At 40.6% G+C, this 72,089-nt stretch overlaps 3 protein-coding genes across 3 annotated transcripts; 1 reads left to right on the forward strand and 2 right to left on the reverse strand.

Moving 5' to 3' along the window:
- Positions 1 to 13,155: 13,155 nt before the first annotated feature.
- Positions 13,156 to 13,787, reverse strand: LOC109193501 (probable calcium-binding protein CML47). The gene has a single exon (XM_019344341.1). The coding sequence runs from the start codon at positions 13,768 to 13,770 to the stop codon at positions 13,201 to 13,203; it is 570 nt and encodes a 189-aa protein (XP_019199886.1). The 5' UTR covers positions 13,771 to 13,787; the 3' UTR covers positions 13,156 to 13,200.
- Positions 13,788 to 23,921: 10,134 nt separating this feature from the next.
- On the reverse strand, positions 23,922 to 26,051 carry LOC109193530. Its single transcript, XM_019344371.1, has one exon. It carries the CDS (start codon positions 26,049 to 26,051, stop codon positions 23,922 to 23,924), a length of 2,130 nt encoding a protein of 709 aa, XP_019199916.1.
- Positions 26,052 to 28,871: 2,820 nt separating this feature from the next.
- On the forward strand, positions 28,872 to 34,627 carry LOC109193531. Its single transcript, XM_019344373.1, has 8 exons — positions 28,872 to 29,078; positions 29,133 to 30,111; positions 32,187 to 32,261; positions 32,346 to 32,578; positions 32,997 to 33,113; positions 33,252 to 33,653; positions 33,737 to 33,894; positions 33,946 to 34,627. The coding sequence occupies exons 1-8, from the start codon at positions 28,872 to 28,874 to the stop codon at positions 34,625 to 34,627; spliced, it is 2,853 nt and encodes a 950-aa protein (XP_019199918.1).
- The last annotated feature ends 37,462 nt before the right edge of the window (positions 34,628 to 72,089 follow it).

The raw sequence follows: 72,089 nt of genomic DNA on the forward strand, positions 1-72,089 counted from the left end.
CATTTTCCTCTCATCCAATCTTAGCTTTCCATTTCTTCATGTTTTCTTTGCTTTCATCTTTGAGGTTCTAGTCCTTAAGGTTGTTGTGTGGTTTGTTTGAGGTGTCTAGGAAGTGAAGGAGGTAGTAGATATCTTGGGAAGAAGGTGGAATCCCAGCCAAGAGAAGAAGTCTACAAAGGTATAACCACATGGACTCCCACTTTTAAGTTTTGGCTCTGTGAAGCCTTGTTTTCTTAGGTAGAAATGAGTAGAAATGTTAGGTTTTTGATGTGTTTGAGCTATGAAGTGATCTATTACTTGTCTATGATGTGTTGTTAATGTTTTGGAGGTGTTCGATTTGTCTGAGGTTGATTTACAGATGAAAAGAGATCATCTGGTGCACAAGCAGTGTGTACCAGATAAGGCAACGGCCCCAGCCAACGGCCTAACAAGGGGACCGTTGGCTAGAGCCGTGGCCAGCGGGGCCTACGGAACAGCCCTAGGAGAGGGCTGTTGCCTAGGGCCGGCAAGCTAGTGGCTTGAGGGGGCGGGCCTTGCTGAGCCCCGCCCCATGGATCGTGAGTTGCTCCTGTGCAGTGGCCAGGCTCTTGTGGCTCAGCTACGTGTCGTTTCGGACCAGGTGTCACGGGCCCTTGTGGCTCGGTACCTCGGGGCCGTCTTAACGCACGTTTTGGCTTTGATTTCGTTGAATTTGGATTAGAAATAAGCATGTTATGATGGAATTTGTGATGAAATTGCATCACAGTAATATTATTTGAGTTCACTGTCTTTGTTTTATCCTCCTGATGACTAAAATGTATATTATGTTCAATGGAATTTGAAGCCTATTTTGATGGTAGAAATGTACAGAGTATGTCTTTTTGCCAACAAACATGATTGTATGTTCTTGAGAGTTCACTGTGATATATAGATTTGAAGCATGTTGTTCAGTAAATTGCATTCCAAGTATATCATGTTTTAAAAGTGCATAAGTGGTCAACATGAGCCTAAGTATTATTTTCCAAAAATCTCATTTCCATGTGTAGAGCATCTTTATCTTGTCTTTCGAGAATGAGTTGAGAAGTATGTGCATGTGTTTTGCATAAGCTAAGTGTTGCATATATGAGATGCATGAGCGATATTTCTATATATATATCTATGGTGAGGAAAACCTTGTTTTGGAGGACTCGTTTGGACTACGTCCCCTCGGAAGAAAGAAATGGACATTGCAGTCCCAGTATATGTAACGCGGCGTATTTCCACTTTACGAGGTTGGAAACTGTTCGCCAGGCTTGGAATCCTGGTCAAGGGGTGTGCACGCTAAAAGTTCGATACCTGATTCCACAGATTTGAGTTTAGAACCAAGAGAGTGGTTCGGTGGATGAGAGGAGCATAGGTCGGCTAGAGGCCGTATCGGGATAGGTTCGTTCACTCTACAGTGAAGTTCCTACCTCATCCATTAGTAAAGAAAGAAAGCGAGTCATTGCGACTCTAAGAAAGCGAGTCATTGCGACTCTAAGAAAGAAAGCAAGCGAGTCCTTGTGGCTCTAAGAGACCTCCACAAAAACGTATTCTATTTTACAAACGAGTGTATAAGTATACTTATAGTTTGCACTAGATTGCATCACGAGAATGTTTGCACGAGATTGCATTTGAGTATAGTATTGCACGAGATTGCATAATGAGAATGTTTGCACGAGATTGCATTTGAATATAGTATTGCACGAGATTGCATAATGAGAATGTTGCACGAGATTGCATGATGAGAATGTTTGCACTAGATTGCATAATGGGAATGATTAACCGAGAATGTATATTGAGCATGATTGCTTTAAGTTGCATTTTGATGTCTTATATATCTAGTTTGCAAGATGAGAACTTGAAAGCATGGAGATAATTTCGTATTGATTGATAGCATGCAATTGTTTGATAGTATGAGTTCGTTATGAAGAGTTTTCTTATGAGAAATATGTGTTGGAGTGATTTTGTTGATATTATAGGTTGCGAGCATATAGAAAGTCTGTGATGTATCTTAAAGTTGTCTAAGTGTTGAGATTGCTTGATTAGAGTTTGTGATCAAATGTTTTTCCAAAGTATATACTGTAGTACTTTACATGGTTGGTGTGGTTATACTTAGCTTCGTGCTAATGGGTGTTTTCCTACTTGTCTACATGTTGTTTTGCAAAACCCCTTTCAGGTGGGCCCAACGTTTGAGAGTTGATCGAGTTAGATCAGACTAGCTTAGTAGATCTAGTAGTCTAAACTCTTATTATTATTATTATTATGATGTTTATTTGATGGATTGTAGACTTATGATGTTTATGTTTGGTGATAGACACCGGGGTGTTTTTCCCCTTATGACTTTAAATTAAGTAATTTAAATGTTAGTTTGACTTAATGATTTAGTTACATCATTAGCCTGTGCAATCACCATGGAGAGGTGGTTGTGGCGGTGACATTCCCACTAGTTTGTTATTTAAAATTGTTTATCCGCTGCTTAGTTTATCTTGATTTTGGTTTTAGAACTGTAATTAAGTTTACGAAAAGTGGGGTGTTACAAGTATTTTACCTGTGCGTTGCACGGAAATGATTTGTTATAATATGTTAAGAATATATATATCGATATACAATTGTGTAAATTATAACATTGAATATTATATAGTGCAATTCAATAATTGAGTTGGATCGATTATGTTTTCTGATGTTATCATTGCTAGAATTTGAGCAAATAATTGCCCAATTAATAGCCAACATGTATATATACGCATCCGGTGTTGAAACTTTAGACAATTTATATATAAATGTTTAGGATTTGTATTAATTAATTGGTCTAATTATCTCGTTGTCTAACAACTCCGTTATAGAAATTATTTGTACGAAAGATATATTTTCTAGGCATCTGATATATAGCAATCTTGTCATCTTTGTATAAAAAGAAAACATAATATAACTGTTTTGAATTACACATTATTAAAAACCTGTTTATAGACGACATTTGTAGTAGTAACAGAATTTTGTCCATCCTCGTCTAGAGGAGAAACTTCCTCATCACCGATCAGTAGATTGGCACGAAATCCTGAGCAAAGACTCAATACGGATGAAGGGAATCCGAGTAAAAAGAATGGTCATCAGATCACATATTCATGACCTCTAGATCAGTAGACAAATCCAACCACATGTCAGTATAGTCCAGTTAATAGACCACTATAGGTCCAAAACTTGATCTTACGATGGATTAATAAAAGCGAACAAATAAAATGGTCGTACCTGCAAGGTCGACTAAAAGTTTGGGTTAAACCCGACTTCAGAGACAGGTCGAAACCGACCAACCGCAACGCCTCACCATTTGACAATCGGTCCAGAGCTGAGGTATTAAAAACCAAGAAGTCCCCAATTTCGGAGCAAAATAAGATTACACTAAGACTCTAACCGACTGTAAACTAACTCCCTTGTGGAGTCGACCTTAACACCATAGGGAGTGGGGGGCTGGTAAGGGACGAGATCAACAAAAACGGATCACCGAAAACAAAAATATAAGATACCAAAAATAACTTCAAACCAACTGTTAAAATTGACACCGTCAAACCCGATCTAACGTAATGTAAACTGACAAAACCGACCTGGATCGGCACCAATCCTGGATTAAGACGTTCCGAACCTCAATGTACTCAATCGCCCAACCCGAGTCATATTAACACTAACAACCACCTCCTGTTCACCGATTAGACTCGGTCTTAGGCAGATCAATGAAAGGAAAGCCTAAAGTGGCAAGTAATGCATGCGCTCGGTGCAACGGGAGTCGGTATCTCGACCTTAAGGGGTTTGAGAATAGGTAAATAATATGAAACTCAAAACAAAAAATGTCCCACTCTCAGGCCCGATCAGAGTGAGACCAGAACCTAGATCGCGAAACTCTCGGCCCGAAGCGTCAGAATCACGAAAAAAGAATCGTTTTGGGGATAAATGGTTAAGCGTATTACGATCGGATAAACCAACCAAAAAAATTTAGAAGACATAAGCATACATAGAACTATGAGATTAGATAAAAGGCCTAAAGGGCACAAAATACTGTTGCTCAGCACAAGCGGGGCTGAGCTCTTGGAGTTCATACTAATGCCCGACACAACGGGGTTGGGCTCCTGAACTTAATCACTTCACTCCTGTGGGGGAGTCTTTTCCCTCTCGGCCTCTGGTTAGGTAGGGAGTCGCTCGGATGAGGCCGGCTGAGTGTAGGGAGCCGGGCCGGGATCAGCAACCTCTTCGGGCTGGACGCCGATGACCGCTGCCAAGTCATCGTCGTGTAAGGACTCAGCAAGTGCCTCCTTCACATCCATCTGCATCTTTCTCTAGCCGGTCAAGAGGCCCACCAGCCGTATTCCAACACCAATTTCTCCCCGACCTTTGTGCTCAACAACGCAAGGAAAAAGGGTTCGACGGTGGCCTGATCGGTGAAAATCCGAGTAGCCAGGAGCCACGGCATCGTCTAGAAGCGATGACGAGGCCTTTTAATCCGCTACAACTGTGGTGATCTTCTTATTGGCTGCTTCGGCTCTCTTTTTGGTCGCTTCGACTTTGCCCCCGAGCTCACGGATCTTACCATCCCGATGAGCGAAAGACTTCTTGATCGCGTCCATCTCCTTGTGGTAGAGGTTCTTGGCGGCTTTGGCACCGCAGAACATGTTGGCCAGCGTGCAACCCATTTGCAAAAGCATGGTCAGAGTACGCTACGAATTAAAATTGAATAAGCCAAGAAGGTCGGGAAAAGTATACCTGGATGAGGTCCCGAGCACCCCACTCCTCAACCCCGTTGCTGGTCCAGTCGGCCGTGCTCTCCAAGGCCGGTAACACTGCGTTGATTTTGTCTAGGAGGGCTGCAGGTTAGTTCCCCCTAAGAGTAAGGCATCGATTATGGGCGTGTTGTCGGGGGAATCTGCCATTTTTTCTGTTTGGATCGAGCTTCTTCCCCCGAATTCGTAGCCGGATCCTTACCTCTTTTGGTGTAAGCTTTGAAGACCGTACGGTCAGGGGCTGAGCCCGTCGGAACGATGGTTGTTAGCAGTAGGCTGGTCGGGATTGAAGGCTCAACCTCGGTAGTGCGGGTTTTCTTGGCACCTAAGGTGATCTTAGCACGGGGAGCTCTGGGGGTCGTGGTCGTGGCTTCGAATGTCTCTTCCAAACTCATTTCTGCAAAACCAAGCATCGAAAGTTTGAGAATGACAAAAACGTTACAAGTTTATTTATCCTAGATAGTAAAAGGTAAAACCTCCTAAATCCGATTCGGTTGTTTTCGAGGGAACGACTACGGTGACCTCATTCGTCACGTGAATGTATTTCTTCTTGGGGTTATCTCAAGGTATGAAACAACCAGTAATTGTAGAATGCACAAGAAATCATCTCGGCCTGAGCAGTCAAACTCGTGGTCGGGGACGAGTAAATGTGCCTCTTAAATTGAGAATTCCAGATGTTCGGGACCGGCAGCCGCCATTTGTATTCAATGGAAAATAACTGATTCTTCCATCCCTTATTTTTTTCGGGCATGTTAAATATGTTGCAAGTCAGTCCCTTCAATTGAATCATAAGGAACCCCTCTCCCCTTCGTGCTTCGGTGTCAAGGCCTGAACCAAGAATAAGAAACGGAACAGTTCGAGTGTACAAGGAATGTTGTGCCGAGCACAAATCTAGTGGGAAGCATGCTAGGATGCGATGAGCGTTCGGGCAAAATTGCTCAAGCAAGACCCCATAGAATCGTAAGAAGGCCGAAAGAAAGGGCGTGAATGGAAGGGAAATTGGGGCTTTCAAAGACTCCAAATGGAACCCGATCCAATCCACTTTATGGCGCTCAATGATATTGCCAAGATTGCGTCGGCAGTCATATCTAGCCCGGCTATCTAGGAGACTGAATAGATCTTGCAGCTCGGCAAGAGTGTAACACCCCCTAAAACCATGCTAATTAAAGCCTTAAAACATGCAGATATCTAAACCAAAACATCAAACACAGCGGAAGACTGAAAGAGAAAATATATAAACAAAAGAAACGGGGTGCTATGCCACGCTCACCCAAGGGTGAACGCACAGGCTAAATCTGCATTTTTTAAAGTCTACAACCATCCAAACAAAGTACTAAATCTAGATTGGCTCACAGGCCACCAAACATAAGAGGAGAGCTATACTAGCTTGCACTAAACCGCGCACTCGTCTAAGCATCACCTGAAAGAAGCATATATAACATGGGACGACGTCCGGTCAGCGAATAATGCTGGTAACCCACCAATGCATGTGAAATATCATACATAGATAAGGTATAAGTTTGTAAAGCCATTTTCGAAACGGAATACATATATATAAGTCCAAAACCAAGAGTAATAGTCAACACAAGACTCAAACACTCTCAACAAGAACACGAGAACACATCCCAAGACTACAAAGAACAACAACAACTCACAAGAAGTCTCAAGGTATAATCTATCATCACACAATAGATTAATACCCGACATGCATAACTCAATGATTAAAGACACAACAAACGGAAACATATGCCAAGGCAACACATGTCTTTGTGACTACACACGTCACAAGAAGAGAACTCACAACAATGGCTACACAAGCCCTCGTGACATCACCCATCACGAGTTGATATGCCTTCCTTATGCCCAGTTCCAACCTTATGGCTACCCCCAACCTTATATCTTCTTCCAACCATTACCTCCAGGACCCCTGTACTTCTTAGTCCAACCTTTTCGCTCCTGGGACCGTCGTCCCCCACCAACAAACCACCAATAAAACCACCAATTTCATAGTACGCGAGGGTACCGATCACACACACGACAACACATGCCACCCAAGAAATATGTGAACCCATCACTCAGGTCACAAACTCCATAATCGCGTCATGGCCACCACGAGGACCACTGCAATACCTTGGTGACTAGTGTCCCATACCACTAATCGTGCAATCCAGGTAAAGCCACACACACATCACACCACAACAGGAATCAATCAACCGATCACAACGAAGATATAAAACCATACTCAATCAAGGAATGGATCACAGTCCAACAACAACAACGATGAATAACACAAGTTATCATCAACCATTAAGAAGGTACAAACAACACACACGCTAGTATTTAAACACCGAACTAGCATGATCATCAAACGGATAAACCAAACGTAGTTCCGAGGAACACACAAGACTCATCACGGTTCAACGAAACATAATGTTGAACACTTAGCACGATTCAAGACACCAAAACATACATGGATACCTACCATATAGATCTAGACATATGAAACATCAAGAAGACACTCAAATAGTTCCACAAAAGAACATCGGGAAGTCAATAGACCGAATACCGAGTCAAAAGAATCACGGGGAACAAATCCCCGCCAATCACCAAAGTGTACCTCGCGGGTGGACCCCGGGTAGAACCCTACCCGCGGTTCCGCCCGCGGGTACCAACCCACGAAGCCTTTGTACCCCGCAGGTAGGCGGCGGGTAGACCCCTTGCCCGCCGTTCTGCCCGCGGGTACGTAACCTTGTACAAAATAATCCCTTCGGGGATTTTCATCTCCAAACTTAAATTCAAGTCCAAAACATGCCAAATCTCACCAAATACAACAAAATGACTTGAATCAAAGGAATAGCCAAGCAATGGCATACAAGAACCCTAAACACAAGCTCTAGATATGTATTTTCACAAGTAAATGCATAAACACTCACATTTCATAGCAAAATCACATGTAGAATCCAATAAATATTCATATAGGTAAGCAAAATAGGTTTTGTAGAGCATGGGTTACCTCTTGTAGACAAAAACCTTCACTTAACACCTCACCAAGCTCCTATCAAAGCTCACATTCCAAACCCACTTCAAGAACACACCAAAAGATCATAAAGATTCTATCTTTAAGAAAAGACACCTAAGAAAACACTAAAAACACAAGATGAACATGGATCTTACCCTCCTAGATGCCCAAATGTATGAAAGGTATAATCTTGGAGACAACTCTTGAAGTTTTGGCAAGGCTTCAATCTTGGCTTGGAAGAAAAGCTATCTACCTTTTTAAAGAGAAGGTGGAGCTAGAATTTTGGAAAGTGTAAGGAAAGAAATGAGGGTGTTCTTACTAGGTTAGCTTACAATACTAACACAGGGTGAAAGGTCAAGAATACCCTTACTAACATGAAGAGGTGTAAGGGAATAAGGGAACTCCTTACAAAGCTCAAGGTACAACTTTGACTTTGGGGTTGACTAGTCAATTACTAGTCCCTGACTATTGAATTTCAGGTATTTAAGGAATTAAATTACAAATTGAAATAGGATTAATTATTTAATTAATCCCTTAATCAAATTCGGATTTCGGGGTGTCACAAAGGGTCAATAAGGGTTGATAAGTCCAGACTTGTTTTTCATTGAGAAATTTATGGTTCCCACTGGTCAGGGTGGGGCTTGGATTTGAGGTGAAGGGTTAGAAGAGGGTCGGGGCGCAATCGGGACTTATGGAGAAGTGTGGACAGAAGTTACACGGGTTAGGGGGCTTGCATCCTCGAGATGGTTTGTCATGGGTGCAACCGGTCTCTCAAGTGGCTGGTCCACAATGGTGCCTGCGAATCCCCTTGGACCTCTAAGAATTTCTCAATATCTTCAGTGACGGTGTCATATGACGACGCCAAGAACGAGCTCACTTCAACCATGGCATCGTAGTCCCTGACAAAGATGATCTGGCTATCCGAGTCGGTCATGGTACCCCTTCCATTAGAAAAAGAGGAGGGGGGGGGGGGGGGGGGGCAAGACGTTTAGTACGGGGGGTAACTGAAAAAATTGTTAAAGCCTAAGGCCGAAGAGGTTTAAACCCTAGGAGCTAAGGATCGAGCTCTTACCAAGAAATATTATTGGATGCGCTTGAAGAGAGGAGACTTTGCTGAAATACTTCCGATTTAGCTCGGGATGCCCTACTCTTGATCGGGTGGCTCTAGAATCATTTGCAAAAGAAAGCGTGATTATGGCCCGCTACAATGCTGTATTCATAGGCAAGAGAGGCAGGAAAGTTTGAAATTCAAAATGGATCCCTAGGTGTTTACCCGCAACACGACAAGTGGCATGCGAATTAATCCGAGCGGTGATATGCACGATTTACCATGGACCAACGTTGCACCAGATCCCGGCCTGGCTAAAAGCACTCTGATTTTAATTTACTCCCGAATCTTATAGTTCGAGCCCCTAGCCACGTTACCTTGACTCAGGACACGAACAAAGGGGGGGGGGGGGGGGGGGGGGGGGCTACTTGATAGGGAATATATCTCGATAGGTTGACCTGTATGTGCTGAGGATCTGACCACCCAAGTGGTTCGGATCCTTCCATGACCAGATCCAACTTTGGTATAATACTAACTGACCCGGCCCGGAGACTATGGTATTTATTGGCTAGAGAGCTCCTGCCTTTACTCTTTTATGCTTGGCCCCGACCTGAGTGCTCGGATCTGGCCCCCAAACACCTATGCTTGACCTTTAAAGGTCAACGTCGACAGTAGCACTCAAGCTTGCCCAATGATTGCTGGTTAGTTAGGTATCTCGCTCCATGTGGACGCATCTCTTCAGCCATCAGGGTCATTGACTGCATGGAAGACACGTGTCACGCATGCCGATCCCGCGGCATGTGTACCCATTTTTCTTCTATAAATACCATGTTATACGCTTGCAAAGGGGTGGACTTTAATTTTTGGTCTCTCTCTAGAACAATGAGGAACTCGGGAACCTCCGGCCTTTGGTCGTAACAATCCCGGGTTGCCGCCATTTCCAAATACAATATTCGATAAGATATGAATACTTATACCCGGTGAAATTTACCATGCACATCAATGTCATTCTCAAAATAGTGCTACAATTATCAAGCCCAAACAGTAATCTTTAACATGTTGTCCAAAATAGGTTTCAAAGACAACTACCAAATCACAAGCTTTTAATTTTTTTTTTTGGGAAATATATTTATGGTAATATATACAAAATTATTATCATTATAAATGATAAATTAACCAAATAATGGTAAAAACTGAGTAATTGTCATTATACACTAAAATTCTCCATAATGTTACAAATATATATTATTAATGGACATTATTAGTATTTATTTTTGTAACGGTTGAAACGGTTTCCGGAATTTATTGTATAGATTATCTTGTACCCTATATATAATGTACCATTGTACAGAATGTATGTAGAATGAATATGAGATTCTCCTTTTTCTCTCTATTCTATTTTTCCTTTTAACACGTTATCAGCCTTTGCTCTACCATCTCTGTAATCGAGTCGAGTGGTCCGATCGAAATCCTAGCAGTCCGTTGAACGCCCAATTGTCGGCAATTATGGAATTGATAAAGGGGATGGCGTTGCTTCTTCGTTGCGACTGCAGGACGGTGTCAGATTGGCAATCGGCCGCTGACAAATAATCACGGAGAAGATGTGTAACCCCCAATGGGGTCTGAAGTCGAGTCGCCCACCAAACGCCCTCCATTAGCCAGCCTCTTTTGCTTCAGCTTCTCCAGTCGAGCATGCTCCTGGTTGCGGATGGACCAGCGGCGGTCACCGTCTCTGTAGCTCATAGTTCCGCGCTTTTGAAAATGAGGTATATTGTGACTTGCACGAACCATGAAGGGTCCTTATATAGCCCTATGGAAGCGAATACCTAGGCGAGAATCACGGAAGAAATTGTGACTGACATAACTGAACCGGATTAGACGGAGGGCGTGAATCTCTGTCAGAGATTAGTTCCATCAAATCCGCTTGGGAAAAGCAAGATTCGCACGCCGCGCAGAAAAGATTAGATTCACCCGAGATATGGGGAATCTTGCAGATGTCAGACTGAAAAAAGGCCTGACGATGTGGCCGACTCCTCAACCAGTCGGCCGGAAGGATACACGACAAGTACGAAATATAAGACAAGGCGGAAAAATAGCATTTTATTGAAAAGAGAGGGGTACAACGAGTCGGGAGCTTATTACAACAAGAAATAATTAAAATGCTCCTAAGTAAGCCCCTCGGAAATATGAAGCCGACACTGGTCGAGGTGATCACTCGCCGGGTGAAGAGGAGTCGCCTCCAAAGAACATTCCCCCCGATGGCCCAGGGGGAGAGGGACAGAACGAATCCCAGAAGGACGACATGAGTGGTAGGTCCACAGGCTCCTCGTCATCAGGATACGTCTCCAAGTAACGAGCGTAATCCTCATCATCCATCAGGCCCGTGACTGGCCCGTCCGGGTCATCCAGTGGGATAGAGAACGTCATGCGAAAAGTCAATTGTTCAGGGACGGCCACCTCCACGAAGGGCCCATCTTGAGAAATCACCCTGGCGGTTGTTGGAGTCGGCGGGCGGAGCAAAGATGGCACGACCTCTCGCTGAGGCTGGGTCGGCGGCTGAGGAGGTGGCACCAACAGGAGATCTCCGAGAAGTCGGTCGAGGAGCTTTCTTCTTGCTTTCCCTCTCAGGTCGAGTCCGCTTCGAAGGGAGGGGACGTCGAGGAGAGCCGAAATCGATCCGCTTCCCTTTTAGAGGTGAGCGACCCATGGTGGACCAGTGGATAAGATGAGGAGAGTGTGAGACCATTTATAGGAGCTACACAGAGCTAGGAGAATCCAAACGGTCCCGTTGAATCCGGGAAGATGGCAGAGAATCCGGGCGTCATAAGGGATATTGAATGCATGGATCCGGGGACTGAAAGAGACGATCAGTTACTACTTTTCCAAATCTGGATCAGCGGGCCGGATGAGGAAAAGTGAGGGACTAGTTGATGGGGTGAGAACCCCAGCCCAAGAAGGGAACCCAAGACAAGGAACGTAGGCTAGCAGTGAAAGAAGCCCAGTGAAAGCTTGGGCCGAGTCCAGGAGTCGGCCCAGGCCCAAGTCCATGAAGAGACGGCTCAGAGCCATTAAGCGAGCGTTGAGAAGCCTCATTTAAAAAGACCCGGCCCCGGAGCCGTTGGAGGCATTCAAAGCAAGACTCGGTCAGACTGTTACGGATTTGATGAGCCATTGGCCGATCCGGTAACGACGCCCAACGGCTCAGTGGTTGTAATTAGCCTTGAAGTCAGCCATTAATGGCTTTCAAGTCGGTAAGAGGGGAGCCTGCTATATAAAGGCTCCTCCATCCTTGTAACTGAGACAGGTTCATCCCAGGCGAAAAGAGAGACACACTCGAAGCCATTAGAAGTACTTCCTTTTCTTTTACAACCCTGTGTGAAAGGTGAATCCACCAACTAAGGTTGTGTTGGACCTCCCTGGGCCCGAAAACCCAAAAACCAACAATCTCCATAATACCAAGTTTCAAAACTGGTTGTACTATATTTACCCCATTGTCCTATAAAGGAACAATAAAGATTGTATTGCACAAATGATAACAGGATATATAATGAAATCCTTTTGACTAGACATTATGATGTCAATATTATACATGCGTGAGCTCCAGAAGAGTCACAAGATTATTATAGAGTATTCATTCTATTGACAGTTGTACATATTTATTTACTAAATTTCCCTATATATTTTGGAAATTTAGTGTATGGACTTAAAGATTGTTATCTTGAGGGGGAGTATCATTTTACATGAATCAATCCTAAAGATTGAGTCTTGACGACTAATGATTGTACTCTTTTCCTTAGCTAAGCTTTTTCCATACTGGGTTTCCTTAGCTTAAGGTTTTTAATGAGACAATCAGTACAATATATGTTCTTACATATATCATGTACTCTTTTCTTCAACTAGGTTTTTCGCACGTGATTTTCCTAGTGAAGTTTTTAATGAGGCATGAATGTATTTAAATATACTATCGATATACCTTGTACTCTTTTCTTGTTTAGGTTTTTCCCACAGGGTTTTCTTAGCAAGTTTTTAACGAAGCAAGGTTGTGGACAAATAATGTCCAAGGGGAGTGTTACAAATATATATTATTAATGGACATTATTAGTATTTATTCTTGTAACGGTTGAAACGGTTTGTGGAATTTATTGTATAGATTATCATGTACCCTGTATATAATGTACCATTGTACAGAATGTATGTAGAATGAATATGAGATTCCCTTTTTCTCTCTATTCTATTTTTCCTTTTAACACATAACAATTTAAAATTATTTTATAAAATAAGTAATAAATTAATATTACTCCATAACTTATCCATATATAGTATATGTTCAACCAACAAAATATAAATTAGAGCATCAAACAGACATTCTAGTCAAAGCTATCCTCCATGAGCTTCAAAAATTCTCCAACATCAATCCTCCCATCTTTGTTTTCATCAAAGGCCTTGATCATCCCTCTGCAATCTTGTTGCGAAAACTCACAAAACCCCATCCTGAACAGGAGTTTCCCCAGATCTTTTTCATCTATGTACCCATCCCCATCCTCATCAAACATGTCAAATGTTTCCTTAATTTCCTCGAAACTAGGCTCGCTTTCATCAAACAAATGCGAAACCTCTTCCAAACAAACGCCTGTGTTTATCAATCTGTCCACTACCCTCTCTATGTCTTCTTCCCCAAACAGCTCATCACCATTATTTTCTCTGCATTCTTCAACACCATCAACAATGGCTTTGTTACGCCTGGAAAACAAGCAATATTGGGGTAAAGAAAACAGGAAGAGAATGGGGCGGAGTATAAGTGAAAAGAAAGTGCAAAAATCTTGAAATGAAGCAATGATACTAAGAATGATGCATGCTAAGGCAACCTTAAGTAGATCAGTTGCCTTACTGGTCAAAAGTGTGAAACCAGCTATAGAGAAGGCGATTATTTTTTCCATTACAATATAATTAACAACTTTTGCTAGCAGCTTAATTGGAAGGCTGTATATATATAGAGGGAAGCTGGGAACCGAGTCAATCAAAACTTCAAAAGTCGTCGTGGAAATTTTGGTGTAATACACTGAAAGCGTAACAAATCTTCCAACAACTTTGAAAAATATATAAATATATAATCCGGTTCATATAGAATCCCTTTAACAATCGTGTGCCTTCGTTTTTTTATTTGGATAACTTAGATTTGATTTTTTAAGATGAAATCAATGATTTTTTTTTTTTTTTTTTTTTTTTAAGTGGGGTAGTGTTTTTTTTTTTTTTTTTTTTTTTTTTTTTTTTAAACTCCCGGAGATGTGATCATATTTGTTTCCTATTTTCTTGGATCATCATCTTTGTGAATTGGAGTTGTGATTTCTTCATTATCCATCGAGTATTCGTCTATGGAAAACATTTTTTTCTACTTGTTTTTTTTTTTTTAATATAATATTGTATGTATTTGGATGTTGATGTATATGTACACATTCTGGGTATACATAGTATGGTTGTGCATTCCGTTGTGTTGATTGTGCAATTCCGTATTGTGAGTTGTGCATTGTAGGCTCATAAGGTACAAAATTTCATAACACAGGACACATACACATTTTATATATTTACTTGTTTTTCAAATTTATTTAGGTGCATAATTTGTGTTCATAGACACATAATTTTACAGCACAAAACACATAAATTCATAACATAAGACACAATTATTAATTTTTTCTAAGTATATAATTTATTCTCATAAGGTATAGAATTTCATAACGCAAGATAAAAAAACCATAATGTTAAACATAAACACATAATAAACTAGAGTTTACATACAAGAACTTTGATCCATATGATGTGGGTTGTTTAACTGTGTACGTTACGCTTGTGACGTTGTCATGGAAACTTTATGATGGTTTCGGTAAGCACAAGCTTTCTTTATTGTCACGGTTGACAGGACAATACGGAAACGGTGTTTTATCGACTTTCATGGAAATGGTGTTTGGAGTTTGGACCAAGACTTCAGTCCACAAGTACATTATTATACCCAGGCCCCAACTGCTGGTAAGTTTCTAAACAATGTCTTATCTTCTTATCCCCTCAAATATCTCTCACTTTAAAAAATGAATTTCACTTCTACATTAGTTAATTTGCAAAGCATTTATTATTCATACTACATTCTTACAAATTCAATCAATTTTTAAAAGTAATCGCAATTTCACATCACTTTAAAAAATTAATATTTTTTTCGATAAATATTATTTTCTCTTCAACATTATTAATTTATTTCAATATATAAATTACATTTAAATATTCAAAATAACAAAAATGAAAATAAAAAAAACATATATATTTTTTATTTACATATAATAAAGAATCAAAAATTTACACAAAAAATAAAAATAAAGCAAACAAAATAAACAAAAAAAAACTAATAAATAAAATTAAAAAAAAAACAAAATAAATAAACAAACCAATTTTTTTTTTTTTAAAAGATACAAAAGATGCGACAGCTTTTATACTGGGTTGCAAATTTGCAACCCAAATCAGCAATAAAAAATTATATAAATGTGAATTGTCCATGCCACAGCATCTTGCCAATGTGAAATTTGCAGGGATAATCCCAGCCTAAGTATTCATCATTTTTGCTTCTCTCATATGACTTCACATCTTTAATTTATGACCTTGTTTGGCAATTCGCTATTAACGACTAGCGAATAGTGGTTAGTGAATTGTGTTAACTATTTTGATCAGCAGATTATTTTAACGATTCATAGAAAGATGTTTGGTAAAATTAACTATTTATGATTAACGATTAACATGTCAAAAGACACATATGAACATGCGTATATTTTATAAAAATAATTCATTAATTATTAATTATATGATAATTTCTAATTAAATAAATAAAAAATAATTCTTAATTCTTTAATATTTTTTCTATTTTTTTGAATGTTACTGGCTCTATTACATTATAGTATCTGTTCATATACTTTCTCAACCTACTGAAACACAAAGAACCAATAACACCTCCACTGAGGCTCGAACTCGTAATATTCTAAATGGAAGTCCAACCTGGGTACCATTAGACCACATAGTCTTAGTGAAGGATATTTTATCTAATTATATTTTAAATAATAATTATTATTATTTATAATTTTTATATAATATAATAAAAAGGAAAATGTAAAAAAAAAAAAAAAAAAGAAGCAAAATCATAATTTGCAAACCGCCAAAGCCAAACGCTGCAAATTGCCATGTTTACGAAGTTGACGGTTTTCCTTCAAAACGCTGTCTAAATCCACTATTAACCAAGCGAAGTTAGGCGTTTTGATCAGGTCAAAGCGTTAAAACCGTCAAATCTGCCAAAGTTTGATCAAAACACCATTTACCAAAAAAGGGCTATGTAATGAAGCTATCATTTAGTAATATTCTCTCATTCTAAAAAGTGAATGCACATCGTCAAATTTAAAATTCTTTTACTATATATTTTTTTTACATCATTAAAATACTCTATCATTTTTAAAAAATGTTACATTTTTACATAAACTTGCAAGTGTCCGCATTATAGAGATGGGACCTCCTTATATAAATAGGAAGAATAGTTGATTTGATTATTTAATGCCAATTATCATAAAGTTAAATTTATGACACTTCGAACTAGTTGTTGGCCTGCTGCGACCGTCGATCAAGACACCAAGTTGTGATCCTCGTCCGTCACTCCATCAGAGCCTCAGAGATCGTAGGTAATTTTCATTTTGTTAATTTTATTATTAAAAAAGCAATTAATTTATTCAAATCACACAACAAATTGATGTGAGAACTACCTCACAATGTCCTTGTTTGACAATCAGCAGTTAACGGTTAGCGTTAGCGGATTATACTAGCGGATTTGACCAACGAATTTATTTAATTATTAACATTGGGTAGAAAAAATGACCGCCAAATTATTAAATCAAATGAATGGTTCATATTGTTCAGGTTTTAATTTTTTCTTTTAAGATTTTCTAATTTATCCTTAATTATATGATTATCCATTTAACTTTTCCGTTAATTCACCGTTAGTCTAATTCTAATATTAAAGTCTAATATAGAATTATAACTACACGATTAATCTAATTCTAATATTAAAGTCTTAATAGAACTTAACCACAAATCCTAATGTCGGAATCTCCTCAAAAAATATTAGTATATATTTAATATTCTATGTCCTAATTTTTATTTGTTCTCCCTTATGTCCCGTATTTGGTTTCAACCATACCTATACAATTATTTTATTGACAATTATAATCAATCTTGACTATATTATCTTGCATTTGTAAACTTAGAATTACCTATTTAACCCGCACGAGCTTAGCTCAATGGTTTAGTTGGTAGTATTTGGGAGAAGAAACGAAGGTTTGAACCTCGGCGGCGGCAGTGCGGGAATTATGTCCAAAGTGGGCAGATTCCTTGTGCGTATCAGCATTTGGCCCTGTCTGCTGAACCATTGAGTCACCGTGATTTACAACTTCCCACAATGCTGTGTCGGGTCGGAGTGTGGGGGGCCCTTGGGGTTGGGGACTCAACCTTTGGGAGAAGAATTACCTATTTAAATATGCAAATTCAACATTCAATTATCTATGCATGAACAATTTCAATATAATCATGTCTTAATATACTTTAAAGTACTTATTTAAAAAAAGCATTGGGCATTATCCCAATCGCGCAATGCGCGTAAAAAACTAGTTTTTACATAGCATTATAGAGATGGGGACCTCCTTATATAAATAGGAAGAATAGTTGATTTGATTATTTAATGCCAATTATCATAAAGTTAAATTTATGACACTTCGAACTAGTTGTTGGCCTGCTGCGACGATCAAGACACCAAGTTGTGATCCTCGTCCATCACTCCATCAGAGCCTCAGAGATCGTAGGTAATTTTCATTTTGTTAATTTTATTATTAAAAAAGCAATTAATTTATTGTTAACAAATACTCAAATAGAAAATTTCTATTTTCATCTTTGAAAATTGAAATTGTGCCCATGTCTACTTCCTTACTGCCTTTATGCATTTATGATTTATGACATTTGTTTTGTATATTCATAGTTGTATTTTTTATGTACTAGTTTTGTTTGATATAATATTATTTTGCTAGTTTTATTATTGTTTTAAGTGTAATTATGTAAAATTTTAATTATAACTTATTAATTTTATTTATCTATCAATCATTATAATAAAGCAGTAACTTTCTCCCTGAAACAGTTTCTCACCTACTCCCGCCTAGACTATACTGCATCGTTTTAAGTTATTAGTTATATGTGTCGAATTGATTGTGTTCACATACCTTTGGGTTTCTAATGTGCATTATCCGGCTACTATGTTCGGTTACCAAGTAAAATAAATAGACTTCTACTAATTGAAGAGTTCTAATGATAACCTAAACCTAAATATAAATTTATATATATATATATATATATATATATATATATATATATACACCTACAGACATACAGATAGACACATACATATTTTACATTGTATATATATAGTACTAAATGCTTCGAAATAATCAGCTGTTGATTGTGTACGTTACGCTTGTGTAGTTGTCATGAAAACTTTATGATGGTTTCGGTAAGCACAAGATTTCTTTATTATTGTCACGGTTGACAGGACAATACGGAAACGGTGTTTTATTAACTTTCATGGAAATGGTGTTTAATTTGGACTTTGGACCAAGTCTTCAGTCCACAAGTATATATATACCCAGGCCCCAGCTGTTGGTAATAAGTTTCTAGCCAATGTCTTGTCTCATAAGTATTCATCATTTTTCCTTAGATGTTGGGGTCTGAAATTTTCCTGGAAATTGGAAACTCGTGTTTAAGCCTAGCTTAACGCCCAATATATCTTAAGTCACTATTTATCATCTTTGGACACCCAGCACCACTAATGCAACCACAAAAATCGTATTATTTTTAGTTTGCGAGTTATTACACAAAAATGAAATTTACCTAGTACACATTATTTGATAGCGAAAGTAGGGATGTGTTTGGTTCGCACATGGGAATCAGAATCGAAATGAGAATCAAATACTTGGTAATAGTAATCATTCCAATTTCACCATACTACCAATAGTACAAAATATGTTGATTATCCACTAATCAAGTATTTTGCATGTTTACGATATATTATAACGATGTATCAAAAATCTCTCTCTAGAGTTCTGCCTCCTTGCTAGGGTTTCGAAAATTTTCTTGCTTTCTCTTCGTCGATTCACGGGCGAAAGTTACTGCTTGGAGAGTAACGACGGCAACGGCCACTAGTACAGAAACAGTCATTCGCGTCCAAAGTAAAGCCTCATTCGCGTCCAAAGTAGCTGGGACGCAGATGTCGGGGACGCGAATTGTATATACAATTCGCGTCCAAAGCTACTTTGGACGCGAAAAACGATTAATCGCGTCCAAAGTTGAAGAACTTTGGACGCGATTTATCCGATCTGACTGTTGACTACTGACTTTTCGCGTCCAAAGTTGGTTAACTTTGGACGCGAAAAGTCAGTAAATCGCGTCCAAAGTTCTTCGACTTTGGACGCGATTTATCATTTTGTTTTAATAAAATGATAATTCGCGTCCAAAGTTGAAGAACTTTGGACGCGAATTATTGTTTTTTATTTTATTTTATTTTATTTTAATTTATTAATAAATCCAGTTTTTTTCCTGTACAAAAAATTATATTTTTCATCCTGTACATGCAATCATAACCACTACCACTTCAAAGCTTCAAAGCTTTCAACTAAAGTTCAATACATCATCAATTCGCCAACACTTTAACACTAAATAATTAAACTACACTACTTCAACACATGTGTAATAAGCTAGATAAGTACACTACTTCAACTAAGTTCAATACATCATCAATACGCCAACACTTTAACACTAAATAATTAAACTACACTACTTCAACACATATGTAATAAGCTAGATAAGTACACTACTTCAACACATATGTAATAAGCTAGATAAGTACCAACAATACATCATTACAATTCAACTAACTAATATAATTAAATCACACTTCAAAAATTTATATACATTCTTGAGTAAAATATTTAGACCAAATCTCACGAACCTCATCAATTTGCGCTTCTGAATAAGACTTTCTATTAAAGAATAATTCCTACAAAAATTTAAAATAATCAAATAATTAGTTTTAACATTACTAAAGTGTAATTTAAAACTATTTACTTTTAATAAATTTTACATACCATATCCAAATCATCAGAATCCCAACATTGAGTGCATATTTCATACATGAATCTCATCACCTAATACCCGCACTCCACACCACCCGGTTGTTGAGGACACTAGAAAATATGTATATATATTAATATGTTAAACAATAAAAATATTAATATGAAATATGAAAGATATATATACCTCAATATGAACCCAATCAACGTTGTTTTTAGATCTTCTCCCTCCTAAAGTTTCAACCGATCGAAATGCCCTATAATATACTCAAAATATAATATAAATATAAATATAAATATATATATATATATATATATATATATATATATATATGTGTGTGTGTGTGTGTGTGTGTGTGTGTGTGTGTGTGTGTGTGTGTGTGTACTTACACATTCATTGTGGCCTTAGTCTCAAACTCGCGATCACTTGATGCAATGGAGTCTAATACATAGACTTTTCTTAATGGAACAGAAATAACTAGAAGCATCCAATGATTTCTAAGGCATTTAAATGAATATGTTAAGTGTTATTCACAAATAATGCAATTAAGTTAAACAAATAATTAAAAATATAAATATTTTTTCTTACTTTTCATGGTATGGAGCTAAAATGAAGTGTCGATTCGTCTGTTCAACCATGGCATTCACAAGATATTTTGAGACCTTATCAATATCCGCACGTACAGAGTCAGCACAAATAGTCCTTGGGCAGAGGAATCCAATTGTATGAACTCCAATTTTGGAGCACAACCGACTAAGACATCTACAACATATATATAGATAATTAATAAAAATTAAAGACTAAAGACAAGTTTTTAAATATAAAAACATTATAAAAAAAATACTTACATTATAAATATTTGTAATATGGTCACATCAAGCCATCGCATCGTCAACAAGTCTTTAATATCTTGAAACAACACGTGAATGAAATCCACATCTTGATGATGGAAGATTGCCTCATCTAGATCCACGTTAATGTAATCTAAATCGAAAGGTAGGTTCTTAATAAGTCTGACCAATTTCTTAGATTCATCTCCCAATTGCTGCAGTGTATCATCATCAACAAGAAGTGGTCGTAATTGGACAGTAGATTGATCACCACTTTCAAAATTCATCATTCGGGTTTGTTTTGGATTTTCCTATGAACCAAAAGTAAAGACATAATAACAAGTAGATCGAATATCAAATATTCAAAATGTTAAAGATATTCAATATTACCTTAACTTTGTTGACTTGATCAATAGAATGACAACTGCTCCGAGTTGGTGTGCCAACTTTTGGACTTGCTTGTACATTCTTCATCAAATATTCCAGTTGGGATTGCATCAAATCAAACTTGGGCTGCATATCTTACATTGTTTCTTTTCTAATCTTTTCAGCCACTTTGTCATATATTCTCTTCTCTATGATCTTCTCCATATCACTAACTGAAACAAGCCCAGCTGAATTTCCACGACTTATGCTCTCCGGTTTACCAAACACATCCCTAATATTGGAGTACACTCCAACACCTCTCACATAGCCACCGTACTCATTGGTGCCAAGAGCTGTTGTCAATACATCATTTTGCCTTTTTGGTTGGAATGAGCCTTGACTTATCTCTTCACACTTCTCAACCTATATTTCAACAAAAAAAAAAAAAAAGATTTAAAATTTACATGTTAGTTAGTAATCTTGTCAATAATATATATATTTAAAGTATTTGTATTACTTACAATTTTATCCAACACTCCCTTCGTTTTTTCATTGGGAATGTAATAACTTCCATCTTCAGATTTTTTAGATCGCGCTCGAACCCAATCCAAACTACGATCAGTAGATGATATGTTCGAGGTAATAGCCGCACAAGAAGATTGTGAAGACAATGGGTCGCATATCAACCACTCAGACTGCTTTCCAACATAGCCTGTAGACCCTAAATAGTGAGGATGCACATTCCGCGCTTGCAACTCCCTATACTTTTGACTGTTGGCCTGCTTACACAAAAGTTATTATTTAATAATATGTTAATAATAACCATGTTACATGATTATTAAGGAAGTAAATTATGTACTGTACCTTGGCAGCTTCAGTTTCATGCGTGGTTACAAATTGCTCCCATTTTTTTTCATCCATGAACTTATATAACTCACAGGGAGAGCTATATTTTTCGTTCGGTTTGTTGATGAAGTCACGGACCAATCTTGTTTTGAAATCTTTCCAACGTAGCCGTGCATGGACCAAAATATAACTTCTTCTCGACTTAGGGAGATTAAACTCTTTCTGAAAAAAAAAACAATAAAATAACAATTAATTAGGCCTTTATTGACATTAACATATATAAACTAATGAACTCAAAACTAAAATGAAATAATGATCAATATATAAATTAAATTATTGACTATTACCTTAATTTCATCCCAGACTGCATCTTTAACCGCAGTTGGAACAAGACGCCAGTGTGGAATGTTTATGTCTATGTGAATACGAACCATAAGGCCAAGGTAATTTGAGTACTTCCTTGCATTTGGCCCAAGAGGCCTATTCTTCTCATCAAACTCAATTGCCTTAGACTCATCCTCTGGTCTCTTCTTTGTCATTTTACTGCAAGTTGTAGCTCCTCTTGCTTTACGCACTTTGCTCTCTGTTACCTTTGAAGATTCCTCCACCACCGGATCTGTGTGATCGTCAGCCATGTATATATATACCTGCACATGCATAAGATAAATATGTTATAAAGAACATCTTATAAAATATAACCATGTTAAAAAATAATAATAAGATTACATTATAGAAATTATACTGTCGGATGGTCAATCCACAACCCTTCTTCATGATCAGTACGCATGTAATTAGTATCAATGTTATCTTCACATAAAGTCACATGTTGAATACCAATAGAAAATGGTGGGGTTTCATCAAATTGGTCATATTCCTCTTCATCAACAACATCACCAACACCAACAATACTTCTTTTGCCTTGTAAGACAATTAACCACTTACTATCAATAGGATCAGAAACATAGAAGACTTGTTTAGCTTGAGATGCAAGTATAAACGGTTCATCATGATATCCTAGCCGACCAAAATCAACTAAGGTAAAACCCAAATCATCTACACGGACACCCCGCCTGTTATCAACCCAAGAACATCGGAATAGAGGAATCCTAAACACCTTATACTCAAGTTCCCAGATTTCATCAATGACTCCATAGTATGACATAGTAGCATCTACCGGGTTAGTATCTTTAGCACTAGAATACTCTCTTGATTGTGCTACTAATGTCACTCCACTATTTTGCACTATACTTTTTTGATCTTGACATTTTGTGTAAAACATATACCCATTAATATCATATCCCTCATAAGTGCTCACAACAAATCTAGGGCCATACGATAACCATCTAATGGTTTCAGTGATATTATTTGGCACTTGAGATAACTCTTGCATCACTGTATCTTTGAACCATGTGATAAATGTAGAATTGTTCTTTTGTCACCCACATTTCACCTTTAGAAGGATTTTGTTGCCTTATAATAGACAAGTGTTGTTCCAAATATGGATGAACCTCAGAAAGCTGCTGCAGTACGAGATGATGTGCTTGATTTCGGATTATTTGACTTGGGACATGTGTTTTAAACCCAATGGTACCTTTTCCTGTGAGTCTTCCCTCATGACGTGATTTAGAAACACCAATGGACTGAACATTAGCCAAATAATCAGTACAAAAATCAATCACTTCTTCAGCGCCATAAGCTTCAATTATACTCCCCTCTGGCCGATATCGATTTCTCACATATCCTTTCAAAATTCCCATGTATCTCTCAAATGGATACATATACCTCAAGAATACAGGACCACACATTTTAATTTCCCACACCAAGTGAACTATTAAATGCACCATAACATCAAAAAATTAAGGAGGGAAATACATTTCAAACTGGCATAAAGTTACTACCACATCAGCTTGCAAAGAATCCAACACCTCAGGATCAACAAATTTACTACTAATGACATTGAAAAAGTAGCAAAGCTTTGTAATTGCTTGTCTAACATGGTTAGGTAATATGCCTCTAATAGCAATAGGTAACATATGTTGCATTAGCACATGGCAATCATGTGATTTCATACCAACCAATTTAAGGTCCTTCATTGAAACAAGCTTTTTAATGTTAGATGAATAGCCAGAAGGAACCTTGACACCATTTAGACAGCTACAAAAACTTGTTTTTTCCTTTTTAGACAGAGTATAACAAGCTGGAGGTAAGTATGCCCTCTTTCCAGATTCTTGTGCTGCTAATTGAGTCCTTATCCCCAATTCTACCATATCTTTTCTAGCTTTAATACCATTTTTCGTCTTACCTTGAATATTCAACAATATCCCGATAATGCTATCACAAATATTTGTCTCCACATGCATTACATCAAGGCAATGTCGAACAGATAAGTGCTCCCAATATGGTAAATCCCATAATATAGACCTCTTTTTCCAAATACCCTTTTGACTTGTTTTTGAAGTTTTTCCCCACACATTATCAATGTTTTTCACTCGATCATAAACAACATCCCCTGATAATGGTAAGCGAGCAACTCCAGTCTCAGATTTTCCATTGAAAGTTTTTTTCCTCTTTCGATAAGGATGGTCAATAGGTAAAAAGGTTCGATGACTCATGAACACATTTTTCCTACTGTTGTTCAACCAAAGATCAACTGTTTCATCTTCACAAACAGTGCATGCCTTAGCCCCTTTAGTAGTATACCCTGACAAGTTACCATATGCTGGGAAGTCATTGATTGTGCAGAACAGCATGGCTCGTAAAGTGAAGTTGGTTTGATTATGAACATCAAATACTGTCACACCTTCATTCCACAACATCTTTAAATCTTCAATAAGCGGTGCCAAGTACACATCTATGTCGTTTCCTGGTTGTTTAGGACCAGATATTAGCAATGATAACATGATGTACTTGCGCTTCATACACAACCACGGAGGAAGATTGTAAACTGTTAAAAGAACTGGCCAAGTGCTATGGCGACTGCTCATGTTACCATGAGGATTCATTCCATCCGTGCATAGTCCAAGCCTAAGATTTCGATTTTCAGCACCGAAATCAGGAAACTTCTTGTTAATGTTCTTCCACTGAGGAGAATCGGCAGGATGTCTCAACTTTCCATCTTCTTTTCTCCCACTAGCATGCCATTGCAAATTCTTCGCATCCTTTGCATTTGAAAACAAACGTTTGAATCTTGGAATCACCGGTAGATACCACAACAACTTCGCTGGAGGACCTTTCTTCTGCTCACATGCATCATCGAGCCCTTTTCGTTTATAACGCGATGCTCCACACTTTGGACACACATGCAAGTCTTTGTTTTGATTCCAATACAAAATATAGTCGTTTGGACATGCATGGATCCTTTCAATCTCCATACTCAACAGACATAACATTTCCTTTGCCTCATAAGTTGAACAAGGAAGTTCATTCTCATTTGGAAGCATGCCCTTTAAAAGCTCTAATAGCTCCGTGAAACTCTTATCACTCCACCTATGTTTTGCTTTTACGGTATACAATTTAAGCACTGCTGATAACTTTGTAAATTTACTACATCCAGAAAACAAAGGTTTTCCAGAACTCTCAAAAAAACTTTCAAACTCTTGAGGCATTTCATTCAAATCCCCTTGCATATCCCGCATCAATTCATCTAGCCGATCATTGTCTCCATCATTTCCAACATTATCTTCATTACTTTGATCTTTCTCTACATTTTTTCTACATTCTCTTTGATTTTTACAGTTACTAGTAAGGACAGTTTCACCATGCCATATCCACCGGTCATATCCTATCTTAAAACCACGACGTATCAAATGTTCCTTAATTTGTTCAGAACTACGAAACTTTTTTAGATTTCTACAATCATAACAAGGACACACTATATAATTTTCACCAATTTTACTTGCATATTCCTCGGCAATTTTAACAAACTCTTGAACCCCATGAACATATTCAAGTGTATTGCGTTTTTTATACATCCAACTCTGATCCATATCTCCTATATATTGTCACACAACATTTAAGAAATGATAAATGAGTTAGTTTCTTAAGTTATAACTTAAAAGTTCAAATTAAAGCTTTAACTAAATAATTTTAAATTTACTAATTCATAAGGTAATGGTTGGTCAAATATGATTCCAACAAAATAAGCGAAGTACTTTAGTAATTACACGTTCATATCATATTTTACTTTTCCAAAAATAAACATCATATTTTACAATAATACACAACAAATTTGTCAACAATGCCTAACATATACAATAATACACAACGAATTTGTCAACAATGTCTAACATATACAATAATACACAACAAATTTGTATATACAATAAACAAATAATACAATAATTAATGATTTACTAATTTGTTGTGTATTATTAAGCCACTTAATTTCTCACTCCTTCCAAAAACCCATAAAAGAACTCCTAAATATTGTGTTTATTAAGCCACTTTTGACAGATAACAAATTGTTAAGTGCACAGTATAACATGTTGGCTGTTGAGGATGTGTTATTTTTATGAATAAAGTGGGTGGGCATGGCTAAGAATAAGAAAATAATTTTCTCTAATGTATCTCTTGAAATAAACAAGCACTTTGAAACATAAAGCCCACTCATTTTCATAGTCTCTGGTTTCAGAACCAGATACTTTGAGTATGAATATTTGACCTACACAATCTACTTCTATGCTCTTTGAATAGAGAGAGTTATTATGTATGAACAGATACACTATACAGACAACACGAAATTGCCTTATGGATTAGTAAATTTGTATATACAACAAATTTGTATACAATAATACACAATTTGTATAAACAAATAATACAAATAACACAACAAATTTGTATATACAACAATAACAAATAATACACAATAAACAACAATAACAAATATACAATAATACACAATAAAAACAATAACAAATAACAAAAAAAATTAAAATAATTAATGATTTTTGAAAAAAAAATAAAAAAAAAAATTAACAAACGCACCTTGGCCGGCGTTCGGAGCAGCGATGGTGGTGGCGTCCGATGTAGCAGCGGCGACCGGCGTCCGGCCTTCGTAGCAGCGGCGCTGGTGGCGTGCGATGTAGCAGCGGCGACCGGCGGTGGTTGGCGTGCGAGCAACAGCGGCGACCGGCGGTGGTTGGCGTGCGAGCAGCAGCGACGACCGGCGGTGGTAGGGTGCGAGCAGCAGCGGCGAGCGAAGGTCGATCGAGGGAGAAGATCGAACGGCGGACGGCGACGGACGGCGAACAGGAGGTCTGATGGAGAAGGTCGATCGATTTGGGGGGTTAGGGCGGAGAACGATGAACTGATCGATTTGGGGGTAGAGTAGAAAAATAATTCGCGTCCAAAGTTGCCAACTTTGGACGCGAATTATATCCGCATTAAATCATTCGCGTCCAAAGTTGTCAACTTTGGACGCGAAATTTGGCCTCATTTAATTATTCGCGTCCAAAGTTCGAAACTTTGGACGCGAATTATTTAAAAAAAAAAAAATAATATAGTGGCAATTTAATTACAAAATTACCACCGCACTACACATTCGGCGTCCAAAGTTCTAACTTTGGACGCGATTTATATGATCTTATTGATATTTTTTGTACTAGTGGGCTTACGGTAGAAGGCTGCGATGAACGAACAGATGGATCCGGCGGTGCATGAGATCGACGAGGAACCTTCGGTGCTCGAACGGGCGGATGAGGTCATAGAACGCTTAACACAACGTTGGGGCGATATAGCGCCGGAGGAGGAGGAGGAGATCGGCTTTGAGCTGGTGGGGGAAGGCGTTGGAGTAGTGGCGGAGGAGGAGGAACGGCGATGGGTGTGTGTTCGCAGGTTCTTGACAACAAAGGTGGTGAAGTTGGAGTACATGCGGCAGGTGATGGCCTCAGTTTGGCAACCGGTGTGGGGTATGCAGGTTACGGAGATTCAACCAGGGTTGTTTATGTTCATCTTTTATGATGAAACGAATATGTGGAGGGTCCTCGATGAAGGGCCGTGGTCTTTTGATAATAGCACCCTCGTTTGTAGACAAGTGGAACCGGGTACAAGGCCGGCAGCGGTTGAATTAAACTCGGTGGATATGTAGGTACAACTTTATGACTTACCGTTGGGATATACATCGGAAGCGGTTCTTGAGCAAGCGGCCAATTTTATTGGTTCATTTGTAAAAGTTGATGATCGTTATCCGGGTGCACCATGGAAGACGTTTCACCGGGTCCGTGTGTCAATACCGGTGGATAAGCCACTAAAACGAAGGATGAAACTTATTAAGCGAGATAAGACAAGCTACTGGGTAAATTTCCGCTACGAACGCTTACATAATTTTTGCTTTTATTGTGGTTTACTAGGGCATGCCAATAAATTTTGTAAGCTGGCAAGGAAATCAGGACTCACTGCGGATAAGTTTCCATATACGGTGGACCTAAAGGCGGGGGGAGGTAGCCGGGGGCTAAGACAAGTGGGGGATCCATGGTTGATACCACTAGATGGGAAGGGGAAAAGTGTGAAGGGAGGGGAGGGAAAGATGGGAGATACGGCATTGGGTGATGGTGCGGGAGGAGGGGGTGTACGGGTTGGGGAGGAGAGGGCGAGTGAGGGGGTGGTGGTAGCGGCCTCTAAGAGAAGGAGGGGGATGGGGTGGATGGTGGCAGTATAAGGATGGATGCAGGAGATGTGGTGATGTCTGAGTTCTCAAAAAACGGATTTACGGCGGGTCCTGGTGGTCAGGCCCGCCCATCTCAATGAGTACAATAAGCTGGAACTGTCGTGGCTTGGGCAATCCACAGACAGTTCGTGAAGTGGTGGACATGGTGTCTCGTAAGAAGCCCGATTTCGTCTACTTAATGGAAACAAAAGTAGATCGGAGTCATGCAGAAAGACTACGAATTAAGATTGGTTTTGAGGGTCTGTTTTATGTGGATCAAGATAGGAGAGGGGGTGGCTTAGCATTATTATGGAAAAAGAATAATACTGCTAGGCTGTTGAGTTATTCAAAGAATTATGTGGATGTGGAGGTAGCTATAAGGGAGAAAGTATGGCGAATGACATGTTTCTATGGGTTCCCATAGAGGCATAGACGCAGGGAGGCGTGGCAATTGTTGAGTGGTTTGAGGGACAAGTCTACACTGCCCTGGGTGGCTTTGGGAGACTTTAATGATTTGTTATACCAGCGCGAAAAGAGAGGGGGGAATCCTCACCCGGTTAGTCTGTTGAGAGGCTTTGGAGATACTGTATACAATTTTGGGCTGGTTCAATTGCCAATGCGAGGTCACCAGTTTACATGGGAAAAGGGGAAAGGGACTGATAGGTGGATGGAGGAAAGGCTGGATAAGGTGTTGGTGTCTACACGATGGACTACCTTGCATACTGAGGCATGGGTCGAAAATATTCTAACCCGAAAATCTGATCACTCCACTCTCTTCCTGAACACTGATATTGTACGGGGCCGCAGACATGGGGGACCGAAACAGTTTTGCTTTGAGATGGCATGGGTTCATGATGACGGTTGTCGGGGGGTGGTAGAGACTGCCTGGCAGGATAGTAGGGATAAGGGGCTGTTGATTTGTCAGCAGCATTGTGGAGGAAGGCTAATGCGGTGGGGTGGGGAGCATTGGCATAAGTTTGGTGACCGTATAAAGCAATTGAGGAAAGAGCAAGATGAACTGCGTCACAGACGGGATTCGGCTGCATTGGCCGAATTTCGCGATATTGAGGAAAGACTGGGACAGGTGGAGATGCAGGAGGATGTATTTTGGAGGCAGCGGGCGAAGCAGCACTGGCTGCGTGGTGCGGACTGCAATACCAAATTCTATCACAGGTACGTTTCCGCTCGTAGAAGGAAAAATTATATTCCTAGATTAAAAAATGATGTGGGTGCGTGGGTGGAGGGGGATAATATGAGGAAAGTTGTCTTGGAGTATTATGCTGCTATTTTTACATCGTCTAACACTGAATGTGAGGATCTCATGCTTGATAATTTTGCCCCCCGTGTGACTAGTGAGCAGAACACTATGCTCCTTCGCCAGTTTGAATTAGAGGAGGTCAAGAGTGCTTTTGTAACACCCCGTGTTACGATCCCTAAAACTAATTAATCATTTAACCAATTACCCAAAAGAAAGAATTAAATCACAATAATTAATTAGGAAAGGCCCACCATAGTCCATGGGCCCTTATCCCTAAACCCATTCCTTAGTCCTAAAAGGAATAGAATTAGCAAGCCTATAATATTAGTTCCTAATTAGGACTCTTAAATATATAAATAGGGGACTTAAGAGGCACCTAGAACCCCCACCACAATAATCCCTCACCACACAAGAAGTTCCAAGAATTCCCCTAGGAGAAATCAAGAAAGAAGAAAGCTTCAAGAAAGACCCTTCATAGCCAAGGAATTAATTAAGGCTAAAAGGTAACCCATGTCTCAACAAAACCTATTTTCATAGCTATGATTCCCCTCTTAGGATTTCCCATATTATTGTGTATTGATGATTTGTGATATTATTATTGATGATTGGTGGGATGATTCCATGGGTGATCTTGATGATGAGAGGTTCTTGATAATTATGGTGTTCTTGATGATTATATGACGTTCTTGATAGTTATATGGTGTTCTTGATGTTCTTAATGATTATATGAGGTTCTTGATAGTTATATGATATTCCTACTGAATCTTGATTTTGGAAGATGAATTGTGTTCTTGTTGATTTAAAAATAATAGAACCCTAGGTTATATCGTGGAATTCGTATGCTATTATTCTTGGTATATTGGGTGGGAATTCGCATGATTGGGTGTTGATTATGTTTTAGAAAAGCATGATAGGTTATGTGCCATATGTTTCTTGATTTTGATCCGTTAATTGTCTACGTGTGTTATCGATTGCGTTTGAAAGTGTCTAAGCATGGTTTCGGGTTCCACAAAGGTTCCCGGGGCGTTTTTGGTGAAAAAGAGTCAGTGGGCGGTAGGTGGGGGTAGGGGACCCGCCACCTACCCGCGGCCTATTTGGGCAACGCCGGCAGCGGGCAGCTGCCCGCCGGGCACCCGCTACCCGGAAAAGTGCCGCCGGCGGGTGACCCCTCACCCACCGGCTACCCGCTGGTTTGTACCCCACCTTGGGATTTTGGCTTCCCCGTTTGATGTTCCCCCGACCCCCGTGGTGTCCCAACGGACTCCGTCTATCGTGCCTATGTCTAGTTTGATATTTCGGGTACCGTTCGTAGGTTGTATGAGTCTTATATATTGCATGCTAGTTGAATTGGTATCCCGTTGACCTAGGTGAAAGAAGTATGAACCCCTTAGGATTATTCTTAGTATGTGAAGGATCACGCATAGGTTTTGTTATACGTTTTCTCCCCCTTCCCAATGTGTTAATGTGGGTTGCATGTGCTTGCTATGTGTTATATGTGCATGATACCCCAATTCGGTTGCGATCGGATTGGTTATTCCTGAGCTGCGGTTCAGAAGCTGGCTGCGGTCAGATTTACACTCTTGGGCTGCGGTCCACCGTTTGGTTGCGATCAAACGTTTCTACATGAGCTGCGGTTCATATTTCCTGGCTGCGGTCAGATGACATACTCTTGGGCTGCGGTCCACTGTTTGGTTGCGATCAAACTATGATGAGCTGCGGTTCATCGGTCGGTTGCAATCGACCCCTCCGTGTTGCGATATGGGGAAGGGTGCTGTGGGGCCGTGTCAGAGCTATATGCGCTGACCCTCATGTATGGGCATGCGATTGGTCCTGTGGCGCCAACAAAGTGTGCTATGTGATGAAATATGGATGAGTTGTTGTTACGAGTGTCTTGGGGATGTGACTATGGGATCCATACTGAGATGTTGGGTTATGATTATTAATTGTGCTTATCCTATCTGTCTTGCCTGTTGTAAACTGTATATGCTTGGTTTAATTGCTGTCTGTGCTTAACTCTATCTGTTGAGTCTATCCCTGTTTTAAAAGCTAGAGTCTCGTAGGATATATCTTCATGCTTCAAAATGGTTTTCGTATTGATACTGATTGAGGGTTTAGAATTTAGCCTGTGCACCGAGTTCTCTAGCTCGGGTGTGGCATAGCACCCCGTACTCTTTGTATCGTATTTTGGGATTTAATGAGATTCTATCTTTGTTATATAAGATTTAAAAGTCTTGGAAATTTGGGATGTTACAGCTTTGTTTGCAATGTTCCGTGACAAAGCACCAGGACCGGATGGTATGAACCCTGAGTTCTACCAGGAATATTGGGATATTGTAGGGGGAGATGTGTTTGAATTTATTGTGAATTGCTTAAACTCAGGTTCGCTACCTGAGGGATTGAATGATACTAATGTGGTTTTAATTCCGAAGAAAGATGTGCCTGAGACAGTAGCTGATATGAGACCAATAGCACTGAGTAATGTTTTGTACAGAATCATGGCAAAGGTAACAGCCAATAGGATGAAACCACTTATGGGGAACCTCATCTCAGAGGCCCAGAGTGCTTTTATTCCTGGGAGACTTATTACTGATAATATTTTAATAGCTGCAGAGGTGGGCATTATTTAAATAGAAAGCAGTGTGGTAGGAAGGGGTGGGCGGCATTGAAGTTGGATATGGCCAATGCATATGATAGGATGGAATGGCGATTTTTGAGAAGAATGTTGGAGGTAATGGGTTTTGATGACCGGTGGATTAATTTGTTGATGTAGTGTGTTACTACTGTCCAATATAACATCCTGATTAATGGTGTTAATAGTGGGAGTGTAACGCCAACCAGGGGACTACGACAGGGAGATCTTTTGTCTCCATACTTATTTCTCATATGTGCTGAAGGGTTATCTATGTTATTGCAAAGAGCGCAAATGACTGGCTTAATACATGGCTGCAGAGTTGCTAGGGGAGCCCCACAGATATCACATCTGTTTTTTGCAGATGATAGCCTATTATTTTTTAAAGCAGATAATACCAGTGCCTGGGACGATATGAGGAGCTTTCAGGACAAAAGGTAAACTATCACAAGTCCAGTGTCTGCTTTAGCAGAAATACCAGTGTGGAGGATAGGGAAGTGGTGGCAAGTTGCTTACAGGTAAACCAGGCACCCGACTTTGGGAAATATCTGGGGTTACCATCTTTTGTGGGGAGAAATAAGAGGGCAGTGTTCTCATATATTGAGGATAAGATAAAATAGAGAATAAGCTCATGGAACAAGAAATTTCTGACACAGGCAGGGAAGGAAATTCTATTGAAAAGCGTGGCACAATCTATTCCTACCTTTTCAATGAGTGTCTTCTTGATTCCAGACACGGTGTGTTTATCAATACAGAGAACAATGAACAAGTATTGGTGGGGCACTGGTATGGATAGAGGAATACACTGGAAAGCTTGGGATAAGCTGAGTATCCCAAAGAAATATGGAGGAATGGGGTTTAAAGATCTCAAGAATTTTAATTTAGCAATGTTGGGAAAGCAGGCATGGCGTCTACTCACAAGTCCAGACACACTTGTTGCAAAAGTCTATAAGGCAAGGTACTATCCGAATACCACTTTTATTGATGTCAAGATAGGAGGATACCCAAGCCACTCATGGAGAAGTATTATGGCAGCTCATGACATGGTGGTGGCACGGGTGCGCAGGAGGATAGGGGATGGTAAACGACACTAATCTGGGGACACCCATGGTTACCTGATAATCCTAGCCCTTTGGCACAGACTGATATGCCTGTAGAGCTCAAGCATGCTAAAGTGGTAGGTTTAATAGATGAACAAACTGCTACCTGGGACCCACATATTTTAGCAGACTTATTTGATGAGGAGGATTTGAGTAGAATACTGAGGATACCTGTCAGTCCAGGATATGAGGACTCATGGTATTAGCCCGATGACCCCAATGGGGTATATATGGTTAAAAATGCTTACAGGAACATTATGGGTATTTATGATCACTCACCCGGGGTTTTTGAGAAATGGACTAAAATGTGGGGAATGAAAATACCCCCAAAATGGAAGACTTTTTTATGGAGAGCAATTTGTGATATTCTTCCAACAACTAACAACTTGATTATAAAGAGGGTGGAAGTGGATCCCACATGCCAAATGTGTGGGCTAGCGCATGAGAATGTTATGCATACATTCATCAATTGTGATTATTCTAGACATGTTTGGAATATTTCAGGATTGCCAATAACAAATATTGTTGTCAACTCATTCCCCGAGTGGCTAATAATTGTGCTTACAATGTTCACAGAGGGATCAAAGTGCAGCGGTGGTGGCATTGCTTTATCTCTTATGGAGGTGCAGAAATTCAGCTGTATGGGACGGCACATTGCCGCGCCCTACGGCGGCTTGGAGGCAGGCCAAGGCGGCACTGCACTCCTACCAGCAGGTAGCGCGCCGCGGCTCGGCATCCCCCACGGCAGCTACGGCGGACAGCAGCGGCGGCTCTACCCCATGATGTTATGTCGATGCAGGATATCGGGAAGACACGAGAAAGGCTACATACGGTATTGTGTTGCTGTCTCCGGAGGGATCTTTTCTAGCGGCAAAAAATGGAAGACTATCGAATTGCTTGTCACCATTTATGGCAGAGGCTTTGGCATGTAAGGAAGCTCTATCCTGGCTATTGGAAAAGAATATAACAACAGTATCCCTTCAAACAGACTGCTTACAGCTCAGGAATGCTATACGACAGAGATCAGCTATCATAATGTCCTATGTTGGAGTAATAGTAGACCAATGTAGGAATTTAATTTCGTCTTTTAATTATGTCTTGTTAAATCATATTTCTAGGCAGATTAACGCGCATGCGCATACGTTAGCTTCGTTAGCTTTTGTTCAGGATCAAGCTATGTATTGAGATTATATCCCCCTAGACTGCATTGCAGCTTTGATTCATTAATACAATCATTCATTGGTTGACTTTCAAAAAAAAAAAGTATTTTGCATGTTTAGTAGTAAGGTGAATTGGAATAATTACCAATATTGATGTTTAGTTATGTATGGCCCTATAAATAAATTGTAGGCATATAATAGGTTAACTGAAGTTACATAATTTATTAGCTGTATGTACATAATTTATGTGTTTGTAATTAATAAATTATGTGTCTGCAATTATACCTAATATGTTAGGAGAAATCATTGTTTTTGTCGCTCAATTGTTTTACAACTGTCAATTTAATCAATAATTTTCAATTTAAACGAATGGGATCCTCGAATTGCTTTAAATTTCGTTAACTGAATCCCCTAGCCACTACTCCGTCATTGGACCGCTAGTCACCCTAATTTTAGTAGGCATTTTAGATTTTTGCTCATTATCCCCTTTTATCACCTTCAACAAGGGTGCTGAGAGGAGCAGCCATCTTAGATTGTGGAGGGAGCCGGAGTTTACCGGTGTCGACGGTGCCACGTGATGGAGATCAGCAGCGGCAGCAGCAATGGCAAATCCACAATGTTCTTCCTCGCTCCCTTTATACAACTTACCTCTCAACTTGTTCTCCAATGCCCATATTCCCCAATGCCCCCCACGAAGTCTTCTGATCGCCTTCGCCGCGCCCGCCGTCATCAAATTATTAAGCAACAATAATTAAGGCCTTGTTGAAGTTGTAAAAGGGGAAATGCGAAAAGTCTAAAATGCTCACTAAAATTAGGGTTACTAACGACTAACTAATAGAATAGTGGGGATTTAATTGACAAATTTTAAAATAATTCGATGATCACATTCGTTCAAATTAAAATTATTAGGGACTAAATTAATAGTTGCAAAACAATTGAGGGACCAGAATAGTGATTTTTTCTAATATGCTAATTATAGTATGTACATAATTTATGTGTCTACAATTAATAAATTATGTGTCTACAGTTAACATATTATGTACTTTCAATTTTATAGGCACATAATAGGTTAACTGTAAGCAAATAATCTAAATATCATTTTGGATCAAAATCTATAATGCAAAGTAGACCCTAATCCATAGTATAATTTGCTATTTTGGGTCCTCTACGCCAGGGGCGGAGCCAAGATTAAATAGTGCGGGGAGCCAACTACGGTTGAAGTAGTAAATCAAATACATTGATATCCAGTTAACATATTTCACAATAATCATAATATTATATTACAAATTTAATAAAGTTTATAATAAATCATTATAATTGAGGGTGTGTTTGGTTCATAGGTTTAGCTATCGGGAATGAGAATCAAAGTCATTGTTATTGTTTGGTTGACAGGTTTCTAGATCACTACTATTAGATTTGATTACCCCCTTAATTAGAAAACTCATTCCCTAATAAAATAAGAGTTTCATTCCATTATTTTCCCCCCTAATTGGTAATTTAATTTTTAAGTTTGGATTAGTGCTTTTAGATTTTTTTTTTTTTATATTGGCGCTTTGGATGTCTTTATATTAGAATAAATTGTCTTGATTTTTTGTTCTTGTATTTTTAAAACCTTTATTCCCATTATACGATCATACATAACAAAACAACAATATTGATAATCATTCCAATTCCACCATACTACCAAACATGCAAAATACTTTTATCAAAACCCATTACCATTGCCAAATATTTGATTCCCATTTCGATTCCCATGTGCGAGCCAAACACACCCTGAATCTATATTAAATTATTTTGTAGTATGGTTTTCAATGCACATTGCTTTGTACGGTTGAAAGAATGAAAACATTCACGAATATTTTAAAAGATTATTGATTATTTCTTGAAAACTATCCCTTCGCAACATAACATAATAACAATTGTTTTCTCAAATACATATGCTTGCATAATTCGGGATTCTCAAATGTGTTCCTGCTTCCTATTGGCTTGAGTGATGAGATAGAAAGGATCATGAACTCGTTTTGGTGGGGGTGCGAGAGAAGGGAACGAGGGGGAATAAGGTGGAGTGAGTGGAGTGACTTGTGTATCCCAAAGAAGTTGGGGGTATGGGGTTTCGTAGAGTTCGTGAGATGAATCTCGCTATACTAGGAAAGCAGGGGTGGAATTTTGCGACTAAACCCGTGTTGGGAGCATTTAAAGGGAAAGGCTTAATTTAAGCTTAACCAAGTTGTCCCACATTGATAGTTTAACCTCTCTTTTCATTCCTTATATACTTCAAGTCCTTTGAGATGGTTTGAAATGTTATGAGAAGGGAAAGGAGGTAGACCGCGCGATGTGACGCGGGGTCAACATTTTGCTCTCAAACTCTTTTTCCAAACCCTATTTTTGTGGATCCATTAGTGACCTTGTCCGCACAACATAGTGAATGTGCGTACAGGGATGGTCTTCACTGATTTGTAGTCCTACTTTTATGGGTAGTGGATGGTTGGCTATTGCACATGGAGTACTATATAAAGGTGATGGCTTTATGTTGTTAAATGCACTGGTGAGAGTGAGAGGTCTGTTCGAACTATACTGCTTGCATATATCATTCTGTATATCTGCTTCATATATATATATATATTTTATTTTTTTTATTTATTTTTTTTTTGTGAATTTTGTTTGTGGAGGGTTTAGGGTTTTTTTTTTTTTGAGATTATATGAGATGCCTCCGCAGAGGCTCGTTACGATTGATGTCTCCTGGAGTCGCTTAGTTCGTCCCGGTGCTGTGGGTTCACCTCGTTTCGCCCAACGTCCGGGGCAGGGCATGTGCCCCTGGTTGTTACGCCTGGTGCCGCCTATGTGTCACCTAGATCACGGCTCGCCAGGTTCCGGCACGTCTCGCAACGCTTCTCGGGACAGCATGGGTCCCTGTTCCTCCTTGAGTTGTAGAGGACTTGTTGAGATCCCCGGTCCGTACTGTAACACCCCGTGTTACGACCCCTAAGATCAATTAAATCGTTGATCGATTACCCAAAAGAAAGAATTAAATCGCAATAATTAATTAGGAAAGGCCCACCATAGTCCACGGGCCCTTATCCCTAAACCCAATCCTTAGTCCCAAAAGAAATAGAATTAGCAAGCCCATAATATTAGTTCCTAACTAGGACTCCTAAATATATAAATAGGGGACTTAAGAGGCACCTAGAACCCCACCCCCCCCCCCCCCCACCACAAGAATAACGCCCCACCTCCCCGAAGAGCTCCAAGAATCCCCCTAGAAGAAATCAAGAAAGCAAGAAAGCTTAAAGAAAGACCCTTCATAGCCAAGGAATTAATTAAGGCTAAGAGGTAACCCATGTCTCAACAAAACCTATTTTCATAGCTATGATTTCCCCCGTAGGATTTCCCCGTATTATTGTGTATTGGTGACTTGTGATATTATTATTGATGATTGATGGGATAATTCCATGGGTGATCTTGATATTGGGAGATTCTTGATAATTATGGTGTTCTTGATGATTATGTGGAGTTCTTGATGATTATATGTCGTTCTTGATTATTGTATGGCATTCTTAATGCTTATGTGTTATTTGTACCGAATCTTGTAATTAGAAGACGAACCGTATTCTTGTTGATATAAAAGTGATTAGAACCCTAGGTTGTATCGTATGATCTTATTCTTGGTTTATCGGGTGGGGAAATCGCATGTTTGGGTGTTGATTATATTTAGAAAAGCATGATAGGTTATGTGTCGTTCGTTTCTTGTATTTGATTCGTTAATTGTCTACGTGTTGCCGTTAATTGCATTGTAAAGTGTCTAAGCATGGTTTCGGGTTCCATAACGGTTCCCGGGGCGTAAAGTGTGGGAAAAGAGTCAGTCGGGGGTAGGGGACCCGCCACCTACCCACGGCCGTGAAATACCGCCCGGCAGCTGCCCGCCGGCGACCCGCTGCCCGGAACAGTAAAGTCCGGCGGGCAGCCGGCGGGTGGCCCCCCACCCACCGGCTACCCGCTGGAAATTATCCCATCTTGGGATCCCGGCTTCCCCGTTTGATGTTCCCCCGTTCCCCGTGGTGTCCCAACGGACTCCGTTTATCGTGCCTATGTCTAGTTTGATATTTCGGGTACCGTTCGTAGGTTATGGGTCTATTATATTGCATGCTAGTTGAATTGGTATCCCGTTGACCTAGGTGGAAGAAGCATGAACCCCTTAGGACTATTCTTAGTATGTGAGGGATCACGCATAGGTTTTGTTATACGTTTTCTCCCCCTTCCCAACATGTTAATGTGGGTTGCATGTACTTGCTATATGTTATGTGTGTGTGTAACCCCGAGTTGGTTGAGATCAATCGGGCTATACGGGCAGTCGGATGGGCTGAGAACCATACCGGCTGTTAACCAGGCTGGTAGAGACCGGTCAAGTATATAAATATTATATAGGACTAAGTTCCACTATACGGGCAGTCGGATGGGCTGAGAACCATACCGGCTGTTAACCAGGCTGGTAGAGACCGGTCAGGTACATAAATATTATATAGGACAAAGGTCCACTATACGGGCAGTTGAATGGGCTGAGAACCATCTCAACTGTTAACCAGGCTGGTAAAGACCGGTCAGGTATATAAATATTATATAGGACAAAGGTCCATCAGCCGGTTGCGATCGGCTCCTCCGTAATGTGAGACGGGGCAGGGTGCTGCGGGGCCGTGTCAGAGCTATATGCGCTGACCCTCATGTATGGGCATGCGATTGGTCCTGTGGCGCCAACAAAGTGTGCTATTTGATGAGATATGGATGAGTTGTGTTTATGAGTATATTGGGGGATTTGACTATGGGATTTATGCTAGGGATTGTGTATGATGGGTTATGATTATTATTCGTGATCAGCTTTATCTGTCTTGCCTGTTGTGGATTGTATACGCTTGATTATAACTGTTGCTTGTGTCTAGCCTTATCTGTCGAGTCATTCCCGGTTTTAAAAGCTAGAGTCTCGTAGGATATATCTTCATGCTTCAAAATGGTTTTCGTATATCTATATATATCTCTATATGTATTGTATTTCAACGCGTTGGAGTGGGTTACCAGCATCTCTCGCTGAACAGATATATTTGGCTTTCAGGCACAGAAGAATAAGTCACTGGAGCGCGCTAGAACTTGGAGCGTAGAAGTAGATAGTTTCCCTTCCGGCCTGCGTGCCATGTTTATGCATTTACATTACTAAGGATATTAGATAGTTAGCCTGTGCACCTGAGTTCTCTAGCTCAGGTGTGGCATAGCACCCCGCACCCTTGTATTATGTTTTGGGATTTAATGAGATTTCACCTTTATTTTATAAGTTTTAAGTATCTTGAAAATCTGGGGTGTTACAGTTGGTATCAGAGCCTAAGTTTGACCCTAGGAAAAGACTCTTAAAAACCGGACTTTAGGACATTAGGCTTGAACTCCAGGTACCTAGGAGCATAGGACTCAGGAATCTTAGGACGCGCGGTGAGATTGTGAAACCTACACATAACTTCCCTACACTTTACCCTTCCCCATTCTAAAACCCTTTCCCCCCACTTATCACTTCACAAGAAGTGCGTCGAACTCTAACTTAACATTCTTATAAACGCTGACCAGAAAGACGACAGCATGGCACCAAACAGAAGGCAATCCAGAACTCCAGAGCCCGCCACAGACAACCCCTTGACCCAGACCCTACAGCAACTAACCCAAGTCGCACAGGCACTAAGTGACGCGGCCCTTCGCAACAATAGGCTCCCACCACCTCCGTCAAACGCGAACTCGGACGTCGCCCGACAAGTTTCAAATCACCGACCACCCACGTTTTCGGGAGAAGAGGATCCCGCGGTCCTGGAAGAATGGATCCGGACTCTTGATAAGATTTTTGGAGTAGTAGAATGCCCGGAAGAACGCCGCGTAGAGATAGCCTCGTTCTACTTCGGGCACGATGCCGATCTCTGGTGGATCCACGAGGGGCCCACTTATCAACAAGAACCGGGGTTCAATTGGGAGAACCTCAAAACACGACTACGAGAGAGGTTCTACCCGACACACGTGAGAGCGTCCATGTATGAGGAGTTTCTCCATCTGAAACAAGGGACAGCGACCGTTATGGCATACCACAAACGATTCCTTGAGCTAGCACGCTTCGCACCCGAACTCGTCCCCACCGAGGTAACCAAAATAGAGAGATTCGTATCGGGCCTCAACTTTGAAGCCCGAAAAGCACTAGTGGTAAGCAGACCCCGGACTCTCAACGAGGCTTACTCCAGTGCCGCCAATCTCTACCGAATCCAACTACTCCAACGCGGGGTTCAGGAGCAAATGCGGAAGAGGAACCCCGGAGGAGGGGCGCCACCAGTAAAAAGAACTAGGAGCGACACCAACACGAGGCCCGGCAACCCGACCAACCAAAGGCCACCTCGGGAAAACATCGACGCCAGCGCCAGGGGCTTCCCTTGCCCGAAATGCGACAAGAGCCATAGAGGCAAGGATTGCATGGGCAAACCCTTGCGATGTTTCAACTGCGGAGAAGAAGGACACAAGGCCTTCCTTTGCACCTAACCCCAAAGGCCGCGCACTACCACCATGGGACAACATGGGGGCACCACCCATCAAGGAAACTACGGCACTCCCGGAAAAATATTCGTCATGAGCCGCACTCAAGCCGACCTCGGGAACGAGGGCGACCTCGAGGAAGGGAACCAAGGCCCCGAAGACGAGGACCACGCAAATCCCGTGGGAGAAAGCCAAGAAGACGAATTCTGCCTAGGATAGGTTGGCAATTTCTTGTAATCACCTTCGTGGTAGAGTTACTTACTTAGCTTAATTACTTGGAAGTATTATAAATAAAAGATTAGTTCATAATTCGGTTCTACTTGCAAACTAGCCAAACCTCACCACTAGAAGCCGGAATAAGGAAAAAGACAAAAGCCCCATCATCAAAGAGCCTAGTGTTACCAATGAGAATTGAACTCTAGACCTCCTACTTACAAGTCCAAGCCCCTAACCACTAAGCCATGAGTGTTTCTTGAAAACCTCAAGGGAATACTCCCTTGTTAAACCCCTCCAAATCCCTAAAACCCACAAAACCCCCAAATCAAAAACCCTTCTTCTTCTTCCTCCCCTCCTTCTTCCCCACTCTTCCCCTTCTCCTTCTCGCACACCTCACCGCCCCACCCCAAAGAAACCAACAACCACCCATCGTCACCGCCGATCGACCGCCGCCGCCGGCCGAACACCACCCGCCAACGTCACACCGCCGCGCCGCCGTCCCAGCCAGCCAAAACCCGCCACCCGGTGGCTCCCCAGCGACGACCCGCTGCCCCTCCACCCGAACGACGCCACCCCACCATCTCACCCCCACCGCACCAACGCCGAACCTCCACAGCACCGCCGCCCCCCTCGAAAACAGGAAACCACGCCACCTAGAAGCTCGCCGGAAAAACGCGCCGGAGCGCCGTTCACCTCGCCGGAAAAACACGCCGGAGCCCCGCCGCCGCCTCGCCGGAAAATCGCCGGAAAACGTCGCCATCAACCGAAGCACCACGATGCCAAAGAAACCCCTCGGAACCCGCACCCCGGAGTGGAGCAATGCCGATTACACCGTGATCGGAGGTAAAGCTCTTGAACCCGACCAATTCTCTTCGGAATTGGTTGATATGCTCAAACATCAAGGGCTTTTAGATACGTATCTCACCATCAAAGGGGATACGTACCCCGAATTGGTGAAGGAGTTCTATCAACACCTTGTAGCCACCAAACGGGGTGACAAGGTAGAAATCACCACCAAGGTCCGTGGCAAGGAAATAGTGCTTTCCGAAGGCCGTTTGGCCATGCTCTTGAAATTGACCACCACGGGTGTGTCTGACTATGACCGAAAGGGGTGGATTGATACCCAAACCACGGGGTACAAGGACTACCTCGGGTACCTACTCGGAAAGGAAGACGGGTTCACCTCGGCCACTCGACCAAACCGAAAGTGGCTATCAGCGGAGCAAAAGATATTGGTTATGATTGTAACCGATAGCCTCTTGCCCACCAATAATAAGAGCAAGGACGTAGGGAGCTTAGAGTGCACCTTTGCCTATCTGCTGAAACATAAAATCAAGTTCAACCTGCCGGCACTCATGCTAAAACACATGGAGTTTTGCAAGACAAACAACCGTCTTAGCCTACCCTACGGGATGATCCTAAGCTGGATCATGGAGAAAAAGGGGGTGGACCTAAGCCACACCGAGGTCAAGACCGCAAATGGCATGGTCTTTAACGCCCAGAACCTACGCCGCAATGACATCTACTACACCGAGGGAGGACATTACCTCACCCTCGAGGAAATCTGCCAAAAACCCGACGATGAGCGAAGAGAATTGGTCGACCGACTGGACATCTCCAACAAAAAGCTCAAACGGGCAATGCAAGATCGCGGAGTTCTGGAGGGAAATGAGGACCAGGAAGAGGACGACGAGCCCAACCCCACAGTGCAACCACGATCGGGAGGAAATCCAAGGGAGCAAAACGAGGGATCAATCAATGAACGCATACTCGCACAGCTCAACCGGCAAAACCAAATCATGGAGGAAGGATTCTCATCCCTGATCCGTACGACACGCGCACTAGATCAGAGGGTGGCAGCAATCGAGGCCACCTTGGGCACTCGCGGGGCATCCAGCTCAGGAGCAGGAGACCGAGGTAGACCTCAAACCCTTCCATCACAACACCACCAGAAATCCAGTCTACCCCAGCTAAGGCAAAATGTGGGGCCACATTCCTAACCAGGAGGCCAAGATACAGGATGCCTGGGGAGGCGAAAGAGTGGATTAACACACCGGGCTTCGGGGACGAAGCCCCTCATAAGGGGGGGGAGAGTATAACACCCCGTGTTACGACCCCTAAGATCAATTAAATCGTTGATCAATTACCCAAAAGAAAGAATTAAATCGCAATAATTAATTAGGAAAGGCCCACCATAGTCCACGGGCCCTTATCCCTAAACCCAATCCTTAGTCCCAAAAGAAATAGAATTAGCAAGCCCATAATATTAGTTCCTAACTAGGACTCCTAAATATATAAATAGGGGACTTAAGAGGCACCTAGAACCCCCCCCCCCCCCCCCACCACAAGAATAACGCCCCACCTCCCCGAAGAGCTCCAAGAATCCCCCTAGAAGAAATCAAGAAAGCAAGAAAGCTTAAAGAAAGACCCTTCATAGCCAAGGAATTAATTAAGGCTAAGAGGTAACCCATGTCTCAACAAAACCTATTTTCATAGCTATGATTTCCCCCGTAGGATTTCCCCGTATTATTGTGTATTGGTGACTTGTGATATTATTATTGATGATTGATGGGATAATTCCATGGGTGATCTTGATATTGGGAGATTCTTGATAATTATGGTGTTCTTGATGATTATGTGGAGTTCTTGATGATTATATGTCGTTCTTGATTATTGTATGGCATTCTTAATGCTTATGTGTTATTTGTACCGAATCTTGTAATTAGAAGACGAACCGTATTCTTGTTGATATAAAAGTGATTAGAACCCTAGGTTGTATCGTATGATCTTATTCTTGGTTTATCGGGTGGGGAAATCGCATGTTTGGGTGTTGATTATATTTAGAAAAGCATGATAGGTTATGTGCCGTTCGTTTCTTGTATTTGATTCGTTAATTGTCTACGTGTTGCCGTTAATTGCATTGTAAAGTGTCTAAGCATGGTTTCGGGTTCCACAACGGTTCCCGGGGCGTAAAGTGTGGGAAAAGAGTCAGTGGGGGGTAGGGGACCCGCCACCTACCCACGGCCGTGAAATACCGCCCGGCAGCGGGTGGCCGGCTGGCGGGCAGTTGCCCGCCGGCGACCCGCTGCCCGCCGGCGACCCGCTGCCCGGAACAGTAAAGTCCGGTGGGCAGCCGGCGGGTGGCCCCCCACCCACCGGCTACCCGCTGGAAATTATCCCACCTTGGGATCCCGGCTTCCCCGTTTGATGTTCCCCCGTTCCCCGTGGTGTCCCAACGGACTCCGTTTATCGTGCCTATGTCTAGTTTGATATTTCGGGTACCGTTCGTAGGTTATGGGTCTATTATATTGCATGCTAGTTGAATTGGTATCCCGTTGACCTAGGTGGAAGAAGCATGAACCCCTAAGGACTATTCTTAGTATGTGAGGGATCACGCATAGGTTTTGTTATACGTTTTCTCCCCCTTCCCAACATGTTAATGTGGGTTGCATGTACTTGCTATATGTTATGTGTGTGTGTAACCCCGAGTTGGTTGAGATCAATCGGGCTATACGGGCAGTTGGATGGGCTGAGAACCATACCGGCTGTTAACCAGGCTGGTAGAGACCGGTCAGGTATATAAATATTATATAGGACTAAGTTCCACTATACGGGCAGTCGGATGGGCTGAGAACCATACCGGCTGTTAACCAGGCTGGTAGAGACCGGTCAGGTACATAAATATTATATAGGACAAAGGTCCACTATACGGGCAGTTGAATGGGCTGAGAACCATCTCAACTGTTAACCAGGCTGGTAAAAACCGGTCAGGTATATAAATATTATATAGGACAAAGGTCCATCAGCCGGTTGCGATCGGCTCCTCCGTAATGTGAGACGGGGCAGGGTGCTGCGGGGCCGTGTCAGAGCTATATGCGCTGACCCTCATGTATGGGCATGCGATTGGTCCTGTGGCGCCAACAAAGTGTGCTATTTGATGAGATATGGATGAGTTGTGTTTATGAGTATATTGGGGGATTTGACTATGGGATTTATGCTAGGGATTGTGTATGATGGGTTATGATTATTATTCGTGATCAGCTTTATCTGTCTTGCCTATTGTGGATTGTATACGCTTGATTATAACTGTTGCTTGTGTCTAGCCTTATCTGTCGAGTCATTCCCGGTTTTAAAAGCTAGAGTCTCGTAGGATATATCTTCATGCTTCAAAATGGTTTTCGTATATCTATATATGTATTGTATTTCAACGCGTTGGAGTGGGTTACGCGTAGAAGTAGATAGTTTCCCTTCCGGCCTGCGTGCCATGTTTATGCATTTACATTTAGATAGTATCTTGAAAATCTGGGGTGTTACACGTACGCTGGGGCTTCGTAGACCCGGTAATCCTGTTCTAGGTTATACACGGCGTCACAACGTCCCGCACACGTTTTGGTGCCCTGGAATCAAACTTCCCGTTAGTTCCAAGTACCAGGATCATTTTTTATTCAACAGCATTCAATCCGAGCCATGCTTAGGGTTCGGGGGGCTACGAGCCTATGGTTCGAGGGCCCAGGGCCCAGGATCGTTTTAGCAACAATATTCTGACCCACACTTGGGATGGGAATCGATCCCGGGCCTTTCTTTTGAAGGTCCATACCGGATACCATCAGACCACAAGGGAGATGGTATATCTGCTTCATATATATATCTGTTTTGCGTACATATATATTACTTCTAATATATATATTGTTTCGCATACATATATATATTACTTCCAGTTCGCATATATATTACTTCTAATATATATATATTGTTTCGCATACATATATATATTACTTCCAGTTGCGTACATATATATGCTTCATATATATATATATATATATATATATATATATATATATATATATATATATATATATATATATATATATCTCTGCTTCCAGTTCGAACAACACAGCGAAACACCACCTTTATATATAACTGCCTGAGAGTCCATTCTGTTTTGCCGGTCGAAAGCATACGACTCAATCCCTGGTCGTGAATGTTTTTAAGGCAGTGTATTAGACACGATACAGAACCTTTGTCTTTGTCTTTTCGTTCCCTAACCTTACATCCACAGAGAAGGAAAAAACTCAACAGTTAAAAACATTCAAATATCAAGTTTGAGTCAAAAATGTCTGCATCAAACACTGTGTCTGATATTGCTCCTATTCAACCACTCACTGGTGGTTTGAACTACAAGAGATGGGCTGCAAAATTAATCATGCTTCTGGAATCGAATGATGTGGACTATGTCCTTTTTGCAGACCCTGCGAAGTTCAACGTGCCTGCCACACAACTTGCACTGCAGACCACGGCTTCAACTGCTGCGACAGACCCGAAGTCTACAGATGGTACAACTACTGCAGATACTTCCACGGACCCGAAGTCATCATCAGTTCAAGATACATCTGCAGTCGAGGCAGCTCGCATCAAATACGAAAAAGATAACAAGACTGCCCGGACAACCATTCTTCAACGTGTAAGTGACCCGTTGTTTGATATGTTTTCTGAATACAAATCTGCAAATGCAATTTGGGATTTAATGATTGAGAAATATGGGGCTGATGATGTGGGGAGACGCAAATATGTTGTGGGTCGTTGGTTACACTTTAAAATGGTGGAAACCAAACCTGTAATCAAACAGGTCCACGAGTTTGAAAATTTAGTCGGTGACATGAAAGCAGAAGGTGAGATAGTTAATGAAGTAGTCCTGTGTGACTCCTTGATTGACAAACTGCCCGACTCCTGGGTGGACTTTAAGAATAAAATGAAACATGATCGAAGGAGCTACACACTGCAACAGCTGATCAACAGCATAAATATCGAGGAGGAAAACCGCCTGGTTCAAAGGTCTGTTTCTCTTACTAACAATGTTAAAGTTAATATTGTTGAAACTAACTCTAGCTTTGAGAAACCAAAACCTGGTGACAATTCTAGAAACCAAAAGAAGAATCATAAGAACAATAACTCCACTCGCGGCAAGGGTGGAAAAATTCAGAAAAAAGGGAACAATAGTGGTGAATGCTATGTGTGTGGAAAACGAGGTCACCGTGCTGCCCAATGCTATAAACGCTATGGGTCTACGAGTCAGAAACCAAACAACGAGAAGCCGAAGAACCAAGTTAATCTGGCGGAGAACACAGAAGATGCTGATTTGGTAGCTGCAGTAGTAACTGAAGCCAACATTGTGGAAAATCCAGACGAATGGGTTGTGGACACTGGAGCCTCACGACATTTCTGCAACAACAAAGCTTCATTCAAAACCTTTGAGCCTATCACTGGTGGAGAACAAGTCTTCATGGGAAACTCCAGCGTTTCCGAGGTAAGTGGTAGAGGAAAAAGTAGAATTACTGCTTTGTTCTGGAAAACATTTACTGTTGCAAAATGTGCTTTATGTCCCTTCCCTTCGAAGAAATCTGATTTCCGGAGGTCTTCTTAATAAGGCTGGAATTAAGATGGTTTTTGAGTCTGACCGTCTGGTTATGACTCGTTGTGATAAGTTCATTGGGAAGGGATATTTCCGTGGAGGTCTTTTTGTACTAGATGTCTCTATAGTTAACAATAACTCTGATGTATCTGGCTCTTCTCTAAATGCTCGTGATAATAAGAATGCTTCCTTTGCTTATACTGCTGTATCAGTTAATGTTTGGCATGCTAGATTAGGACATGTTGGTGCAAAATGTTTAAATAGACTGAAAAACGTGAATATGCTACCAAACCTGTCTAATGATACATGTGAACAATGTGAAACATGCGCTGAGGCAAAATTTGCTAGAACATCCTTTCTAACTGTAAAGCATCGTTCTTCATCACTGTTAGAATTGGTTCACACTGATTTAGCAGATTTTAAAACCACTGAAAGTCGAGGTGGTAAGCGATACTATATAACTTTTATCGATGACTTTTCTCGTTATACAAAATTATATTTGTTGAGAACAAAGAGTGAAGCCGAACAAAAATTTGTTGCTTTTAAAAATGAAGTAGAAAATCAGTTGGAAAAAATGATCAAAAGACTTAGATCCGATAGAGGAGGAGAATATGAATCAACCTTTTTGAAAGATCTGTGTGAATCTTCTGGCATTGTACACGAAGTAACTGCACCCTACACACCCCAACAAAATGACATAGCAGAGAGAAAGAATAGAACCCTCAAAGAGATGATGAACGCCATGCTAATCAGTTCAGGTGCCTCTGATTCATTGTGGGGAGAAGCTGTTCTAACAGCTAACCACATTCTAAATCGAGTCTTACACAAAGGGTTTGAAAAAACCCCTTATGAACTGTGGAAAGGGCATGCGCCAAATCTTAAATACTTTAAAGTATGGGGTTGCTTGGCAAAGGTGGGACTTCCGTCCTTTAAAAGGCTCAACTTGGGACCTAAAACCTTAGATGCCGTTTTTATTGAATACGCTGAAAATAGCGCATCTTACAGGTTTATGTGTTTAGAAAACCGTACAATATGTGAATCTAGAGATGCAATTTTCTTTGAACATGTGTTTCCCTTGAAGGGTGCTCTTGAACTAGATACGAATAAAGTTCAACATAATCTATCTTTTCCTGATTTCTGATGTAATTCAGAAGAGCCTAGAAGAAGTAAAAGGCCCAGAACTGAGAAAAACTTTGGCTCTGACTTCATAACATATATGACTGAATTGAAAGATCTAAATGAACTGTGTGATCGTTTTATATGTCAACTTGTGTTAGAAGAAGAACCAAAATCCATTCAAGAAGCCATGCGATCTGTAGACGCCACTTTATGGAGAGAAGCAGTCAAAAGTGAGTTAGACTCCATACAGTCTAATCATACGTGGGAAATCGTGGATTTGCCCAAGGGTTGTAAACCCATAGGCTGTAAATGGATTTTCAAGAGGAAATTGAGACCAGATGGTTCAATTGAAAGATTTAAAGCCAGGCTGGTAGCCAAAGGTTTCACACAGAAATTCGGTGAGGATTACTTCTATACCTATTCACCAGTAACAAAGATAGCTACTATACGTGTTCTATTTGCTTTAGCATCTTTACACAGGTTGATAGTACATCAGATGGATGTAAAAACAGCTTTTCTAAATGGTGAACTAGAAGAAGAGATCTACATGGAACAACCCCCCGGATGTGTTGATCCAGGTCAAGAAGGGAAGGTATGCAGACTTAAAAGATCTCTTTATGGCTTGAAACAAGCCCCTAAGCAGTGGTATGAAAAGTTTCACAAAACTTTGTTGGAGCTAGGTTATACCACTAACCGCTCAGATGCCTGCTTATACACAAAAGAGGTAGAGTCTAGCATCGTAATCATCTGTCTCTATGTAGATGACATGCTTATCTTTAGCTCAAGTATAGGAGCTATAAAAGAGACTAAAAGAACTCTATGTGACAAGTTTGATATGAAGGATCTAGGGGAGGCTGATGTAATACTCGGGATAAAGGTTACAAAAACTGAGAGAGGTTACCTTTTATCCCAAAGTCATTACACGGAGAAACTCCTGAAGAGGTTTGAGAGTTATGAAGTAACTCCAGCTAAAACCCCCTATGATCCCAGCGTCAAATTATCAAAGAACATAGAGGCCAGTGTGTCTCAAGAAGAATATGCAAAGATAGTGGGAGTCTAATGTTCTTGATGAACTATACTAGACCAGATCTTGCATTTGTTGTGAATAAACTCAGTCGGTATACTCACAACCCTGGTATCTCACATTGGGATGCACTGAGAAGGATACTTCGGTATCTAAGAGGCACAATAGACTGGGGCCTTAACTATAAGGGAGACCCAGCTGTGCTCGAGGGGTTCTGTGATGCAAACTGGGTAAACGACGCTGATGATGTAAGCTCAACTAGTGGATACGTGTTCACTATGTGTGGAGCTGCGATTTCATGGAAATCGATCAAACAATCCTGTATAGCCAGATCAACTATGGAATCAGAGTTCATAGCACTTGATCTAGCAAGTCAGGAAGCCGAATGGCTGAGAAATCTATTGGCAGACGTGCCATTGTGGGGGTGTCCAGCACCTGCTGTTCCCATACATTGTGATTCCCAGACTGCCATTTGTGTTGCGCAAAACAGTGTCTACAATGGGAAACGTAAACACATAAGAGTCAGACATGAGTCTGTACGGCAGTTAATAATAAATGGGGTAATCACAATGGTTTTTGTGAGATCTGAAAGGAATATTGCAGATCCTTTCACAAAGGGCCTAAACAGAATATTGCAGATCCTTTCACAAAGGGCCTAAACAGAAAGGCCGTCCTTGATACATCAAGGGAAATGGGTTTGGGACCCATAGATACTCTGTAGCCAATCATGGTGGTCTACGTTGAGGTAGACTTGACAGAGTTGCAGTTCTATCCTAGAATAGATCTAACTGGGGATATTTTAGGGTCAAGAGTATGACCAATTATGGAGACTAGAGCAAATTAAGTGCATTCAAGTTCAAACTTTATCTATCCGGTGAGTTCAAGATCTAATTCACTCCCGCGTAGAGAAGTACTTAATGTCACTATATGACAGTTCAAGTTTTATACACTGGCATGAAAATTTGCTTTGGTCGTATTCAGGCAATGTCAATACCAGCCTAATCCCTTTTCATGGTGGGGGATTGTTGGGAGAATTTAAAGGGAAAGGCTTAATTTAAGCTTAACCAAGTTGTCCCACATTGATAGTTTAACCTCTCTTTTCCTTCCTTATATACTTCAAGTCCTTTGAGATGGTTTGAAGTGTTATGAGAAGGGAAAGGAGGTAGACCGCGCGATGCGACGCGGGGTCAACGTTTTGCTCTCAAACTCTTTTTCCAAACCCTATTTTTGTGGATCCATTAGTGACCTTGTCCGCACAACATAGTGAATGTGCGTACAGGGATGGTCTTCACTGATTTGTAGTCCTACTTTTATGGGTAGTAGATGGTTGGCTATTGCACATGGAGTACTATATAATGGTGATGGCTTTATGTTGTTAAATGCACTGGTGAGAGGTCTGTTCGAACTATACTGCTTGCATATATCATTCCGTATATCTGCTTCATATATATATCTGTTTTGCGTACATATATATTACTTCTAATATATATATATATATATATATATATATATATATATATATATAGTTTCGCATACATATATATATTACTTCCAGTTCGCATATATATTACTTCTAATATATATATATTGTTTCGCATATATATATATATATATATATATATATATATATATATATATATATATATATATATATATATATATATATATATATATATATATATATGTATGCGAAACTATATATATATATATATATATATATATATATATATATATATATATATATATATATATATATATATATATCTGCTTCCAGTTCGAACAACACAGCGAAACACCACCTTTATATATAACTGCCTGAGAGTCCGTTCTGTTTTGCCGGTCGAAAGCATACGACTCAATCCCTGATCGTGAATGTTTTTAAGGCAGTGTATTAGACACGATACAGAACCTTTGTCTTTGTCTTTTCGTTCCCTAACCTTACATCCACAGAGAAGGAAAAAACTCAACAACCCGATGCTTTGGTTACAAAAGTCTTTAAAGCAAGATATTTTCCCAAATGCTCCTTCCTTGATGCGAATAGGGGTTCAAATCCATCTTTTGTATGGTCCAGTATTCGGGAACCTCAGAATTTTATGAGGCAAGGGGTAAGGTGGAGGATTGGGGACGGTGAGCGGACTAGAGTTTGGGGGGATCCTTGGTTACCCGATACGGACAACCCATATATTGCCACTCCAGTTCAGGATTACTTGGGAAACCCTTATGTGAGCTCTCTTTTATGTGTACACTCAAAATCATGGGACATTGGGGTGTTAAATGATATTTTTTGTGAGCGTGACGTGAACCTTATATTGAGTGTGCCTATTCCTTATGGGAATGGACGGGATGCACTGTTTTGGAGCGGGGAGGATAAGGGTGTCTATTCGGTGGGTAGTGGCTATAGGTTGGCTATGGGGGGGGGGGGGGGGGAGATGCATGGTGAGGGGGTTATTTGGAGGGGGTTTAGGATTTGAGAGTGCCGCCAAAAGTAAAGTGTTTCTTCTAGAATCTTTGCACATCGCGTCTTCCTAAAAAGGATATCCTTTTATTAAAACGGGTATCTTGTGATCCTGTGTGTGTGATGTGTGGAAATGCAAATGAGAGTATTGTTCATATCTTTATCAACTGTGAATATGCTCATAAATGTTGGCTTACCCTAAATGATAATTGGACTTTGTCTTACGTTGATTCTATTGATGTTTGGCTTGAGGCGATGTGGACCATTCCATCAACTGAGCTTCTTGAGAAAATAGTGATGGTGGCTTGGCTATTTGGGAAGCTCAAAATGCAAATGTGTGGTGGCAGCAGTACTTGGATCCGGGAGGTGCTGTTCAGCAAGCGATTCTTTTTGCTACGAATTGGAGGCAGTGTTGCGATCTAGAGGAGATACCCGCGTGCTCTCATGTGATTCATCACCAAACGACACAACATGCAGAAATATCGCCCGGGGAGGTGAAGGTTAATATAGACGTAGCAATGGACCATGCGGGGCGACGAATGGGCTTTGGGTGGAGTGTCTTTGATTGGGATGGTACGGTGCTGGGGGTGTTCATGTTTACCACGAACGGCTTGTTTCAGGTTCGTGAAGCTGAGGCCATGGGAGCTAGAGAGGCGCTAAGCTGGATAAAGAGAAAGGGATGGACGAAGGTCATTATAGAGACGGATGCCCAAGTTGTCACACGAGCTGTCTCAGGAGGTATTAATTTATCGCCTTTTGGGTCCATTATTGAAGAAATCCGTGCACTGCTGGATCAAATGCCTATGGTGACTCTCCAGTTTGTGAGTAGAAGTGCCAATACAGTTGCTGATTTTATAGCTAAGAAAGCTCTTAGCTATATAGGGGATGATAGATTTGAGTATTTTGATTGTATTCCGCGGTTTTTTGAGTGCTATCTTATGTAATAGCCATATTTCCTATTAATATAAAGTTGGCTATCTTTCAAAAACATACATATGCTTAGTACTGTCAAAGTGGACCGAAGCTCGCAGGTTGGCCCACACCCGCCCCGCAGTGGGGCGGATTAGGGTCATGAAAAAATAGGCCCGTGAAAATGTGGGCCAAACGGGGCAGGCCAAAATTTACCCGCAACCCATGCGGGCTATGGGTCGGCCTGCGGGCTAGACCTATTACAAAAAAGAAATAAATAAATAAATAAATATAACATTATATATATAATTATATAATATATTAACCCAATAGGGTAGGTCAACTGGAAATGAGCTCTCTTTGTGGGTGAGAATTTCGGGATAACCCGGGTTTGATCCCCACAAGTTATGATTCCCTTTGGGCCAGCTTCAATGCCTCTCAGAGCGAACCGCGAACCGGATGGACCTAGATCATTAAACGGACAGAGAAAGACCCGGACCACATTGTGGTATATATATATATATATATATATATATGTATATATATATATATATATATATATATATATATATATATATATATATATATATATATATGAGATTAATAATTTTAAAAATTCTTAAACACTAAAAAAAGCCCGTGGGCCGACCCGCGGACGTTGCACGAACCCTAGCCCGCAAAAAATTAAGCCTGCAGTGGGGCGGGCCGGCCTGCTTTGACAGTACTACATATGCTACACAATTTTTACATTATTATGCATGTTAAATTAAATACAAAATTTATCACATAACCACAATATGCATAATTAACCAAACAAATGCACTTTGATATCCGTTGTTTAGAATCAAACAAAGCAACTATTTAAAATAAACAATAGAATATGAAACAAAAATTACCAAACAAGTAGTTAGAAACAAAAATAAATAAAATAAAAAACAAAAACAAAAAACAAAAATTAACGAAATATATACATAGAATTTAATAATGACAAATTATCTTGTTATAGCGTATATGCCACATATATGTATGATTCTAGACTTCTAGAGAAAGAAACTAGTAGGTAGGTTAAATGATGCTTAATTTGGATGTGAGTCAACAATATATGGAAGACATAATTTAAAATGAGAAAGAACTAGAGAAGATGAAGAAATTTATAACTTAGCCTATAAAAGTAATTTAAGTGGGAGGGGAGGGCCAAATATTTTTAAGAAACAACAAAATTTTAATATTCTATATAATATTTTTTTTAAAAAATTAATATTTTTTTTTTTGAAAAACAACAAACTTTCATATATTAAAAAATTAATATTATATATAATGTTAAAAAAATTGAGGGGGGCAAGCCCCCATGCCATACACTTGCCTCCGCCCCTACTCTAGGCGAAATTGTAAATAAGATTCAAATTCAACATCAATGATGCACTTAATCACAATTATAGCAAAACTTTACTCAATACTTGCTATATATCTTACCTTTGAAGAATCAGTCGTTATACATAAAAGCAATAAATGTTAAATAAATGTTAAATTGGTCATCGGAGTACACACCAAAATGTAATTAGGTCATTGAACTAAAAAACATGCAATTGAATTTCTAAACTAACCAATTTCATGTCATTAGTCTAATTTACAGGTTTTTCATATTTCTAACAGGTCATCCCAAATTTTAAATATTTTTTAAAAATAATTATTTAAATTTTAATTATTTAAAATTAAAAAAAAAAAAAACAAATGTCGCGCTCGGAAATGAAGAAGGTTTCTTCGTCTCCGGCAGAGACGTCTTCTTATTTATTTATTTTTTTAATTTCAAATAATTAATTTAAATAATATTTTAAATTTGGGATGACCTGTTAGAAACTTGAAAAAACTTGTAAATTGGATTAATTGCATAAAATTGGTCAGTTTATGAACTCAATTGCATGTTTTTTTGAGTTCAATGGTCTAATTGCATTTTGGTGTGTAGTTCGATGGCCTATTTGACCCTTATTCCTACATAAAATTATAAGCCAACTATTCATGAATCTTTTGAACTCACTAATGGAGAGTGGTGGATTTTTATCTAGGTAAAGCTTCCAATTGACTGAACCTGTCTTAGGCATCTATATATTATGCTTTATAAATTACAACATTTTTTAGTAAAAATTTCTCACCTCTTATTTGCTCTTTCTGCGTGCTCATCAAGAGTCTTCAACAATTGCAAGCATTAGGGTAGTACCCCTGACCCTACATCCAATATTATGTAGCTATTGGGTTACCAATGCAATCTAGTTCTAGTATGGTTATGGTTTTGAACTGCCGTTTAGCTATTAGCTCAGGCGCTAGCTACATACTTGAGGAAGTATCACATGCTGCAAAATTAGCTATTTTGGTATGTAAAATGACCATTTTCATGGAAAGTCTTGAGTGAGGCCCACTTCTAATTTCGGCCTGATCAAAGTAGATTCGAGTTTTACAAAGTGAGATGATTAGTTCGATATATTATACATTCAAAATGGATAATGGGTGAATAAAAAGTTGATTTCCAAAATATTTTCATTTGAGTTGGGAAGACTTTTTTTTTTTTTTTTTTGAGAAATAAAACTTCATTAATTCATCAAATCAGAGTACAATTCATTGACAATAACAGAGGGAGGGAGGGAGATCCACTCATAACGCACAGACATAAAACAGGCTTCCCTAGCTAGACTATGGGCAAAACTTTATTCGCGGTGCGGCTAACATAAGAGATAGCTACATGCATGATTGAGTGTAGCAAATCGTTTACATCAAGAAGAACAAGATCAAAAGAAGAAGCTTCATCATTCTACTTTAAACTTTGAATAACTTGTAGAGCGTCAGGCTCGACTTGCACTTGGTTAATTCCGGGGCGTTTGATCCAACTTAGAGCTTCCCTAGTAGTCATTGCTTCGGCTTCCTTTGGGGTGAAGACCCCCTTCCCAGGTATACTCTTAGCAATAATAAGCAGCAGCTTTCCTTGTCCAAGCTCATGATGTGATGATCCACCCACTAATTAAGCAAAGGTGTTAAATCCATAGGTGATCAGCGAAATACCACTCAAGCTCCAAATTAATTAAACAGCTTTAATTTACCAAGACAGGTTCTTCCAAAAGGTTGAATCCCTAACTCCAAGTATCCTGACGGAGCATTTGGAAGGATGTAAATCACGGTAACTCAATGGCTCAATAGACTGGGCTAAATGCATGTGCGCACAAGGGATCTGTCCACTTTGAACATAATTCTGACACTACCGCTGCCGAAATTTGAACCTTGGTCTCTTCTTCCAAATACTGCCTACTGAATCAAAGAGTAAAGCCCGTGCGGGCTAGGTCCCTTATACCTATGCCAATGTCTTGGGGGGTTTTAACGACGGTTGGGAAAATACTGTTAAAAGAGTTTGGATTTTTTTTTTTAATATAATGCTCAATTTGAAAATTTTGAACTAAATTGTCTTGTGAGTAACTATTTTAAAACATTATTTTGAGTTTGCTCTGATGGACTCCATGTGCAGCATATCACCAACGGCTCTCATCACAATATATGGAAACTTCTTTAGTTTTTGGGAAACAAAATATTTTCTCAGTAATATTACCATTTGTATTCCTTAAATCTTGCATGTACATATCTTGCAGATTGTTTTTCCTGTATATTTATATTCAGGGCCGTATTTTAAATTTTGGTGGCCCTGTTCTAGTAAATAAATGTGGCCCTACCAAAATCACAATTAATACACTGTAAGTTTCGAACCTTTGACCTCCAAGTTAAAATACAACAAATACACATTCTTACCATCTCTTCATAAAACCTTTTAAGTTTAATTAAAAACTTTTAATTTTTATTTATAAACTAGCTAGGTAAAAATTAAATATTAGACCTTTAAAATTTGGGGCCCCTCTAAAGTTGGGGGCCCTGTGCGGTAGCCCAGCTTGCACAGCCTAAAATCCGGCCCTGTTTATATTCCTTCATTCACTTATTTCTACTGCAGAATACAATATGCAATAAAACAAAATCTCTTTCTTTTTCATCTTCCTCACCTTTTCTGTCTCGTCTCCTTTTCTTCATGGCATCAGAGCCTCCATCGATAACAAAAGGAGGTTGGAATGATGATTGATCCAATGTCACCCTATTACCTACATGCCTCGGATGCTCCTGGACAAGTTTACATTGCAGAGTTATTACAAGATGGAAATTATGGTGAATGGGTGAATGATATGCGTGATGCATTGTTTGCAAAGAATAAAATGAGTTTTGTGGATGGAACTCTTGTTATGCCAACGCCAGATTCACCATATCTTCAGCAATGGATGCGGTGTAATGCAATGGTCAAAGGTTGGCTTAAAAGCCCCATGGACAAGGATATTCGTGGTAGCGTTAGATTTGCTACCAATGCTAGAGATATATGGCGTGATCTAGAAGAGAGGTTTGGCAAAGAAAGTGCGCCGAGGGCCTTCGAAATTAGACGGGCAGTAACACTTCTCCGCTAGGATAAAGCTACTGTTTCATCTTATTATACCAAGCTTAAAAGCTTGTGGGATGAGATGAATTGCACAGCACCTTTGCCCATGTGTAACTGTCAAGGTTGCAAGTGCAATTTAACAAAGAAATATGCAGAATTGCGTTAAAAGGAGCAACTCTATGATTTTCTTATGGGTCTTGACGAAGTGTTTAATACAGTGAAGAGTCAAATTCTTGGTACGAGGCCCATACCGAGCCTTGGTGTTGCTTATCACATGGTTTCTGAAGATGAATAGCAGCGTCTTATTTCCTCCACGGCTAAACACGGAACAGAGATGGCAGCCTTCCATGTGCAAAATCGCCGTGTTGAAAAATCACGTGGGGAACCCATAGACAATAAGAATAAACGAAAAGATAGGCCCACTTGTGGTCATTGTGGGAAATTTGGGCATAAAGAAGAACAGTGTTTTGAGATAATTGGCTACCCAGCTAATTGGCACAAAGGAACACGAGAAAGAAACAATCACCATGGACAAAATATGGGTTCGAAAGCTGCGCATGTTGGTAGTGAAAAGGGAACCTTTGCCAGGTTAACACAAGACCAAATGAGTAAATTAATGAAACTTTTGAATTCGGAGGTTGGAAAATCAGGTGAAAGCTCTGCAAACCCCATCGTCAATATGGCGGGTAAGCAAGAGCGTGATGAAACATGGGTTATTGATTTTGGGGCCACAGATCACATTGTCAATAATCCAACTCTTTTGTCTAAAATTGAAGAAGGTTGCGTGAGTTACCCAGTGACCATTCCGAACGGCGACAAAGTACCTATTGAAAATATAGGACAAGCTACCTTGCCCAATGGAATTAAAATCAATGGAGTTTTAAATATACCTGATTTCAAGTGCAATTTATTATCTGTTGCACGATTAACTAGAGATTTTAATTCTATACTAATCTTCTTTCCCAATTTTTGTGTCATGCAGGACTTACGCTCGAAGAAGTTGATTGGAATGGGTAAGCTACGTGACGGCCTATACTGCTTGGAACCGACAATGATACCAACCGTGGCGGCCACTGTACAATCCAAGACTAAAGACATCAAACTTTGGCATCGACGTTTAGGTCATGCCCCTAGTGAGAAAATCCGAACATTATTTAATTTCAATAATAATTGTGATAAAATTTCTTTTTGTGACTCTTGCATGCGTGCAAAGCAAACTCGTTTACCATTTCCTGTTAGCCATATTAAAACTACATCTTGTTTTGAATTGCTGCATTGTGACATTTGGGGTGGTTATCGCACACCGTCATCATGTGGGGCTCATTATTTCCTCACAATTGTGGATGACCATAGTAGATGTGTTTGGGTTTATTTATTAAAATATAAATCTCAAGTTGAACACCATCTTATTTCTTTTTGCAAAATGGTTGAAACACAGTTTGGTAAACGTGTTAAGAAAATTCGTACAGATAATGGTGTAGAATTTCGTACTAATGTTTTACTTAATTATTATGAAAAGTATGGAATGTTGATTCAAACTTCTTGTGTGGGTACTCCTCAGCAAAATGGAGTGGCGGAACACAAGCATAGACAAATACTTGAAATTGCTCGTGCATTGCGATTTCAATCCAATCTACCCATTAAATTTTGGGGAGAATGTATTCTTTCTGCAGTTTATATTATCAACAGGTTGCCATCTCGGGCCATTAGTCACAAGACACCATTTGAAATTATTTTTAGTAAACTTGCTGATTATGAGCACATGCGTGTATTTGGTTGTCTTGCATATTCCCATCGTCATGATAATGATAAATTTCAAGCTCGTAGTCGCCCTTGCATTTTTGTTGGTTACCCTGGTGGACAGAAAGGATATAAGCTTTATGACATTACAAATAAAAAGTTTCTTGTATCCCGAGATGTTGTTTTCCTGGAAGATATTTTTCCTTGCAGAAATCAAAGCTTTGATTTAAACCATACCTCTGCCACTCACTCTCAACCTAGGATTATTGATGATGAATATCCTGCAAACTTTGAAACATGTAGAGAATACACACCGATCCAAAATGAAGATATCACACAGATTGATGTACCAAGTTCCCTGGCGGCGGTTGACGCCACATATGATCCGCAACCCACTGCTTCCGCATCACCAAACTCACTAGAAACCACCAGCTCACCTCCAACGGTTGCAGAAATTCCTGCTCCCCGTCGTAGCCAACGTGAACGCCGCCAACCTGCTCATTTAGCAGATTTTCAAGTTGAACTTCCCCAATCTCTCAACAAGTCACCAGAGTGTCCGACTAGCAATATGGTATATCCGTTATCCTCTTTTCTTGCTTATGATAAATTTTCAAACTCACATCGTGTTTTTTTTACGGCCATCACAAATCATGATGAGCCTAAGCATTTTTCTCAAGCAATTCGCCATTCCTATTACCGTGAAGCCATGCAAAGGGAAATTCATGCACTTGAACAAAATGGAACGTGGGAAATTGTATCCTTACCACCTGGAAAGAAGGTCATCGCTTCTAAATAGGTCTACAAAATAAAATTCAAACCAAATGGAGAGGTAGAACGTTATAAAGCTCGTCTTGTTGCCAAAGGCTTTTCTCAAGTCGAGGGTGTAGATTTTCACGAGACATTCGCTCCCGTTGCGAAATTAGTCACCGTTCGCTGTTTGTTGGCAATAGCAGTTAAGAAAGGTTGGGAAATTCAACAACTTGATGTCAATAATGCTTTCCTCCATGGCGATCTTCATGAAGATGTTTACATGCATGTTCCCCAAGGCTTTGCAAAACCGGGAGATACGCGAGTATGTAAGCTTAAGAAATTTTTATATGGTCTCTGCCAAGCATCTCGAAATTGGTACCATAAATTCACTACGGCTCTCATCAGCGTGGGTTTTACTCAATCTCATGCTGATCACTCCTTATTCATTTACTCCCAAGGTACTAGCTATGTGGCTGCTCTCATTTATGTAGATGATGTGCTCTTAGTTGGCAATGACAAAGAAAAGATACACACCCTTAAGGCCTTCCTTGATGATAAATTTGGAATCAAAGATTTGGGATCCATTAAATTCTTTCTTGGCATTGAGGTCGCTCGAACCCCCCATGGACTGGTTTTAAGCCAACTTAAATATGCACTTGACATATTAGCTGAGAGTGGATTAGAAGGATGTCGCCCAAGTGCGTTCCCCATTGAGCAAAATCATAAACTACGTGCTGACTATGATGGGGCTCTTGTTGATGCCTCTCGGTATCGTCGCTTGGTTGGACGCCTATTGTATCTTACAGTAACAAGGCCAGACATCACTTATGCAGTTAATATTCTTAGCCAGTTTGTTAGTACCCCACGGCAAGAGAACATGGGTGCTGCTTATCGGCTGCTACGTTATCTAAAAAATGCTCCGGGTCAAGGAATCTTGCTATCTAACTCAGCCGGATTGGATCTTTTAGCTTATTGCGATGCAGATTGGGGTGGTTGTTTAACTACTCGTCGCTCATGCACTGGATATTATATCACTTTGGGTGGCTCACCAATCTCATGGCGTACCAAACGCCAATCTGCTGTTTCTCGTTCATCAGCTGAAGCTGAATATCGCGCTATGGCCGTCACTGTGAGTGAAATTTTATGGCTTCGTTGGCTCCTAAGAGATCTGTGTGCCCCTCAGTCTCGTCCAACTACTCTATTTTGCGATAACCAAACTGCTCTACAGATAACAAACAATCCAGTTTATCATGAACGCACAAAGCACGTAGAGATGGATTGCTATTTTATTCGGGAACGAGTTCAATCCAGTGAAATTGCACCACGAAAAATTCACACGCATGCTCAACTAGCAGACATTTTTACTAAGGCTCTTGGAAAAGATCGCTTTCATTCTTTGCTTGTCAAGTTGGGCACTCTTAACATTCATGCGCCAACTTGAGGAGGGCGTGATGGACTCCATGTGCAGCATATCACCAACGGCTCTCATCACAATAGATGGAAGCTTCTTTAGTTTTTGGGAAACAAAATATTTTCTCAGTAATATTACCATTTGTATTCCTTAAATCTTGCATGTACATATCTTGCAGATTGTTTTTCCTGTATATTTATATTCCTTCATTCACTTATTTCTACTGCAGAATACAATATGCAATAAAACAAAATCTCTTTCATTTTCATCTTCCTCACCTTTTCTGTCTCGTCTCCTTTTCTTCATGCTCTGCTAACGATTTTAGTCGTGTTTTAGTGGATTCTAGTATTCTACCGAGTAGATAAAACTCAAAATGGTTAATGAGTGAGATATTATTAATCTACAAATTAGTACAAATCGCAACACTAGCAGTATTGTTAATTAGGTCAAAACTCTTATTAATTAGGTCAAAATTCTTAACAATACGAAATTCACTCATAACTTCTAATCTACGCGTTGATTTATTATTAGAGATTTATACAGTATATCAAAACAATGCAAAAAAGTAAATGAATGTAGACTTTGTTAACCTAGTTTGGAAAAAACTTCTCTTATGTCTACGAAATCACCGATGTGTACTTACTAATCAACCAATATAGTACAAGCCGGAAATGTACCGAAATTACCAAGCATTCTAAGCTACTTTTGGAACCCAACTTCTTCATTCACTGAAATTTGGAAATGGTCAAATTGCCTCTTCAAAGCAAATTGCCTCTTCAAATCTCCTACTTCTAGAAATTCTTCTATAAAAAAGGTTGAATCCTCAATCTCAAGAGCCCCATATCCAGACCTAACAAAACATTTGAGATGATGTAATCACGGTGACTCAATATAATGACTCAGCAGACATGGTCAAATGCGGGTGCGCACAAGAGAACAGCCCACTTTGTGCATAATTTCCACACTGTCACGCCAAAATTCGAACATTGGTCTTTTCTGTTAGATATACAATAATCTAACTATAATAAACATAGTATACGAGAAACCTGACCTCGTATGATAGCGGAAGCGTAGCCGTATTGATCTCCAGCCATAGTTGATATTCCTGTTATGTTGCCTCTTAACGGTAGACCGTTAGCCATGTATTGCCTCAGACCTGACTCAGAACCCTAGATGGTGTATTGGTATCTACTGAGCGGTCTGAGTAGCGTAACTGAATGTGCTATCTAATCCATAATCCTGTATCCCATCAATTCAGGTTTATATTAGGCACAGAGTTTGGTTGACTAACAACTACTAGTTATTAAGTCCAACCAGACCACTTAATAAGCCTAGTCAACTTGCACCACTCAATTAAGGCCCAATATATAATATACAATATATATTATTAGGGAAAATCTTACATTCTCTCACTTGGTGCAAGTACTAGCACAACCATCATCAAAGAACAAAACACACGAATCATAGTGATATGTCCTCTATTTAATCAGAGTAGTATCCATTATGGTCACATGCATTTTAATTCTCCAACTTAGGTCCTTAATGAACATACCCTATGTTTATTCTCGGTACCTTAAGGGATGTTTCTCAAAATACATTATGTGCACAACTGAAGGAGAAAACGCATCCAAATTGTACAAAAGAGTACACTGTATGATCTCTAAAACTTTATAAGCATCCCTTAAGTAGAGATCTCTTAATGTTAGCATAATGCTAACTATATTCCATGACTTCTTTATAAGTTAACTTTAAGTACTATCTCTAACAGCTAAGAGCTTGGAGTTAACACGTCTGTCACTCCCACTCATCAAAAATAGCCAAAAGATAGTCAAGTCACAGAAGCATTCCAATAACTTAGACAATAAACCAAAGGTCCAAGTCCATAAATTTGGAATCTTAAACATACACCATAACTTCCCAAATAACTTCAATGTTCATTTTAAATGAACTGAACATTATGAGTCTTACTTATATGTCCCACAAAATTGTTCTGTGCCTTACAAACCAAAATGGCCCAGGATCAATTTTGAAGAAACTAAAGACCCTATTAATCACTGAAGAATTTATTAAATGACAGTGCACCACAAGTTAAATACTTTTGTTCTAATAAATTTCTTAATATTGTTGCAACATTTTCATAAATATGTTGCACAACTGAATGTTCAATAATTTGAACTTATGAATTTATATAAACAAATATAAAATTAATACTTGTGGAATCTTATGGACTTATTGCTTGACATACAATCAAATTTAGGATGTATGAAGCCATTTAAATCCATAAACTTTAGTGGAGTATCTTAATGATCTTCTTTTTTTTTTCTAAATGATCACTCCCACTGATTAAAATATTCTTCAGCGAAATTAATAAAGTGAACTTAATAATATACATACTCATAATTGATTTATTGACCAACTAACAAATGAAGACATAATTCTCCACCATTAGTTGGACATACTAAATAATCAATTTTTGGTTCCAATTAAAGTTCAACTAAATAATGAAGATATATTTCCCCACCATAGTTGGACATACTAAAAGAAACAAAATACATCTTTCAAAACCAAGTTTAGAATTTGGCACAAAAGATACATTTTTTATTAATGGGATCCAAAAGATGTATGTCAAATCACGTAACTTACTACAGTTAGTCCGAAGAACCGAGCAAGATTCGTGGATCAATTAATAAAAGTTGCTAAATTTTGAGAAGTGACTGAATACATGTTTTGCCAATGCAAATCATGAAACTTAGAATTATAATTGAAACTGAATTTATAACTCTAAGAAATTGTGATAAAATTATTATCTAATGGTTTAAGGGATTTATTGACATAAAACTTGCCTGTGGGCTAAAGTTTTAATTCTATTAAATCCAATTAAGAAACCCTTATGATAATATTCTATCTCAATTACTAAAGAGCCAGAAGAATCTAGTGACATAAAACTTGCCTGTGGGCTAAAGTTTTACTCAATTAGATCCAACTGAAAAATTTATTTATGATGAAACCATTATCAAATGAGTTGAAGAATCAAATGACATAAAACTTGCATGTAGGCTAAAGTTTTAGTCAATAAGATTCATTGCTATCATTATGATAAAAAACTTAAAAGATCATGTTCCTTTTCTTAATCCCTGTGGGCAAATTAAGAAATATGATCTAAAGTTTACATCATAAAATTAAACTTCATGATAGAATTGAAAAATTATTTACAAACAACCATAAAGTAAATAAATTGATTTTTCCTATCATCAGTGATAAAACTACTAAACTACATTCCGATACATAATCGCCTGTGGGCTAAATTACATCATATTACATACAATTAATCACAAATGATATGTCCAAAACTTTATGTGATCAAAATAAACCGCTTAATATATAATTTTAACAGATTAAGGATGGGGTGTGGCTACTCCAAAACCAAATTAAAATTATAAGATCACTAGACAATTGTAACACCCCAGGATTTTTAAAACTTTTAAAGACAATATAATAAAGGTAAATGATTATAAATCCCAAAATACGTTTATAAGGACACGGGGTGTTATGCCACACCTGAGCTAGAGAACTCAGGTGCACAGGCTAAGTTCTAACAATCTCAATCAGTATCAATACAAATCATGGCACGCAGGCCGAAAGGGAAGAACTATCTAATCTACGCCCCAACCTCTAGCGCGCTCCAGTGATCTACTCGTCCGTGCCTGAAAGCCAAATATATCTGTTCAGCGAGAGATGCTGGTAACCCACTCCAACGCGTTGAAATATAATACATATAGAGATATATATAGATATACGAAAACCATTTTGAACATGAAGATATAACCTACGAACTCTAGCTTTTAAAACAGGGATAGACTCGACACATAGAGCTAAGCACAAACGGCAGTTATAGCAAGCATATATAGTTCACAACAGGCAAGGTAGATAAGGCTGAGCATAATCAATAATCATAACCCAACATAAACAATCCCCAACGTAAATCCCGTAGTCACATCCCCAAGATACTCAGAATCACAACTCATCCATATCTCATCACATAAGCACACTTTGTGGGCGCCACAGGACCAATCGCATGCCCATACATGAGGGTTAGCGCATATAGCTCTGACACGGCCCCGCAGCACCCTGCCCCGTCACACAATACGAGGGGTCGATCGCAACCGACCGATGAACTGCAGCTCATCATAGTTTGATCGCAACCAAACAGTGGACCGCAGCCCAAGAGTATGTCATCTGATCGCATCCAGGAAAATGAACCGCAGCTCATGTAGAACGATGGACCGCAGCCCTATATAATATTTATATACCTGACCGATCGCAACCGGCCTGGTTAACTGTCAGTATGGTTCTCAACCCATCCGACTGCCCGTATAATCTATTTGATCGAAACCAAACGGTGGACCGCAGCCCTATATAATGTTTATGTACCTGACCGATCGCAACCGGCCTGGTTAACAGTCGGTATGGTTCTCAACCCATCCGACTGCCCGTATAACCAATTTGATTGCAACCAAATTGGGGTATCATGCACACATAACACATAGCAAGCACATGCAACCCACATTAACACATTGGGAAGGGGGAGAAAACGTATAACAAAACCTATGCATGATCCTTCACATACTAAGAATAATCCTAAGGGTTCATACTTCTTTCACCTAGGTCAACGGGATACCAATTCAACTAGCATGCAATACATAAGACTCATACAACCTACGAACGGTACCCGAAATATCAAACTAGACATAGGCACGATAGACAGAGTCCGTTGGGACACCACGGGGGTCGGGGGAACATCAAACGGGGAAGCCAAAATCCCGAATTGGGGTGCAAACCAGCGGGTAGCCGGTGGGTGAGGGTTCACCCGCCCGCTGTCGACGATGCCACTTTTAGCCGCGGTTAGGTGGCGGGTCCCCTACCCCCCACTGACTCTTCTTCACAAATAAACGCCCCGGGAACCAACGTGGAACCCGGAATCATGCTTAGACACTTTCAAACGCAATTGATAACACACGTAGACAATTAACGGATCAAAATCAAGAAGCATACGGCACATAACCTATCATGCTTTTCTAAACATAATCAACACCCAAGCATACAAATTCCCACCCAATCTACCAAGAATAATACCATACGAATTCCACGATATAACCTAGGGTTCTAATTATTTTTAAATCAACAAGGACACAATTCATCTTCTAATATCAAGATTCGGTAGGAATATCATATAAACATCAAGAACGTCATATAATCATCAAGAACACCATATAATCATCAAGAACCTCGTATCATCAAGAGTACCCATGGAATCATAACACCAATTATCAAGATAATTATAACGAATCATCAACACACGAGAATATGGGGGAAATCCTAAGAGGGGAATCATAGCTATGAAAATAGGTTTTGTTGAGACATGGGTTACCTCTTAGCCTTAATTAATTCCTTGGCTATGAAGGGTTTTTCTTTAAGCTTTCTTCTTTCTTGATTTCTCCTAGGGGAATTCTTGGAATTCTTGGTGTGGTGAGAGATTATTGTGGTGGGGGTTCTAGGTGCCTTCTCGGTTCCCTATTTATATATCTAGGGGTCTTATTTATGGTCTATTCCTTCTAGGACTAGGGGTTGGGTTTGGAGATGAGGGCCCACGGACTATGGTGGGCCTTTTTCCCAATTAATTATTGTAATTTAATTCTTTCTCTTGGGCAATTGATTAAATGATTAATCTGTCTTAGGGGTCATAACACGGGGTGTTACACTCTCCCCCCCTTACAAGGGGCTTCGTCCCCGAAGCCCGGTGTGTTAATCCATTCCTTCCCCCTTGACATCCCGCATTTTGGCCTCCTGGTTAGGAATGTGGCCCCACGTTTTGCCTTAGCTGGGGTAAGCTGGACTTCTTGGTGGTGTTGTGATAGCAAAGTTTTGGGTCTTCCTCGGTTTCCTGCTCCGGAACTGGATGCCCCGCGAGTGCCCAAGGTGGCCTCAATTGCCGCCACCCTCTGGTCTAGTGCGCGCGTCGTACGGATCAAAGACGAGAACCCTTCCTCCATGATCTAGTTTTGTGGGTTGAGTTGTGCGAGTATGCGCTCATTGATCGAGCCCTCGTTTTGCTCCCTTGGGTCCCTCCCCGATCGTGGGTACACCGATGGGTTAGGCTCGTCGGCCTCCTCCTGTTCCTCATTTCCCTCCAGACCCCCACAATCTTGCATGGCTCGTTTGAGCTTTTTGTTGGAGATGTCCAATTGGTCGACCGATTCCCTTCGTTCTTCCTCAGGTTTTAGGCAAATTTCCTCGAGGGTGAGGTAATGCCCCCCTTCAGTGTAGTAAATATCGTTGCGGCGGAGGTTCTGGGCATTAAAGACCATGCCATTTGCGGTCTTGACCTCGGTGTGGCTTAGATCCACCCCCTTTTTCTCCATGATCCAACTTAGGATCATCCCGTAGGGTAGGCTAAGTCGGTTGCTTGTTTTGCAAAACTCCATGTGTTTTAGCATGAGGGCCGGCAAGTTGAATTTGATTTTGTGTTTCAAGAGGTAGGCAAAGGTGCACTCTAAACTCCCCATGTCTTTGCTCTTATTGTTCGTGGGCAAGAGGCTATCGGTTACAATCATAACCAATATATTTTGCTCCGCCGATAGCCACTTCCGGTTTGGTCGCGTGGCCGAGGTGAATCCTTCCTCTTTCCCGAGTAGGTACTCGAGATAGTCCTTGTACCCCGTGTTTTGGGTATCAATCCACCCCTTTCGGTCGTAGTTTGACACACCCGTGGTGGTCAATTTCAAGAGCTTGGCCAAGCGGCCTTCGGAGAGTATAATTTCTTTGCCGCGGACCTTGGTGGTGACTTCGAGCTTGTCACCCCGTTTGGTGGCCACTAGGGGTTGATAGAACTCTTTCACCAATTCGGGGTACGTGTCCCCTTGATGGTGAGGTATGTGTCCAAAAGGCCTTGATAATTGAGCATATCGACCAATCCCGGAGAGAATTGGTCGGGTTCAAGGGCCTTACCTCCTATCACGGTGTAGCCGGCGTTGCTCCATTCCGGGGTACGGGTTCCGAGGGGTTTCTTTGGCATTTTGGGGTAGGTGGCACTTTTCCGATGGCTTTTTCCGGTGAGTTGCGTTTTTCGGCGAGCTTTTCCGGCGGGCGTTTTTTTTTTTTTTTCGATTGCGAGGGCGGCAACGGCGAGCTGAGCTCCGTCGTTGGCTCGGTGGGGGGGTGAAGACGTGAGGTGGCGCTAGGTGGCGTGCGGCAGCGGGCGGTGTCCAAGTGGGTGACGGGCGGTCGGTGGGTCGCGGTTATCTCCGGTGGCAATGGTGGCGTGCGGCGTAGCTCGGCTGCTGGTGGTGGTGGCTTCGGTCTTCGTCGGCGAGGGCAGAGGAGGCGGCGAGGTGTTTGTGGAAGGGGGAAGGGGAGGGAGTGAGGGAGAGGAAGAAGAAGGAGGGTTTTTGATTTGGGGGTTTTGTGGGTTTTAGGGATTTGTAGGGGTTTAACAAGGGAATGTTCCCTTGAGGTTTCAAGGAATACCCTTTGCCTAGTGGTCAAGACCTTGGCCTTATAAGTGGGAGGTCAAAGGTTTAATTCCTATTGGTAACACTAGGTTCTCTGATGATGGTGCCCTTGTCTTTTTCCTTCTTTTGTCTTCTAGTGGTGAGGGCTTGGCTAGTTGGTACAGTTTTAGTTCTACCCCTGTAAGTAGGACCGAATTTTGAACTAATCTTTTATAGGAAATTGCCGAACTACCCTAGACAGAACTCGTCCTCTTGATTTTCTTCCTCGGGTTTGGTACGGTCCTCGTCTTCTGGGGCTAGGTTCCCTTCCTCGTGGTTGCCCTCATTCCCGAGTTCGGCCTGGGTGCGGCTCATGACGTATATTTTTCCGGGAGCGCCGTAGTTTCCGTGATGAGCGGTGCCCCCGTGTTGACCCGTGGTGGTGGTGCGTGGTCTTTGGGGTTGGGTGCACTAGAAGGCCTTGTGTCCTTCCTCTCCGCAGTTGAAGCATCGTAAGGGATTGCCCATGCAATCCTTGCCTCTATGGTTCTTATTGCACCTCGGGCACGGAAAGCTTCGGGCGCTAGGATCATTATTTCCCGACGGTGGCCTTTAGTTGGCCAGGTTACTCGGTCTTGTGTTGGTGTCTTTTTTGCTCTTTTTACCGGTGGCGCCCCTCCTCCGGTGTTCCTCTTTCGTATTTGTTCCTGAACCCCGCGTTGGAGTAGTTGGATTCGGTAGAGATTAGCGGCACTGGAGTAAGCCTCGTTGAGAGTCCGGGGTCTGCTTACCACTAGTGCTTTTCGGGGCTTCAAAGTTGAGGCCCGACACAAACCTCTCTATTTTGGTTACCTCGGTGGGGACTAGTTCGAGTGCGAAGCGTGCTAGCTCAAGGAACCGTTTGTGGTATTCCATGACGGTAGTTGTCCCTTGTTTCAAATGGAGAAACTCTTCGTACATGGACGCCTTTACGTGTGTTGGATAGAATCGTTCTTGTAGTCGCGTCTTGAGGCTTTTCCAGTCGAACCCTGGTTCTTGTTGATAAGCGGGCCCCTCATGGATCCACCAGAGATCGGCCTCGTGTCCGAAGTAGAACGAGGCTATCTCCACGCGACGTTCTTCTGGGCATTCCACGAGCCCTAGAATTTTGTCGAGGGTCCGGATCCATTCCTCTAGGATCACGGGGTCCTCTTCTCCTGAGAACGTGGGCGGTTGATGGTTGGAAACTTGTCGGGCGACGTCTGAGTTTGCGTTTGATGGAGGGGGCGGGGGTCTATTGCTGCGGAGAGTTACGTCGCTTAGAGCCTGGGCGACTTGTGTTAGCTGTTGTAGGGTTTGAGTCAGGGGGTCGTGTATGGCGGGTTCTGGAGTCCTTGATTGTCTCCTGTTTGGTGCCATGCTGTTGTCTTTCTGGGTCAACGTTTTATAAGAACGTTAGATTAGAGTTTGGTGTTCTTTCGATGTGATAAGCGGGGGAAAGCTTTAGATAAGGGAGGGATAAAGTGTGGGGGTTTATGTGTAGGTCTCACAATCTTGCCGCGCGTCCTAAGATCCCCGAGTCCTACGTCCCTAAGTACCTAGAGTTCAAGTCCTAAGGTCTGTTCTTAATAGTCTTATCTTATGGTCAAACTTAGGCTCTGATACCAACTGTAACACCCCGGGATTTTTAAAACTTTTAAAGACAATATAATAAAGGTAAATGATTATAAATCCCAAAATACGTTTATAAGGACACGGGGTGTTATGCCACACCTGAGCTAGAGAACTCAGGTGCACAGGCTAAGTTCTAACAATCTCAATCAGTATCAATACAAATCATGGCACGCAGGCCGAAAGGGAAGAACTATCTAATCTACGCCCCAACCTCTAGCGCGCTCCAGTGATCTACTCGTCCGTGCCTGAAAGCCAAATATATCTGTTCAGCGAGAGATGTTGGTAACCCACTCCAACGCGTTGAAATATAATACATATAGAGATATATATAGATATACGAAAACCATTTTGAACATGAAGATATAACCTACGAACTCTAGCTTTTAAAACAGGGATAGACTCGACACATAGAGCTAAGCACAAACGGCAGTTATAGCAAGCATATATAGTTCACAACAGGCAAGGTAGATAAGGCTGAGCATAATCAATAATCATAACCCAACATAAACAATCCCCAACGTAAATCCCGTAGTCACATCCCCAAGATACTCAGAATCACAACTCATCCATATCTCATCACATAAGCACACTTTGTGGGCGCCACAGGACCAATCGCATGCCCATACATGAGGGTCAGCGCATATAGCTCTGACACGGCCCCGCAGCACCCTGCCCCATCTCACAATACGGAGGGGTCGATCGCAACCGACCGATGAACTGCAGCTCATCATAGTTTGATCGCAACCAAACAGTGGACCGCAGCCCAAGAGTATGTCATCTGATCGCATCCAGGAAAATGAACCGCAGCTCATGTAGAACGATGGACCGCAGCCCTATATAATATTTATATACCTGACCGATCGCAACCGGCCTGGTTAACTGTCAGTATGGTTCTCAACCCATCCGACTGCCCGTATAATCTATTTGATCGCAACCAAACGGTGGACCGCAGCCCTATATAATGTTTATGTACCTGACCGATCGCAACCGGCCTGGTTAACAGTCGGTATGGTTCTCAACCCATCCGACTGCCCATATAACCAATTTGATCGCAACCAAATTGGG

Source organism: Ipomoea nil, unplaced genomic scaffold, assembly GCF_001879475.1.
Source record: "Ipomoea nil cultivar Tokyo-kokei standard unplaced genomic scaffold, Asagao_1.1 scaffold1895, whole genome shotgun sequence".
Classification (NCBI taxonomy): domain Eukaryota; kingdom Viridiplantae; phylum Streptophyta; class Magnoliopsida; order Solanales; family Convolvulaceae; genus Ipomoea; species Ipomoea nil.

Bases quoted from the DNA above. Each gene is read 5' to 3' on its own strand.
- LOC109193531 (XM_019344373.1), top strand. From the start codon at position 28,872: ATGGTGTCTCGTAAGAAGCCCGATTTCGTCTACTTAATGGAAACAAAA. The intron at 29,079-29,132 runs GTAGCTATAAGG...GGGTTCCCATAG, and splicing joins AGAATTATGTGGATGTGGAG to AGGCATAGACGCAGGGAGGC. The intron at 33,654-33,736 runs GTGCGCAGGAGG...CCTTTGGCACAG, and splicing joins ATGACATGGTGGTGGCACGG to ACTGATATGCCTGTAGAGCT.
- LOC109193530 (XM_019344371.1), bottom strand. From the start codon at position 26,051: ATGGATCAGAGTTGGATGTATAAAAAACGCAATACACTTGAATATGTT.
- LOC109193501 (XM_019344341.1), bottom strand. From the start codon at position 13,770: ATGGAAAAAATAATCGCCTTCTCTATAGCTGGTTTCACACTTTTGACC.